A 72089-nucleotide genomic window follows, 5' to 3' on the forward strand; every position below is an offset into this window, starting at 1 on the left:
TATATTTCATGAACTTTAATTTTGAAATACCGCCAGCTAGTGTGAAATATTTAGATTATTTATGTAACAATCTGTAATCGCATTTGAATTAAATTCCACTGCTTAGCAGCAAAATGAACTTAAGTATAAAATCAACCTAACCAACAATAATACACGAATTAAACATTTTTTTCCCTTCTGAAAGCCCTTTTCTAATTGCGGAAATTGTACTATGAACCTTGAATACGTCATTGAGGAGGAGGAGGAATCAAATTGGATGAGTGGTTGAACCTTGAATTGGAATAAAAGCGCGTTTATGACTTTTGAACCAAATGAACATAAGGAACCTTATTTGTGCCAAACAGTGAAAAGATTAGTGACCACCAGCGTGCCTACACCTTTTTTTTTAATCCTTGCTTTGTTCTAAAAAGTTTGGTGCCTTCTTTGGCTGCTGATTGAAATATTCAAGGTGTTTTCTGATTCGCTGTTCCATTTGTCAATGGATTCTATCATTATCATCGATTTGGTTTTTGCCCATTAAGAATCATTGATTTTTTTAACAATCTAGTAGGTCAAACAAATTTTTATATTAAATTCTTTGTTTTTGTTTTCAAATGATAACATTTTTAACTTAATTACTTTTATTTATATTTTTACATTTTCTGTTCTTAAAATCAAGCACTTATTTGTAACGAACAAAACATTCATGTTTTTAAGCCATTATTTTAATTTTTCAAATGATATTTCTAAAACCGGTTTAGTTTACTTTAAATTAATTGGAAATATTTTTATTTCAGTCAAATTTATTAAGTTTTTTTTTTTCAAAATTAAACTTACTAAGTCTAAATTTTAAAATGTGTTCCCATAAGATATTGACCAGCGTTACGAAGGGAAGACAAGGCAATGTACCTAATTTATAAACGAAAAATATGCATGGATATGGATTTAAAATTTATTTTGATGATTAGACGTTTTCCACCATTTCAATATATATATATATATATATATATATATATATATATATATATATATATATATATATATATATAAAAATAAAAAGGTAAATAAAAAGAAATTCAACCCACATTGTTAGACACATGGTTGTGAATTTTTGATTTTATAAAACATGTCAACTCATAATTTTTGTTTTTGTTGAGCTTGAATATCTGCAACACCGATCATATAAACTCACGCTAAGGTTATTATGTATCGAAAATTGTAACTGTGAATGAAAAGGTTCTTATAATTTGTTTATTAGAGAAGAGGTACACAAAGAAGTTTTTTTAACTTACATATATGGAACTCCATGAATACATAGATTGGTGAGTTATTTAGTATCTTTTGGTTATGCCACTTTATTTTTTTAATTTTTATTTTTATTGGTAATCATTTACCAGCCATTTTTTAAAATAAGTAAAGTTAGGTCAAAAGTTTTATCATGTATTTTTTAAAATTTTTATTAATTTTAAAAGATTAAAAAATATATTTGCTAACATTGTTAACTTATTTTTGGTTCTCTAATGTTAAAAAATTCATATATTCAAATAAAATTGAAGTTAAATTATTAATATATCTGGTTTCTTTAATTAAATTTGTCCACTTAAATTAATTTTATAAAATAAATAGTTTAATTCTTTTCATGTCAACTGTAAAGCCCGTTAAGATTACTCCTTATCTTTCAGCCCTAAACTAAAAGGGTTGTCCTGGTAAGTGGGCTTAAGGGCTGGCCCAGTAGATAAAACCATCATTCGTTGTCCTAAGTCTCACTTTTCACTCATTTTCACAGAACCTAGGTCTGCAGCCATCAACCCTTCTGCTAGGGTTTATTCACTGTCACGTTGAGCTAAGGGAGATTGCTACTCCATGTAAGTATTCCTTCTTGTTTGTACTGGTCCCTCTTCACCTTATCAAAATTTCAATTGAGAGCCTCTGCTAACTCCATCCCCTGGTTTTGTCCCACTATGTTTTCAGCCCCATAGTTCGTCCTTAGAGCTGTTGTAACCGTGGTCGTGCCGCCAAGATCTCTACTAAGCTTTTCCAGGTACGGGGAAGTTAGAGTTTTCAAGTCTTGAACGATTTTCTGGCTGGTTTGATGTTTGTTGGATATTGCATGAACTGTATGTCTGTGATGAATGTGTGAACGATCTTGGACTATTGCTTGGGTATGGATATGTGTTGTTGCAGGAAAGGCAGTGGCGAGATCTGTCAATCTCGCCCAAGCTAGGGTAACTCGCCTAGGCGAGACTTGCAGGAGCAACCAGGGTTGGCGGAGGACTCTGGTTTTGAGCGAGGCCAGTCTCGCTCAGGCAAGAGCCACTCGCCTAAGCGAGGAGGAGTGAAGGCCTGGAACGCTGTTGTGGTCTAGCCCAGGCGAGGGACGCCATTGTTGGGCGAGAGGTTGTCTCGCCCAGGCGAGCCTGGACTCGCCTAAGCGAGCCTGCGAGGAAATCCCAGCATTTGTCGCGATCTCGCCTAAGCGAGGGTCTATCGCCTAAGCGAGAATACCCCTCTCGCCTGAGCGAGGGCTCTTGGCTTGAGCGAGATATGCTACAGGTTGGATGACTCTCTTAAATTGGTAATTAGATTGTTGGTTATGATGTGTTTTGTATGAGGTATGAATTTTGTGAATTGAAAGGCATGGTATGATTTGTGTTATAAATTTTTATAAATGATTATGCATGTTGGGAGGAGATTATATGTGGGGGAATTGTGAGCTTGGCATGATTTCTACATGAATTGTACATGAGAAGTTGGATACATATGTATGTGCGTGTGGTCACAAACCTGGCATGAGCAACAATGGATCTTGATGGTTGGTAAACCTTTGGTATGGTTTTGGTATGAGGATAAACACTTTACTCATGATTGGGAATAGCGAGTTGGTAATGATTCAACATATGGGAAATGAGGATTTGGTTATGGATTTTGGTGTGAAATCTTATGTGCAACGTATGTGTAAATTCTTGGCTGTTTATGTATGTTGGTCCGTGTCAGTGCTTAATTCCTTGGAGTCTCTAGGTGAGACTTTCAGGGTTGCGCTTCAGTGGTCGGGACGTAATTCCATGGCCCCTGTTAGTGGGTGTCCATGGTGGTGCCCCATCTGTATAACTAGGTAAAGATTCAAGGTAAGGTTGCATCCTAACGCTCTAAGGGGTTAGTTAGTCTCACTTAGAGCGGACTGACTCCTGTGGTGAGAGTAGCAGGAGGCCTGAAATTCATTAAGGGCTAACCTTGTGGTGAGGGAAAATTGATTCATCGTAACACTTGTAACACATAGCTCGGGGGTGAGCAGAAGTATCCACCACAAGTGCGGGCATCCGCTGAATCCGACCAAGTTATACGTATCCGGATGAGTAGAGTCGAGTCGTAGTGTATTGATTGAAAGTCATAACATGCCTGGTTGATGTATGGATAATGAATGGTGAGAAAATATATTTTCACTGTATGATAAAAATGTTGTTGGCTCTAGCTTACCCTATTTATTGCATGGTTGTCTTGTATGTGGTTCTTCTTTCTTGCGATGATCATCAATTTAATTGATGGGAGCAGATGGGCGAGGTTCCAGAGGTCAGCAACGAAATGGAGATTCCACTGCATAGTCCGCGTGGACTAGTTTATATTTTCTGTATGAGTTCATCTAGGGCTGCGACCCACGAAATAGATGGTTTTAGATTTATATATTCTTAGTTAACTTTTTATCCCGTTTTCTTTTGGGCATCGTGGTGTGCCATGGATCGCTGGAGCTTGGTTTCAAACTCCCGGGCTGCGCTTGGATGTTATCTTATGCGACACTACATTTAATTTCACTTATAAATTAAATGGGGTGTTACATCAACTTACTCTCTAATGAATGAAAACAAAATTTGTAGTTTTAAACCGGAGTTATTTTCGATAAGTTGGTGAATCCGAGTAACCCTATTTTGTCATAAATAACACTTGAAATCAATAAATAAACCTCAATAATATAGTTGTTTAATAGAGTTGTTTACTGATGATAATCCATTAAAATGTTAACATTTCCCTTTCGAATAAAAGTTTAACTCAAACATTTGTACAAGTTAATATAATTCAGTGGCGGAGGATCGTTAGAGCAGCAGACCTCGGCACCGCTAACTTTTTCAATTTTTTTTTAATTTTTTAATTTTTTTTAAATTATATATTTAAAATTTGTTAAACTATTTATGTTTTTAAATTTTTTAAATTATATGTATATTTTTAAATTAAATAATTGTATATTGAAAAGTTAATGAAAATAAAATTAGATATTTTTTATTTCTTTTATAAGTTATAACATTTAATGTTAATAAATAATAATATATAAAATTAAATATAATAAAGAAGTAAAATTATTAATGTTATAAATTAATGATTGTTTATTGATTTGATACATTTACTCATATAATTGATAGTCATATGATTCATTACTTTATGTAAATATTTGTAAATAGTTGTATTAACTAAGTTGATTTGTTTTTTTTATGGATTACATGTTGTATCTATAAATAAGACTCTTCTCCCAATGATAATACACAAATGAGTTGCTACCTATTTTCTCATTCTCTCTACTCTATTGTTTCTTCTTTTCTTTATTATCTATTATTCTTTATGTTATTTGCTTTATTTCATAACAATTAAGATACTTTTTATTTTTTTATTTTCATTGTCTTTTTAGTTTTTCACATGTTGTATTTATCTCTTACCCTGACCTGATTTCTTTTTGTTACTTACCACAAAAGAAAAAAAAGTAATCTCATGTCTCAAAATTGATTTAGTTATGATTGAATTATTTGATAAATTTAAGAATATGAAAAAACGATGGACAATCTGTTAGATAATGTAGTTTATTCAATTTTATTGAACGAGTGACAATAATGTTAAATATGTAAATTTTAAGTATGTAATTTTGGCTCCCCAAAAATTTTGGACAAGATCCGCCACTGATATAATTAGATTAGACACAATTCTGTAAGTAGCAGACATTTATGAAAAAAAGAAGAAAAAACTATATCAAAATTATAATTTTAGAAAAAATATAAATTGTTTATTAATTATTATAAATTATGGTGTATATTAAGCAAACAGCGGAGCATTAAAGATGATAGGAAAAAGTGTATTAGGCTATGTATGCTCTTTACCTAACATCGAGTTGGTGTAAAAAGCAAAACGTGATTGGGTAAAGCACACAATAATCGCGTTTGTGTTGTGCTGTGTTTGGTGCTCATGCATTGCTGAGTCTTCTGCCGACACTTGTTTAGTTTTGCTGTCATATCATGTCTTGCCTTGCTTTTCTTCCATTCAAATTCGCATTGCACATATTCCTTTTCACATTTTTAACACTTCCACCAATTTATCCTCCAAAATCATGACACCTGTATATTCTCTTTATTAAAAACAACCTTTATCTTTTTTTAAGCTTTCTTATTATTGCAAAATAATACTAAACTCAGAGAATAATGTAAGTTGTTAGCTATTTGGATCACCAAATATATTCCAATCACTTAAAACAGAGTTTTCTAACCTGAAAGTTTTATTTGAAATCTTAAGTTTGTTGTATTTAGTAAATAAAATTCGGTGGTTAATAAAAATATAGTGACAAACTGAAGATTCTCCACAGATAGTCTGACATACTTTCCCCTAATTTAAATATAATCTCATAAGAAGTATGTTGATGGTATATAACATGATATATCTATATTTATATATAAAAAGTTATAACAGTAATAATTAGGATATGATCAGTAAATTTAATCAGAACACATTTGTACATTCTTTATATCTTTATCTAATGAATTTATATATAGTAAGAAATTATATGGACCCTTGCAATGACTATTTTAAAAACTATATTTAAATGATTTATACTACAAGCTTTTACATCTTACTAAAATGGAAAAATAAGCTGGTATAATTCAATTGGTTTAACACTTCTATTTTATTTGAATTAAAAGATAAAAAAATAAATAAATCCAATAAAACATTTCAGACGATCCAGGCCAAGAAAAAACAGAAACATATTCTTGTTTTTTCTTTTCATTTTTGTTCACGAAGAGGTTTCCTTCCCTGATATTTTAAACAAACAATAAAACTATTTTCATCGATCAAAACTATCAAAGGTTTTCTTTTTTTTATTTGGGTGAGTAAAGGAGTTATAATAATGATTGTTTAGTTGTAGTTTTACATTAGATTTTTTTAATTAAATTAAAGGAACTATTTTTTTGAAGGGAAAGAAAGAGGATGGGAGATTTTTTTTTTTAAATAAGTCCATTTTAAAAGAATTATACAAATACACTTATTTGTATTGTTTCTAAATTAAATATTTTTGTTGTGTATATCGTGAATTCCGATTATTTGGAGGCCATTTCCCTGTGCGAAACTAGCTCTTATTTTCTTTTTATTTCATTTTTCTAACAAAAGTAGACAAAAATTCAGTTTAGAATTGGCTGTGTGGAGATATAAAGATTTGGTTTTTCTATTTTTTTAAATGATATAAAGAGGGGGAAATAAAATTTTATCATCGTTTTGGGTGTGTGAATAACAGAAAGAACAAAATGAAGGAACCGTGGGAGGAAGAAGGAAGAAGAAAGGAAAGCGACCCATAATTTATTTGACTCTTGTATTATGCCGAGTACAAAAGTACCCTAACTCATAACGATAACTAATATTTTATATTAGACTATTGCTATTAATGATAAACGAAGGTATTAGTATTACTCGCCCTATTTATCTCTTTCTCTTTCTTTCTTCTATTGTCCTTGCAACAGAAACAAGGAAGAAACCCCAGCAAGGAGGATTTGCAACAGAGGTTGGCACTTGGGACATTTGTACCTGCAAAAACGTTGTTTATCAATGGAGACCAACAAACAGCAGAGGAAGAAATGGTTCCTGCCACTTGTATTGTCTCTACTGTTGTTAACCTTACTCATACTCTTTTCCATCTTCGTCTCCTCCGATTCTTCCTCTCTGCTCTACCTATATCGTACACGTGCCAGAGTGGAAGAGCCTCGTTTCGTGGAGTCAAAGCTGAGGGTGTCTTCCACGTCATCCAGTGAATCCGTTCCCAGGATCGCGTACCTGATCTCGGGGTCAGTGGGTGATGGCGAGACTCTGAAGAGGACCCTCAAGGCCCTTTACCATCCCAGGAATCAGTACGCTGTGCACTTGGACCTCGAGGCTTCCACGCAAGAAAGATTGGAGCTTGCCAACTTCGTCAAGAACGAACCTCTCTTTACCAAATTGGGCAATGTTAGAATGGTTGTTAAGGCGAACTTGGTCACCTACAGGGACCTACTATGGTCACTAATACCCTTCACGCTGCGGCCATTTTGTTCAGGGAAGGTGGACTCTGGGATTGGTTCATCAATCTAAGCGCTTCTGATTACCCCTTGGTAACCCAAGATGGTACGCTACCCTCTCCTTAACTTTTTTTTCTTTTTCTATCTTCCACGACCAAAACTAGGTACTGTTTTTTGTTAGATTCGGTGGAGATTTTTTTGATTCCTTATCTTTCAAACGGGGCCGGACATTTATTTCTGTCTTGGCTGTTTCCCAGGTTTAGATTTTGTGTTCATGGATTTAAATGCTGGTTTGTTTGGAATGCATTTCTGATATGTGATGTGAGAACCGAACTTGTTATCTTGCTGCTAATTTTAAGATAAGTTTAGAGACTTGCTGAATTTTAAGTTGGTCTGATCTGGCCCCAATCCGTGTCCAAAGTGTTCTATTTGTTGGTTTGCTCATCGATGAGTTGTTTGTTTTGTCAGCTGAGAGGCTTGTTCCTCTCTCTCTTCTTGTGGCCCGGGGTGGTGGGGGAGGAAGAATGCCGGGTTTCAGATAAGAGTAAAATTGCTTATAACTCCGTTTCTGCTTATGTTTTTTTGAGAAAAACCACTGCCAATGTTATTGGATGCACAGCAAGAATTCATATAAGATAAATTCCCATTATGAATTTTATGATGGTTTGTTAGTTAAATGCTTAAATCTGTTCATCTGTTGAAACGTACTAAAGAATGTGAACTGTGAATTATGTTACCCTGTTTTCACGATCACTCACTTCATCTATTTTGCTCAACAGATCTGCTGCATACGCTATCATCAACTCCTAGACACCTTAACTTTATTGAGCACACCAGTGACATTGGCTGGAAAGAGTAAGTTGCTAATCCTTTCATCCTTTGTTATATTGAGTGATTTTCTTTATTTCCTTCAAAAGTAACGTGCAATTTTGGGAAATATTAAAGATACCTATTCTTTTCAAGTAAGACTTTGCTGTTTCCTTTTTTCAATAGAGATCAGAGGGCCAAGCCTGTTATAATTGATCCAGCACTTTATAGTGTCAATAAATCTGATTTATTTTGGGTGACAGAGAAAAGAAGTGTTCCCACAGCATATAAGCTGTTTACAGGTATTGTATCTGATGACTTATCTTACTTAAATCTTTATTTTGTTATTTTTCTCATTCCGCGTTTATTAGTTTGCTTTTTCACATTTGTAGAATGTTTCAGTACTATGAGACATGCTGCCGTAGAATAAATTGATGATTTTACGGAAACCAAAATAGGAAACAATTGAAAATGAAAGTCAAACAGTGATGATGGAAATAGAGAGAGGGGGAGGTAGAGCCTTTGGTTTTGAGTATGATTACCCGGAACTACTGTGACACCTTTTCACCTTTCTCCATTCTTCCACTTTTCTCTTATTGGCCACAGTTTTCGCACCCCTCTTGAACTCAAATATCTCATAGATGTACTACTTATTGCCATTGGTATTCCTAATATAGATGTGGCAATTATCATGAGCTGTGTGTCTCTTACCTGTAAATTTTTTTCACTCATACGAGAGGTCTAATTGCATGCGCTTATTCTGGTGTCCTTTCCCCTATTTTATGTTGACAATTGCTAACATGTACCGTAAGGACATTGATAAATGGAAGAACAGAAGTAAGTAACTGTTCATTTTATTGAAAATACAAAAATATTTAATACTTACTTTTAAAGTAGTGAACAGCATTTACTGAAGTGTATTAAATGCACCTTAACCAATGTCATTAGGTCCTTTGTTAGCTAGCATGACCTTTTAAGTTTGTTTCAAAATGAAGCCATTTGCAGTTAAACATCCCCACAATATCACCTAGTTTACTTATGACATACCACACTTTATCATCTCAAGTTTTTAAAATAGTTTTCCATAAGTTGAAAGACCTAGTAGTAGTATCCAACTCTATGCTTTCTGAGTTTTGTCATGCTACTTGATTTTGCTCAGGTTCTGCTTGGATGATGCTCTCTCGCCAATTTGTTGAATACCTGTTATGGGGATGGGATAACTTGCCTAGAGTAGTGTTGATGTATTATGCCAACTTTCTATCCTCTCCTGAAGGGTATTTTCACACAGTCATCTGCAATGCTGATGAGTTCCGGAACACTACTGTAAATCATGACCTCCACTTCATATCATGGGATAACCCTCCAAAACAACATCCACACTTCCTTACAATTAATAACTACGAGGAAATGGTGGAGAGCAACGCTCCATTTGCTCGGAAATTTGGAAGGAATGAGCAACTCTTGGATAAGATTGATACTGAACTCCTGGGACGAAATGAACATGGTTATGTGCCTGGCAAGTGGTTTGACCGGACAAATTCAAACACCACCAAACCATATTCTGCCATAAAAAATATCACTGAACTTAAGCCTGGCCCTGGAGCAGAAAGGCTCAAACGTCTTATCAACGGTTTATTGTCATCAGAAGATTTTCACACGAAGCAATGTTCTTGACTCCCAGTTTTAAACACCTTGCTATGCTCATTGCTGTTTTTCCATCCCTCAGCGGCAACAGGCAAACCATTATGATGTCCAGTTGACTCCCGAGGATGTTCTGAGACAAACACGAAATATGAGAAGATAGATCAGAAAACGGAAGGGACCATTTCTTCAATAGCACGTCTTACCTTCAATTTCTATTTTCACACAAATTCTAACGTGACCACACATTTGTAGGTAATACGTATCCATTGATTTGATTCACATGATTTATTGAATTTCATGGATGGCAATGACGAGTCATCATCTATGCAATTGTTGTGCTCTGCAGAATGTCTTTATAGTAAATAAGAGATTCATTTATGTAGCATGGGCAGAATGCTTGCCACTGTTAGGTTGGTAGTGGCACAAACCCGTGAAAAGTACTATCCTAACGAATCTTTTTACAAGAACACGCTCAAGTAGCTGCCACTTGCTCTGTTTTTTTTCCTTCTCTCTCCCTTCTCTTGAGTTATTACCTCATGAATTGATGAACTATTAGATCCATTAGTTTCCTCTAAATTCACCTTGTTGATAAAAATAGTTCCTTGTACACTTTTTTTGTGTCTGTGATGGGAGGGAATGGATCCCCTGCATGGAACTCAACCAGTTCAAAAATACTAAGAAAGGCAAAGACTACATTTTTTTGTTGGGAATCAAACATTTTCTTTGCACGAACTTGTATTAATTAAAATTAGACTCTTCTTTGTAACAGTTGGGAAAGGAAATAAAATAATCTTGACCTGACAATAGATCGAAAGAGTAACGCACAAAAAGAGTACATAATAAGCCTTAGAACAGTTTTCTTATTTTTCCGTTATAGGTAAACATGATGAGAAAGGTATTATTGTGAAATCGAAAAATAAAAATTATTCTAAACCAGTATATGACTGTCATGAAAATTAAGTTTTAAGACTTCATACAAACTATTCAAATCTCCATTGGGCTGAATATATTAAATTCCAAGTTTTAGTTAGCATCAAAATATTATTTACTATCATTGTTAACAATTTTTTAGCAAAGTAATAAAGTACCAACATAGATAATTACATTTGAAGTTAAATATCGCTAAGAATAACTTTTATATGCTTTAAACTTAGAGTAAGTTTTTCTTCTACTTAAATTTATAAATATTTGTTTGGTATAATTACTCGTATAGTATCCAGTTTGGGGCTAGTGTGTCAAATAGGTACCCGGTTTTAAAAAAGTGTCAATTACATCCCAATTTTTGAAAATTGTTTCAATTAGGTCCTTTCAGACAGAGTTGACTAACGCCGTTAGTCAACGTGCCACATGTCAATATGTGGTTTTTTTAATTTTTTTTTTATTTTTTTTTAATTTTTTTTAAATTAAAAATGCCACGTGTCAAGTCCCTGTGTGTGACACGAGACATTGTTAGTGCCACGTGGCATTGTAATGCCACGTGTCCGTGTCACTATCAGATGTCATTGTGTTGATTTCGATTTAGTCCCCATATGTCTTTTTGTTTCAATTTAGTACCTAAGTATGTGTATCTGATTCAATTTTGTCCAATTTTTTTTAATAATTAAAATATTTTTGTAATCCATTTTTTATAAAATTAAAAATAATTAAATATAAATATTTTTACAAAATCAAGTACTAATATAATGTTTCTCTCCATTTCAGATCAAATTTATTATTTGTATAAATGTTATACTAATATTTTTTATTAAAAATGACTTTTTAACATATTACTTTATTAATTACTTTTTTATTAAGTACTCATGTTTTGTTAATTTTTATTTTTTTTTCAAAAAGAACAATATTGTCTCTTACTAATTTTAAATCAAAATTTCTATTGGTATGAATGTTATACTATTTTTTTTATTAAAAATGATTAATAAAATGACTTTTACCACTAAATTTTAATATAAATATCAAATACTTAATTTTTGTAAAACTTTTATACTTAATTACTTTTAATTTTATAAAAAATATTAGGTCAAAATTGAATCAAATACACATAAGTAGGTACTAAATTGAAACGAAAAAACATAAATGGGGACCAAATCGAAATCAACACAATGACATCTGATAGTGATACTGACACGTGGCATTGCAATGCCACGTGACACTGACAATGCCATGTGTCACACACAGGAACTTGACACGTGACATTTCTAATTTTTTTTTAAAAATTAAAAAGTTAAAAAAAATTAACTTTTTTTTTTAAATAAAAAAAAACCACAGATTGACACGTGGCACGTTGACTAACGACGTTAGTCAACTCTGTCTGAAAGGGACCTAATTGAAGCAATCTTCAAAAGTTGGGATGCAATTGACACTTTTTTAAAACTGGGTACCTATTTGACACACTAACCCCAAACTGGGTACTATACGAGTAATTAAACCTATTTGTTTTAATTGGTATGTGCCAAACACCCTTTTAAAAAATCCTAATAAGAATAGAAAAATGTTGATCAATGCGGGCTTTTTTTATTTCAAGGTCTGTTTGACTACAAAATTGTAAAATAGGGTTTGTTGATTTTTTTTTTTCATAATTGGGTCAAGTTGTTACGGGGGAGGACCACATTAAGGGTGAAGTTGTCCTCCACCCGACCAGTTTCGTCTTTTTTTTTTAAAGCAATGTTGTCGTTGGAGACGACGACTTATGTTTCAATTGAAAAAATGAAGTTGTTATCTGACATGACGAATTCACTTTTAACTTTTTTTTTTAATTTTCAGTTTTCATTATTTTTTTTTCTTTCAAATTTTTCACTTTTCGTTATTATTATTTTTTTTCAAATATTTCATATTTCATTATTTTTCCTATTTTTTTTTCAAATTTATTAGTTTTCATTATTTTTCCTTTTATTATGTCATTTTTATTATGTTATTTTAATTACAATATATTTTATAAAATTAATTTATTGTACCAATAAAAAATAATTACCAAAAAATAAATATAATCTCTACGTTAACAAAATTTTGTAATATATATATATATATATATATATATATATATATATATATATATATATATATATATATATATATATATATATATATATATATATATATATATATATATATATATATATTGGTCGTGTATTAGCAAACGATATATACAGAAGTTCACGATGCATTGTCATTAGAAATCAAGATATTAAAATTGGACTTTTCAATCGATTGAAAACCTTTCAAACACAACCAATATCTATACAAACTCCTTTTACCTGTAGGAATACATCTTGGATCTGTCGATTGTGTTATGGTCAAAGTCCTACTCAAGGTCACCTGGTGGAATTAGGAGAAGTTGTAGGTATTATTGCGGGCCAATCCATTGGAGAACCAGGCACTCAATTAACATTAAGAACTTTTCATACTGGCAGAGTATTCACAGGGTATATATATATACTGCAAGGTAAAAAAAACTGAGAAGTGAAAATTTTTAAAAATAAAATAAAATTGTACCGTTATAAAAAAAATAAAACTGAAGTCGTTATACAAGATGATGACTTCATTGTGAGATCTACAAAAACCGGAGTCGACCTTGACAATATTACTTTTTGAAAAAGAAAAATAAGAAACCAGCTGGGGGAAGACGACTTCACCTTTACTGTCGTCGTCCCCCATGACGACTTAACCCAATTTTGCAAAAAAAAATTCAAGGGACCCTATTTTACACATTTATGATCAAATTGACCCAAAAATACAAAATAGCCACCAATGCCAAAGGACATCGTTTAAGAAGTAATTATTGAACATTAAATTTTTGTAGAAGTTCATAATTAAGCATAATATTAAATTAATTATGACCTTAATAATTATTAGTACAGTTTTACTTTATTGAGAGGACAAAAATATTCATAAATAGTATACAAATATAATATGGGTCTTGATAATCAGTGTCCTAAGGACATAATAATTAATATGTATTGAATTCTATAAAAAAAATACATAGGTAAATGTGATATTAAATTAAATCTGACATAATTACTATTAATGCAATCTTATTATATTTAAAAGATAAAAATGTCCATAAGTGTTGTACAGTACATGTGTGTTTTATATTTTATTTAATGTTCACCAATAAAAGTTAAAAAATAATTAAATCATAAAATAATTCTGTTTTAATGTTGCTAAAACTTAAATATAATTAAACATAAGAAACTTTAAATTAACATAACAATTAAAAAAATTAGTATTAAACATCTAAAAAATCTATAAAAAAACTAAAATATCAAATTTTGAGACTTTATCGAATTTCGTTTCTTTAACCTCCCGGTAATCTTTTCCAACATTCTTGTTAACTTAACAAATTCTCTTGTATTAAAAAATAAATAATATTTAAATATTTGAAATTATTAATTATAAATACGGTAGATACATTAGAAATTCAAAAGTTATTATTTTGTATAAGTATACTTATTGTCTAACAATTTAAAAATATATTATTGTTTTTATAAAATTTGTTATATACATTTATACTATCTTAACTAATGTACTTAATTATTTCAATTTTCAATATAAAATTGATAAAATCAATATATATTAATTATCCTTAATCAGTGTCCTTAGGGATAATGGTCAAGAAATAATTAATGCGCATTGATTGTATCATTTTTTAAGTTCACTAATTAAAAGAATATAAATGTATGTAATAAATTTTATAAAGACAAAAAATATCAATTCTATGATATCAATAAGCATTTTAATTGTTTAATTTTTTGTTTACTTTTTAGATATTTTAACACTGTTTTTTATTGGTTTGTATGTTAATTTAAATTTTTTATGTTTAATTATATTTTAATTTTAGCAACTATAAAATATAGTTATTTTATTATTTAATTGTTTTTAACTTTTATTTGTGAGCATTAAGTAAATATTAAACAACACTTATATGTATTTTTGTACTTTAAATAAAATAAAATTGGATTAATGATCATTAAATCAAAATTTTTTTAATATTACAATTAACTATGAAATTTTGCTAGAATCAATGAATGTTAATTATTCTTAACCAATGCTATTAAGGTTGGTTAGGAGACTAATAATATAATTGATAATTTATTTGATGCATAAAAAAGTTAAAAAATAATTAAACAATAAAATAATTGTATTTAAATGTTAATTAAAAACTAATATATAATTAAACTTAAAAAAGATTAATTAACAATAGAAAATAAAATGTTAATTAATTTTAATGTTCTTTATTCAAAATTAAACAATATTTTATTTTATGTTAATTTAAGTTTCTTTTTATGTTTAATTGTATTTTAATTTTCAGTAACATTAAAATATAATTATTTTATTATTAAAAATCAAACAATATTTTATTTTATGTTAATTTAAGTTTTTTTATATTTAATTGTATTTTAATTTTAATAATATTAAAATATATTTATTTTATTATTTAATTATTTTTAACTTTTTTTATTGTGTAACAAATAATTTTTCAATTGCAGTTGCTTAATATTTATAAATAATTTTTTTTTAAAATAAAATAAAATTATATTAATAATTATTAAAATTAAAATTCATTTAATATCACTTAAAAAGTTTATAAAATTTAATGTTCATTGATTATACTCAAAATAATGATCTTAGAAGATCTGTTTAAGGGAAGTAACTTACTTTAACTCACTTTGTGTTCGTATTTTTATTGTCAAGCACTTAATCTAATATAGTTTTATTTTATTTTAAGAAGTATTAATTTCAACAACACTCAAAATAATTTTTTTGTAAAATACGGGAATTAAAAATAATAATTTCAAATACGAGGGAAAAAAACAGAACTCCCTAAAGTTTTTAGGAGTGAAAAACATAAAATGATTTTTATATTACTATTTTGGGACATTTGTGTTCTTTTGTTTTTGCAAAATATGTGTACATGAAAAGGATTTAAAAAAAAGAAACAGAGAAAATGAATGTTTTCAAATTTAATGATAAAAAGAAAACAAAAACGACAGACAAAGCTTAGTGTTGTTATGTTGAATGAAAAACACTTGGGAGGAGTCCTGGCACTGCAAGCAAGATCTAATCTGAAATAGAGAAAACCTTTCTCTTTCCATCGAAAGAAGAGACCAAGCTCTGATAGCGCAGACACTCCTGTTTCATGGCAAATGCATGGAAAAGAGATAAGCCCACCAGATTCCTCTCCTCCAAGTTCCTCTTTTTACTCTTCCCTTCCACTCTCCTCCTTCTCTTCTTCGCATTCCTCACCCCGCGTTTCTCAACCACCTCCACCTCTACCCTCATCGCCACCACCACCTTCCTCTCCTTAAAAGCAGTCTCCCCCTTCGACTGCTCCGCCTCTCCTCAGGCTCACCCCGTCGTCGCCAACACCGTCGAGGGCGTGCGCTACCCCTTCCTCTTCTCCCTCTCCGATTTCGGAACCCTCCCCGACAAGCCTCACAAGAACATCGTAAGGATGCTCAAAGGGAAGCCCTTTCGCAAACCCGACATCTCCGTCACCATCCAGGACCTGCTCGAGAAGGCCAAGAGCGAGGGCAAGGATGGGTTGGTCGTCGACGTCGGTGCCAACGTGGGTATGGCCACCTTCGCCGCCTCTGCCATGGGGTTTCAGGTTGTGGCGTTTGAGCCTGTGTTCGAGAATTTGCAGAAGATCTGTGAAGGGATTTACTTCAACCGAGTTTCGGATTTGGTCACTGTGTTCGAGGCCGCTGCGTCGGATCATGTTGGTAACATTACCGTTTACAAGGTCATATTTCTTGCCTTATTTATTTTTTAATTTAATTTTGATGTGCTCAAAATTTGAGCTTGAATTGAATTTTGGTTTCCTATAACTTATGTTGGGTTTATAAGGAAAACTGTGATAAAGGGTTCTAGAAGCTGGCTTGTGTTAGTTGGGTACTAGTTTAGTTAGCTGGGAAAGAATCATTTGAAGTGCAGAGAGAAGAAACGTAGAGGAAATTGCTCTTGATGGAAATAGATAAATTAATAAAGAACTATTTTTATTAGTAATAAATAAATTTCTGAAAATGGTTTTGAGAATTCACTTCTTCTGAAGTTCTAGTTTGGTTTTCCATTTATGCTTTGTTCTCTAAAGGGAAGATCTGAATGAGCACAAAATTTCTGTTAGGACGTTAGACTTTCATGAGAAACTTGGATTTTAATCCTTAGTTGCAACAATGACCACGGTATGACATATGACCTGAAACCAGTTGAACCCTTACATTGGATATATTAGCTTCAATCACAATTCAACGAGGAATAGAAGAAAAAGGAAAACGAACGAAAAGTGGAATTCAGTGGGGAATGTGAGAACAATGCCGCGCTTCTTTTATTTGTCACGGTGAGTTAGGAAATTTAAAGACAAGAATAAAAAAGTAGCCTAAAAAGATTATAGATTTTCTCTCAAAAGCACAAAGTTTAATAATTCACCAACGAGTCAAAACTTCTTACACAATTCAACAAATGACTACTTATATTATAAGACTATTAGACTTGTCTAACTAATTAGACCCACTGGTTCTACAAACTATGCGAGAAGCCTACTAACAAATAATGCCCGATTAGAGGTGTTAATCATACAAACTTGAAAACAATTCCCAAATGGTTCAACAAAGATTCAATACAATAGTATATATTTACTTATATTTAACATCAAATTTAGTGTCGAATCTCTTTCTTAGCTCTATTATTACCATATTTAAATACAATTAATAAAGACGTTCTCGGAGTTTCTTCTAGTTTAAGAATAGGAAACAATTAGTGGTGATACTTCAGTTGTAGTCTCTTTAGTTTATGATGCAATAGGTTAGATTACATGATGAGGTTATATATAAATCAGTCAAAGCATATTTTGTAAGCTTTTCTTGAAGTACCTAACATGGTGTGTAAGGCATGCCCATGGTGCTGTTTGTATGGAACTTTTATCCTGAATATTTTGCACTCTTGTAAATAGATAAGGTGAGGGTGTGGTCATATTCTCTAAATCATGCGCTGCATGAGGTTAACCATTCTTCAGTATGTAGTCCTTACATTGTTATCTTACAAATCTGCTGTTAGCTTCATTAGGACAAGTCCTCATTGTTTCGGACATGAAAACTAGAAGGACAAGAAAATGAAATTAATTTATTTTACATCTCAACTTCTGCTTGTCTTCCAATGCTGATTATTCAATTTCTTTATTTTCCAGTTGCTTGGTAGGTTAGACAACAGTGCGATTTCTGCCACAGGTGCAAAGTTGGCATTTAAGTCCAATGAAGAGGTAGCTTTTCAAGTGAAGACTGTTCCTCTTGATGAAGTGATTCCGGAATCCAAGCCTGTTCTTCTGCTAAAGATAGATGTTCAGGGCTGGGAATATCACGTTCTAAAAGGAGCATCAAAATTGCTCTCAAGGAAAGGAAGCCAAGCCCCATATCTCATATACGAAGAAGATGAGCGCTTGTTACAGGCCAGTAATAGCACTGCAGAAATGATTCGAAGCTTCCTCCGTAGTGTGGGTTATCATGATTGTACCCAACATGGCACAGATGCACACTGCGTCAAGAAGGATCCATCGTAATATTGGTTTTCTGTTTTGCAGCCCCAAGATGGAAAACCAAGTTTTTGCCAGTTGTAATGTCAGCTAATTCATGAGTGTTGGATTCCAATGCTGAAAGAAACGAGTTATGACGGGTGGCTACTACATCGCTAACTGCAAGCTGCTTCGTGATCTCTATCAGTCCATGAAGTTTGAAATGCATGTGATTTTGGACATGCATTGCCTTAAATTATGATTCTTGGGTAGGCTTCGTGATTTTCTATACAGGCCTTTATTTGTAGGCATTCGTTTAATGTATTCTACAATTATATTATTGAAATCTATTTATAAAAATTACTTTCTCACGTTTGATATGTCGTAACCAATACGGAGCCATGAATTATACAGAGAACTACATCATCTGTGGAAGCCAACACAACTCAAATATTGGGTACTGTTAAATTATACATCTTCCAAAATGAAGTAAAATCACTGATCAATCTCGAAAGGAATAAGACGAACTATATTCATGCGAAACAAGACTTACAAATAATTGAATTGTATTATTTTTGTCGCTTAGGAAACTACATCTGAATTATTTGTTAAACCAAAGCTTTCCTGCTACTTGAAACAGAGAGAACAGTGTTTCCTCATCTCAGCACACTAACACAAACAAATAGCAATCTCAACATATAAAGTCTCTTTGCCGAGGCTCCCTTGATTTCAATGGTTTCCGAGACACCCCACTGTAAAACACGTGCATTTAACAAACCTTAGAGCCAATGTATTATATGGTATAATGATCAAATAAACATTTCCGTAGGCATTGATGCTATATGTTAATAAAATGAACAATTCTAAATGATTTTTAAGGTTTTTATACATGGGGCTCTAACCACTCAGCTCCGTCCTTAGGATTCCTTTGGCCCACTAGTTTTTGAAGGTCCAGCTCTTTCCACCATAACCTCATAAAGCTGCTTACCATTCTGCATAGAAAAATAAAATACCAAGAACAATAAAAGAAACGCCGAAGCTTAATGTCTGCAAATGAAATTTATTTTTTAGCCATCTCCTATATGTGTATTGGCTACACTTGTGTCCAAACTGCTTACAAAGATTATGGGAAAGAAATGGATTTGTCCTTCGGGCTTTGTTTGCGTCTCCTTGAAGTAAACCAAGATCGGGAAGTTCGGCCACCAGAATTCCCAATTAACAAATGTTGAGTACCTGCAGCATATCAAAGTAGTTTTTGTCCTACTGTTCTGAAATTCTGGTAAGCGTATACAAGAAATCAGGGACTTACTTCCAGCGGTTTTCTCCTCCAACAAAAACATTCTCACCTGATTCCTGGAGTTGTTCACCTATCCTTACCTCCTAAACCAGAAATTTTGTATACAACTAATATGAATAACTAAAAAGAGAGCATGAAAAACAGCCTGGAATGATAAATATAGAGAAGTACATGAAGTCATGCAGACAGATATAATATGCCGATGAAGTTACATATAAATAATCGTTACAATCGATCAAGCTGCAGAACTTTAGCACGTAGTTTGTTTAGTCATGCAGTTTACTCTTTTGCATCAAGTTGGTCTAATCCAATAATACACTCATGCAATGCTTGATGGAAAAGACGCATTGAATTGCTACTAAGACATAAATGTTTGAAGCAAAATTGTTCTCAGAAAAATCAAGAGGGTAATTCTCTATTTTTGGTTGCTAGGATTTACAATTACAAGCTCTACTTGCTTGTGGATATATAGAAAAAAAAACTGAGATGGATCCAGTTACATAATGGCATGACATTTTGTGCTCTTAGATTTGAAAACTGAATAGAAAAACTCAATTAAAAACTGCAATATGTATTCTGAATTTTAAATGTTCCTTAGCGGTAAGAATGTAAGTAGTGGACTTTTCTTATTAATTCAAACTAACGAATTTCAACACACTAATTAGCTGGAATAAGACAAAATAAAAAGGTTTTTAAGAAAGTAAATAATGATGTTTAAGTGCCAAGAGAGTAAATAATACTATGCACAGACCACACAGATTTTGGAGAACTAAGAAGGTAACAAACCAGGGCATCATCTTCAAAGACAAATCTCACTCTAGTAGTCTGAAGAAATAAGAGAAAAATGACAAGAGAATAGAAGTTAGTTTCTGAAAATGGAATGGTGCGTATAATGTAGCTTGTAGCATACAGAGTGAAAAGTCATCAGAAAGGAAATGTCATGGCCTTTCCGAAAAGAAGGCACTTGAGCCATGCTACACCTTTCTTTGTTACACCGTCTTTTACTAATAATCACCTGAAACAACAGAAGCAATCCAAGGAGACCAACAGGTACTGCAGGTACTAGATTATCTGTGTAAATCAACCCACCAGCAATACCTGATTGTACAATTTTAAGCCACATCAGATTTTAGTATGTTAGTGCGCACGTAAGAAAAGGAAAATAAGACTGAGTTATAGTGTTCAAAAGATGTTAAAAGTCTTAGTTAAACTCATTTGAAAAGACTTGAATTCACCAAGTTCCAAAGAACCCAAAACTAAGGCAACATAACGGTCAGTAAGGGTGCTTAATTTTCAATGAATGAAATTCAATCCTTTAACAGATTGTAACTAGCCCAATAAAATGGCCACCAACCAAACTATGTAGTTCTAGATAGATTATTCAGCAAACTCTACAAATTATATATGAAAGTATGCTGGACTATGGGATGTTCATTTGGGAAGAACAAGATGCACAATCCGCTCAAATATGTAGGATTATACCAAGTCATTATCCTCAGTTACAGATAAAATCTATACAGTAAGCATTATGCTTACATGAAAGTCTAAAACTATGTTGTAAGACACATACAAATAAAGAGAGAATCAGTAACCACCGAGTAGCACAATTGAAATCCTGTAATCTGGTTCAGGAATCACTGTCTCTCTTTTCTTCACGGACCTCACCTTCCTTCCAAGCTGTCAACAATGAAATGCCAAAGTTATAATTCATAGTAACTACACCAGGACTTCAGATAAATGCAAACCACGATTATAAGCACCGATAGATGAATTGACAGAGAAAACAGAAAGGGTGAAGTGGCAACCAGTGAATGAACAACAAGACGTTTTCCATGGCTTCCAGCTATTTGTCTCCCACAAAAACTTGAATTGCACGGAGCTTGGCCACGAAATGAAGATCTGAAAGCACTCATGTAGCCAATATTCTCCCTCTCTAAAATAACGAAAACAAAACATAATAGTAAAAACCAACATCAGAATCAAATTTTCCCACGAGTATTTTCTTGAAAATATCCACGCTTTATTGAAAAGGGAATGAAAATTTTGATAAAACTGACAAAGAACAAGGACGAATCTGAAGAAATTGCACGCAATTAAGCTTACTTTGGGAGGGAAGAAAGCGGTGTACGGACAGCAGAGTGCTCGCCATTTGTTTGTGTTTCAAAAAATCCATGTCTTAGTTTTATGCACACTAAGAAGGATTTTACCAAAATGCCCACCATTCATTGCAACACGTCCAAGGGCGATATAGTAATGAAAGCACGAAAATTACCCACAAATTCGAGGGCCTTATCTGCTCAAACTCCTATTAGTTGAGCTCACTCCTTCAGTTCACTTCAGAGTTCAGACCAAACTTGGCTACATCGTTTGATATTTTGAGACCCTGTGGTTGAGAATGGCGCACTCTCTTTGTTTTGCTCCTATTTGTTCCTTGATATCCCCAAACAAACCTGGTATTAATAACTCCCTCTGTTTAATTGTTCTTTCTTGGGATTTGCGGTGCTTATACAATTGAATGAGAATTTGTTTCACTTTAATAGGTACAATTATCGGTACTTCAGTTACCCGAAAGGCTTTTAGGGTGAAGGAAGCGTGTCAGAGTTCTAGAGCTCCAAGCTTTCAGTCTTTGAAGGTTAAGGTGAGAATTTTAGTTTAATTTTAGCATCCCATTTGCAAATAAGGTGCTTTGTATTCAGTTTTCTTTCTCCTTTTTCGTGTCATCATGCTAGCATGTGTGGTTGGTTCATTGGCCGACAAGTTTTGTCCAGTAACATTTGGAAAAAGTGTCTAAGAAATGGGATATGGATATGTAGCTTGCACATACGTTAAATATATCTGCTTTCTACTGTTGTGTTTAACGATTCATAATTGCTTATCCTTTGAATCTCTCTCTGATTTCTATTTAATGCAGGCTACAGAAGATGACACTAAAAAAACAAAAAGTAGGAGCATTGTTTGTTCTGATTGTGATGGAAATGGTAAGTGAAAACGCAGAATTTAATTTCTTTTTGTTAAGATTTTTGGCACCTTTTCTTATTCTTTGTTCAATGACGGTTCAAATGAATTAGAGCCTTTGTATGATATACAGCAATGGCTAGCTTTATACAAAATTCAGAACAGGACAACCTTAGACCTCGTTAACATTTGCATCTTTCAGTGCTTCTTGTTTTATTGAGAAATTTTACACTTCAAAATACACAGTTTCAGTTAGCTATTGGTGATGATGGTCTCTACTGTGCATTTACATTCAAAATTGGGAGTAAAAGAAATCATCTTTCAAAGAAATGGTGGAAATGGTGACTGATTCAAACAGATGAAACTGTCTATTTAGCACTTGGCTAAATCCTATCTTATCTAGTCTTCTCCTATTTCTGTGTATTCCTATATGCCTTGGGTAACATGCGAAGGTAGACTTTGAGTGGTCTTGGTTTGCATTTTGGCTTGATAGCTAGGTTAAGGCCAAGGCTGGAAGAAGAATACATTTGAAATCGGTCTTCATCAATAATTCTTGATGAAGAATCAGGATTTTTTTTCCATGCATATTTGAAGCTTGTTTCCAATTCTTGGAGAGCTAGCTGATATTTGAAGTATTTTCTCTCTTTCCATCATTAGAAATATCACTATCAAACTCACTCGGTTATGTTTTTGGTGAATCGGAAGGTGCAATATCGTGCACTCAATGCAAAGGTGCTGGCGTTAATTCTGTAGATCACTTCAACGGGCAATTTAAAGTCGGTGGATTGTGTTGGCTATGCAGGTAACTGAACCATGCTACTAGAACTTGTATATTGTTCAATTGATCTCTTTTGATTGCTTGACATGATGACATGCAATTACTTTCAGTAGTCATGATTTGTGTTGAATATAAGACTGTTAATATATGTAGTCCAAGTCTCAAATATATTTAAAGTTAAACCCTGCAAAATAGAGCATTTGTATAATAACCATTGCCAGTGCCAAAGGTTTAGCTTCAATCTAATTCTATACAACATATTTGTTCCTTGCAGAGGTAAAAAGGATATTTTGTGTGGATCTTGTAATGGAGCTGGTTTTATTGGTGGATTCATGAGCACATTTGATGATTAAATGTTTGGCTAGATTGAGTTAAAGATTCCTAATTGCTATACTGAGAGAAAAAAGGTTGTAGGAATCTGCGTGTTCCTTTGTTGGTCTTTTTGTAATGTGTATTCAATAATGTATTCTGCAGTTGTACCAATAAGATTTTGTCTTAATTCATTGTTGTTCCATGTTTGAGTTTTGTATGTCAATCATATAGTTATACCCATAATGTTAGTTTTGATTGAATTATGCAACATTGAAAAAATAAGATCAAACAGACTTAAAATCATGGTAGGCCAAGTAAAAAACAAAAGAGAAATAAGGAAACTGTCTTTTCCTTCCAATTTATGCCTTTTGTACTCTTTTAAAAAACAAATCTACAATTTGGTAGAAACAGATTATTTTTGAATAAAGTCATATCTAATGAACTTTAACGTGGAATCTCGTTACTATTACATATATCTGGCAATAGTAAAACTAACAATTTTATCTTCATATTTATATAAATGAAAAATAAATGGAAATTCGTATTTTGCTATCTAGTTCTTGAGTTTTAAAGAACATTGTTTTTGTTTAAAAAGAAAAAACTTGAAACATAAGCATGAAGTCACTCTTAATCGATAGCTACTGTCAATGCTTTTCGATATTACAGGTAACACTTCAGCATGAAGAGATAAAAGCATAACAAGAAATACAGAAAAACGAATCCATAAAATGTATGAATTAAAAATATATCGTTAGTGTTCGTATAAACGATTTGCCTTATTAAAGTCAATCTTAAAGACTAAAATTCCTTAATTCGAACCCTCTCACACAAACCACCTAATTATGCTGCAGTCTATAAGAAATTTTATAACATATTAATAAAACTAAAAACTGAGATTAAAACATCAAAGTCGCTTTGGCCGAGTGGTTAAGGCGTGTGCCTGCTAAGTACATGGGGTTTCCCCGCGAGAGTTCGAATCTCTCAGGCGACGTAAATTTGCTTTTATCATTCTTGAAGAAACTAACATCAAATTTTGCAGCACTATCTTTCTGAATCCATCTACGTTTATTGTAGGATCAGGATGCCCAAGTTGTATGTGCACCACACACATCAAATTTATTATTATTGTTGTTTTCAATTCAGATTTCTCAGTTGCATGTTCAATACTAAATGTCTGTTGTTATTATATATTGATTTAGTTTATTAATAGACATTTTTAATTGACCCATTAACCAAGTATTTACAGACCTAATTTTATGGGTTATATTGTCCACAATATTTTATAATTAATATTGTGATGGATATGTATCAGGAGTTTATTATATATATATATATATATATATATATAATGTGTTTATTGTTTCTAATGATATTAATAATATTGTGAGAATTTAGAGAACGGTATTTTATAATTGATAAAGTATTAATAAGTATTTTATTGTTTCTATTGAAGTTTAAATGAGAAGTTTATAAACACGTTTCATAGTTATAAATAGGGATGTTAAAAAAATTCGTACATGCGGGTATCTGCACATAAAATTCGCAACGTGTAGGAAACGGATATTAAAAATGGATACCCGCTATCCTGGGTACGGGTATTTTTGATACCCGCATGTTAACGGGACGGGTACGGGTATCATAGTATCTGTACCCGTGGATATCCGTATTCGCTAAACTTTAATTCAGAAAAATACCCTTATATATATATATATATATATATATATATATATATATATATATATATATATATATATATATATATATTAGTAAAAAATATTATGAGTCTTCATTCAATTATGTGGTCAGATTCTTACCCAACAACGAAATAAATTACTTCCAGATACTGTGAAGGCATTGATGTGTCTCCAAGACTGATTTTGGACCAACATGAAAGGTAATGAAATTAACACTTTTACTTAGATATTTTAGTTAAGTGATTGTTATAAATTTTTAATGAACTTCTTATGTTTTCAGGCTCTTCTAAATTAAAATTGGACAACATGAACCTTTATACAATGTTGCAAGAGGTGGACATTGATGAAGTTAGTAATTTTTTTAATATTTTATTAAAAAATAAACTACAAGATTTGTTTGTTTGTTTGTTTTTCACAGAGAAATGAGACTTGTTGATCCAAGCACTAATTATGGTTAAACATTTATTTTTTAAAATATTTTTGTAAATACCCGCGGGTACCCGTGGATACCCGCGGATATAAAAAAAGTAGACGGGTACCCGCATAACGGATACTCGACAGATATGGATACGGGTATGGAGCGAATATTTATCTAGCGGGTAGGGTATGGGAGAGCTACTACCCGTACCCTACCCGCCCTGTTGACATCCCTAGTTATAAACGTTTCATATCTCTAGAAATTTCATCTTTCTAAAAACTTTTCTCTAGAGTTTCCTCTTTCTCTCTAGATTTCTCACTTTTGTGTTCATATGTCTGAAAATCAGGACCGTTAGGGTGACTCCTGTGACGAGCTCTCTAATTATGTCTGATCAATTTCTCAAACTGAGTAAGTTAATTTTCTACCTTTTTTTCCTTGTCTAGTTTTAATTGTTGTGCATGTGGGAAATCTTTGCCCACATGTGTCATCTGAGTTTTCTTTGTGAATTTTCACTGATCAATGGTTATGATGATGTTTCACGATCATGATTATGTTGTTCCTAGATTGAGTTGTCAGCTTTGGTAGCTTTGAAGGGGGGTTTGGTACTCATTTGGGTTATCTGAGTTGTCTAAGAGTTAAGGAAAGCTAATTGCAATATTTACAAGCATGTTAGAATTATAAATTTTATAATTGTAATGTGATTGGTGGTTGTATTTGAGTTTTGGAATATGTTAGAAAGTGATTAAACAAATAATATTATTAATAATAAAAATATGAAATAGTATAATAATATAATAATAATTATTAAGCAATAAAAACACTCAGACATATATAAAAATCAATGAATATTAATCAAATATCAACAATTATAATATCAATAATAAATAAAAAATAAAAATAAACAAGGAAAGGAGTAGGAATATATTGGGTTGAGGCACGCATAGCGCTATCCTTAGAGAGAAAACGTTCCTGCTGCACAGGGCAAAACAAAATCACGTGCGCTTCTCTTCAAGATACAACAACCCGTTAGATTGATCGAGTGCAGCAAAATATCTTTGAACCTTATGAACACCAATGTCTTAAGATAATATCGAGAAGAAAAGAATAACACTTCTGAGTAAACTCTTGTGTTTGTGGTTGTTTTTGTTTTGTCTTTCCCCATACACCTAGGTTGTATTTATAAGTAGAAAATGGAGACACAATAGTCGATCGTAATAAAAATATATAGTCGTTAACTATAAATAACATTAACCCATCAAATTAAAATTCCATAAAAAATGTTAGTAACAGTAGCATTTTATTTTATTTTATTTAAATTATACTAAAATATTTCCAACAGAATGATGTGTTATGTGAAAAGTATGAAATTTAGGTTTTTAATCTGCTCATTTGAGAATGTTTGATGTTTTAGTATTGCATCTATGATTAATTGACATTGGTAACTGTGATGAATTTGAATTTTAATATTTGTGTGGCATTACTAGATTGGTGTTGAAATTAAATGTTTTCATTCTTTAGGATGCTCTTTTACTTTCAAGTGTGCAGATGTCAAGTTTCTTTATTTCAAAGTATGTGTTTTTGACCTATGTCAAGCCTTTTATTTATAGACTTCCATGGATTTTATTTTGTACTTGAATAGATTGTAATAGATAATCCTTGATATATCTTTTAATCTTTGAAGATTTCATACTTTGATATATTATTTAAATCTTATTATTGTGAATTGAATAACTAACTTTGTGGATATATGATATTGTTGATAATCTTTGACTCATTTAGTTGATAATCTCCCAAAATCTCTTATATATTTTCACATATTTACAAAATATAATCCACACATTTATCTCTTTCATTTTTATTGAATAAAACCTAAAATATCAAATAAAATAACAATAAAATATTAAAATAAAATAAAAATTATAATGCCAATTATCAATAATCAATTATTTCATATCTGAAAATATTTCTTTTGGGCTAATAATTGATTAACCTATATTTTCTAGGATAATAAATTATTCCATAGTCATATCTAAAAACTGAAAAATATTTATAATAATCCATTATCACGGTACGTTTGGTAAAATCAAAAATCTTCCGAGAGAGTTAAGTGCAAATTATTCTCTTAAGAATTTCTAAACTAACTTAAATATACTAAATACAAACAATAACTTACTATAAAAGGCTTTAAATAATAACAGAGAATTCTTCCATTATTTCCTTGAAGTTCCTAGCAAGTGTCACCATAAAAATCTTGCAACAAACATTATTGTTTTACCAACAAGAGTATGTGATTGATTCTTTGACGTGAAATAAAAGAATGACATGACAATTTGAAAACTTTCATTTAATGCTATCAATTCTTTGAATAGTAATCACTATATACAGATGCTAAATTAATTATGATAATATAATTATTACTTAGAATGTAAAAAAGTATGTCAAAATAAATATATGATATTAATATGTTTAAATATAATTTTAGTCCTTAAATATTAATGGAAAATTTAAATTTGATTATTTTTTAAAATTTTGATATAGTCTAATGTCCAAATTTAAAAAATATAATAGAGATAAATTTTGTAATCTAACTCTTTATACTAGTTAATAAATTTCAGCTTAAACTAAAATATTATTTAAAACGTAATAAAACTTAATACTAAGAAGATTGTATTTATTAGATTTCAAAGTTTAAACAACAAAATGAAATTCCAACTTCATTTATACGAGACTAAAAAGTATTTTACTTCTATTAATATTACTTGGAATATAGAGATTCTGTAAGAGTGTATGTTTTATTGTTTGATGTGAAATCAACAAAAATGATAAGAATTTGAAAACCTTCGTTTATTTTTGTGTGCCACTTTCCCGTGCCATGATTCTGCCGATAATTCCAAATTGAACCTATGAATTCTCTGATATAGTGATTATTGTTTATGGATGCTAAATTAATTATGATATAATTATTTAATGAACTGTCGATATTCTAAATTGAAGCTATGAATTATCTGATACAGTGATTATTGTATATAGATGCTAAATTAATTATGATAATATAATTATTTCTTAAAATGAACGTCTGTTTAATTAACTATATTAATATAAGTTTAAATGTATTTTTAGTCCTTTAATTTTGACGTAAAATTAAAATTTATTTATTATCCAAATTTTGATATAACTTAATATCTAAATTTAAAAGATGAACATAAAATTTTCTTAATCTAATTGTTTACACCAATTAATAAATTTCAGCTTAAACATTAGTTAAAACATTATTTAATACATAAAAAAATTAATTATATTTATTAATTTTTTAAGTTTAAACAACAAAATGAAATTCCACCTTCATTTACACGTTATAGGATTTTACTTTAATTAATATTACTGGGAATATAAATATTTAGTAAAAGTGTGTGTTCGATTGTTTGATGTGAAATCAATAAAATGACATGTGAATTTGAAAACCTTCATTCACTTTATTGCCGTGTGTGCCACTCTCCCATCCCATGTCATGATTCTGTCGATAATTTCAAATTGAAGCTGTCAATTCTCTAATATAACGGTTACTGTATACAAATGATAAATTAATTATGATAATTTAATTATTACTTAGAATACAAAGAATGTATGTTAAATTAACTATACGATATTAATAGGTTTAAGGCAAAATCAAAATTTGTTTATGTTCCAAATCTTGATATATTTAGTATCCAAATTTAAATATCGAGTGGAGATAATTTTTTTAATCTTACTGTTTATATTATTTAATAAATTTCATATTAAATATTAGTCTAAAACATTATTTAACACGTAAAAATTTTAAAACTAAATTAAGAAGTTTATGTTTACCAAATTTTAAAGTTTAAACAACAAAACTAGAATTCCAACTTCATTTATACTTGTGCGACTAAAATATATTTTACTTTTATTAATATTACTCGGAATATAAATATTTAGTAAGAGTGTGTATTTGATTGTTTGATGTGAAATCAACAAAATGACATGAAAATTTTTGAAAACCTTCATTTACTTTATTGTGACTTCCCATGTCATGAAAATTTTGTCGACAATTCCAAATTTAAGCTATCAGCTCTATGATATAGTGATAACCTTTTTATATAATTAATTATGATAATATAATTATTACTTAGAATATAAAAAACGTATGTTAAATTAATTATAAGATATTAATAAATTTAAATATATTTGTAGGTCCTAAAATTTAATGCAAAATTTAAAATTATTTTATGTTACAAATCTTGATATAGTTTAGTATCCAAATTTATAAAGTAAACAGAGATAATTTTCTCAATTCAAATATTTACACCACTTAATAAATTTTAGGTTAAATAGTAGTCTAAAATTTTATTTAACATGTAAAAAATATTAATACTAAATTAAAAATATTATATTTATCAAATTTGAAAGTTTAAACAACAAGAATGGAATTCCAACTTTATTTATACGTATGGAACTAAAAAAATACTTTAATTTCATTAATATTACTAATAATATAAATATTTAGTAAATGCGTGAATGATTGCTTGATGTGAAATCAACAAAAATGACATCACAATTTAAAAACCTTGATTTACTTTATTTACTTTGTTGCCGTGAATGCCACTCTCCCATACCAAGAGATTATTATGATAATTCCAAATTGAAGCTATCAATTCTCTAAACTTCTTCCTTGCATTGAGAATTGAATTTGAACGTGTGAATTACTTCAGACTTTCCAATCTCACAACCGGTTAAAAACCGTCAACTTCATTTCTTATCCACATTGGAAGAGAGTGGAAAACTTTATCTGGAAAGATGAATTCCATTTTTTTTTCAGAAAGATATAAACATAAATCTGACTCACACGAAATTGATAATATTTCTTATTTAAAATCTTAAAATAATTGAGTCAGCGATGGTACTCAATTTTTTTATTTTTAATTAATTTTAATTGAAGTGAAATTTAGATTCCCAACTTACGAAACGTCTTTGTGGTGGAGACCGTAGCATGTGCATGAAAGTCGGTCAACTTCTGAAATCAACGGAGAAATGTTAAGTAATCCCTGTAATAAAATTTTGTTTGAGTTTGATAAGGTAGAAGAGTTTTGTTTGAGTTTCCGGATCCTATGGCCTTCGAAGCCGTTGTGTTGTGGGTGTTATGCATGCTATTTGCAAAACAAGGTGAGAGCATCATAAAGCCAGGGTCTAGGCTCTATGCTACTGAAATTGGGAATAACAGTTCATGGGTATCACCTTCTGGCCACTTTGCTTTTGGCTTTTACCCACAGGGTAATGGCTTTGCTGTGGGTATATGGCTGGTTGCTGCTCCTCAGAAAACTGTAGTCTGGACTGCTAACCGTGATATCCACCCAGTCCCCTTGAATTCAACGTTGAACATCACCACCACTGGTATGCGGCTTTTCCCAAGTGGGAGAGAAAGCCTTGCTCTCATTTCAACTATTAATACAACTTCAGCATCTATGCTTGATTCTGGTAACTTTGTGCTCTATAGCAATGGCAGTACTGTTGTTTGGCAAAGCTTTGATAATCCAACTCACACCTTACTAGGAGGTCAGAATTTAACTTCCGACGCCAAACTGGTTTCCAGTGGAGCTTTCTTTATCATCATGCAAGAAGATGGAAACCTCGTTGCTTATCCAAAGGACAGCGCAGCATCTGCCTCTGATGCTTACTGGGCTTCAAACACTGCTAAAATGTTCGCAGAGCTCTGGCTTAGTGCCGCGGGCTCTCTTTGCATTGGTGAGGGGATTACCTGTTTGCACAAAAACATTAGCCCTCCAAACAAATCACACAACACAAGTTCAATCTACCGTGCAACACTTGCTGCAGACGGGAACCTCATACTGTATGAGCACCAATTTGAGAACAGTAGTAGCGAGTCTACACATGTCCGAGTACTGTGGAGTACCTCGCTTGAGAAATGTCAAATCAAGGGGTTTTGTGGGTTTAACACTTATTGCTCAAACGTAAAAGGCGATGCGGTGTGTGAGTGTTTTCCTGGCTTCGTCCCCTCCAACACCAGTGGTAACGTGTCTCGGGACTGCGTATTAGCCTATGCACAAGATGGTTGTAGAAGCAGTGAGGCCCCAAACCAAATGATTTTGTATAATATTGCTGAGTTGGAGGATGTGTATTGGATCGCTACACCATATTCTGTCGTACCGATGAAGAAGAAAGAGTGCGAAAACTCTTTACGGGATGATTGTGATTGCGTGGCAGTGTTATATTGGAAGGGAAACTGCGAAAAGTACGGACTGCCGCTAACATATGGCAGACGGCTTCAAAACTCATCTGTGGTGGCACTCTTCAAGAATGCTTCAGGAACCGTCCAAAACACAATTCCAGGAACCTTTTTTCAGAAGCCTAAATCCAAGGTGGTTACGGATAACAAGAAAAGTGTGATAATGATTCTAGCCTTTACTTTGGGTTCCATTTCATTGTTATCTTTGATATTTGCTGTGTCCATTTTCTTCACTTACAAGCGGAAGGTGCATAAGTATACAACGTTGTCTGAAAGTGATCAGAACCTGGGATTGACTGGAGAATGCTCTCTGCGTTCGTTTTCTTTCGATGAACTTGTCAAATCCACTGGAAGCTTCACGGAAGAGATAGGGAGAGGATCATTTGGAGCGGTTTACAGAGGCGAAACAGGTGACGACAACCAAAATATCGCTGTCAAGAGATTGGAGAGAGTTGCTGTTGGTGACTGGCAGAGGGAATTCCGGAATGAGATTACTTCCATTGCTCGAACACATCACAGGAATTTGGTTAAGCTGATTGGTTTTTGCATCGATGGAGCTGGGAGTCTCCTCGTTTACGAATACGTAAGAAACGGGTCTCTGGGAAGTCTTCTCTTCAATGATGAGAAACAGATATCCTGGAGAGACAGACTAAAAATCGCATTGGATGTTGCTAGAGGAATCCTTTATCTACACGATGAGTGTGAGGTCCGCATCGTCCATTGCAATATAAATCCTCGAAATATACTTATGGATGAAACGTGGACTGCAAAGATCTCTGATTTTGGATTTGCAAGACTACTGAAGTGTGAGCATTCAAGAATGAGAAAAGAGGACGATGGGACAAGCAAGTACTTGGCACCTGAATGGCAGAAGGAAGCACCGGTGTCGGTAAAATTTGACATTTACAGTTTTGGGATGGTGCTGCTGGAGATCGTGTGCCGCAGACGCAGCATAGAAATGAAAGTTTCCTCAGCAGAAGAGATACTTCTCTCCAGCTGGGTATATAAATGTTTTGCAGAAGGGCAATTAAATAGGGTTGTTAAGAAGGATGAAAGTGTGGAGTGGAAGATAATGGAAAGAATGGTGAAGGTGGGGTTGTGGTGTGTGCAAGACAATCCTTCTCTTCGTCCCTTGATAAAGAATGTCATCTTGATGTTGGAAGGATTGAAAGATATTCCAATTCCTCCCTCTCCAGCCCACCCTCATCGTTAAATATTCCTAGGAACATCTTCTATACCATTGTTCTATGTCTCTACTACTGTAGTTTCATTTTCATCTTCAGTTCTTCTTCTTGTGCTTCAATTATATCAAAACCCACCTTCTCTACTCGCCAGTTCCCACCTTCAAAGTTCATGAAATAAAAGACCTTAATTTTCGAGATGGGTCTCAATAGGTTTTATTGCTGACTTCATCTCTGTCTCTATTTAAATGCAATCATGATTAGAAGTTTATAAATTAAAAATATTATTAAAAAGGGACAAGTACAAATTATTTTTCTAAAATGAAGAGATGATGACTTACAATACTTTAATAACAGTATTAGCGAGTTAACCTTTTAAACCTGTATGAATCAAGAGTTATACAAATAAAGATATTTAAACTACGAAGTTTCGAAAGCGATAAAATCTAATAGCTCCATAATTAATATTGGTACAATTTTATATATGATAGAAAAACTCTGGCACAAATTCACCTCGTCTCTGACATGGTCTTCACCATTCTCGTCGTAACTTATCAGGAAATAGAGATTTTTTTTTCTTCTGTATTTTATTCTTTTATTTACTTGGTCACCGAAAGACTTGTCCATAACAAGTCTTGGAGTGTTAATTACCTTAAGATGTTCTTTGGTAGGGACAGGACGATGTTGATTTGAAAAAATGACCAAGAAAAGCAAGTCTTGGGAGACCAATTTGCTTAAATTTGAACCAGGCAAGGGCAGTGAAACAGAAAATAGCGATCTTGTTTCTGGTTTCTCAGACTGAAATCATCAAATTCTAATGTTATGGACATCATTGCCGTGATAATAACTTGCCTGTTGCTCATGTCTGTGGGCACAAGAGTTGAAACGCAACAGATACCAGTCGGTGCCACACTTGCTCCACAGAGTACTACTCCATCTTTCTGGCTTTCTCCTTCTGCTCAATTTGCATTTGGTTTTTATTCACTAGAACAAGGTGGTGGGTTTGTGGTTGCAATTTGGCTGGTTAGCGGGGAGAACAAGACAGTGGTATGGACTGCACAACGGAACGATCCTCCGGTAACCTCAGGTGCAAAGCTACAACTAAACATGGATGGAAAACTAGTAATCATAGACGACCAAGGAGAAGAAAAGGTTATTGCAGCTAATTCCAGTGCAAAAGCTGTCTCTGCCTCCGTGCTCGATTCTGGAAACTTTGTGCTCTACAACAGTAAAAACGACATCATATGGCAGAGCTTCGATTACCCAACAGATACTTTGTTGGGTGGTCAATCTCTTCCAAACGGACATCAACTGGTGTGCAGTTCATCACAGAACAATCATTCCAGTGGACGGTTTCGTCTCAAGATGCAGGATGACGGAAATCTTGTTCTGTATCCAGTGGACACAACTGACACAGGAACGGATGCTTACTGGGACACTGAGACTCGTTTTGGTCTTAATCGCGATGAGGAATATCAGTACTCTCTCGACCGAAATGGTACTCTGCGGATTCTGAATGAAAGCAGCAATGGGAGGACCAAGGTGATTCTAAGTGTAGTCAGTAATTCATCTTTAGCTAATGATGGAAACCGGATCATATATCGTGCAACCCTGAATTATGATGGGATATTTCATCTGTATGCGCATTTTAAGAATGGTAGTACCCAAAATTTGAAACAATGGCCGCAGGTTAAAGACATGTGTTCAGTAAAAGGTTTTTGTGGCTTCAACAGCTACTGCACATTAGATGACGATCAACCACTATGCTCCTGTCTTTCGGGTTTTATCTCCGTACATCAAAATGACTCCACTCTGGGCTGCAAAAGGAGCTTTCTGAAAGAAGATTGTAGGGAGAAGAAAGACAGCGCAACCTCGTATGAGATGAAGTCAGAGGAGGATATTGGGTGGGTGGATGTTCCTTATTTCATGGCTGAAATGTCACAAGAAGAATGTTCCGCTGCTTGCTTGGCTGATTGCGAGTGTGAGGCTGCATTTTACGACGGTGCAAGCTGCATGAAACAAAGGCTGCCTTTGAGATATCTCACACGACAATTACGCGATTACAGAACCTCAGTGTTACTATGGAAAGTGGGAGACAGCCTCAGCAATCGGACGGAAAACGATAATCCTGTGCCTGTGCCTGAACCACCACCAATCAAGGCGACAAGTAATAAAGCAACGGTGCATATTATTGTCATTACATCCGTATTTTCTCTGCTTTTGTGTTCAACCATTGTCATATCCAGTCACTACACGTACAAGATTCGGATTTTGAAGTATAAAAGATTGATGGAAACTGGGAACCTGGGCCTGAATGAAGAGGTGACTTTGAGAAGGTTTTCATACAGCGAACTAAAAAGAGCGACAAATAATTTCAAGATAGAACTGGGAAAAGGGTCTTTCGGAGCAGTTTACAAGGGGGCGTTGGAGAAAGGTAAGAGGTTGATTGCAGTGAAGAGACTGGAGAAGTTGGTGGAAGAAGGAGAAAGGGAGTTCCAAGCAGAAATGAGAGCCATCGGAAAAACCCGTCACAGGAATCTAGTTCGTTTGTTGGGTTTCTGTGCGGAGGGTTCTAAAAGGCTTCTGGTGTATGAATACATGTCCAATGGCTCCCTTGGAAATCTTATCTTCGTGGGTAAAAATCAGAGGCGTCCAGAGTGGGATGAGAGAGTAAGAATAGCGGTGGAGATTGCGAGAGGGATAATGTATCTCCATGAAGAGTGTGAGGCTCCAATCATTCATTGTGACATAAAGCCTCAAAACATCTTGGTGGATGAGTTCTGGACAGCCAAAATATCCGATTTTGGGCTGGCGAAACTTCTCATGCCTGATCAAACCAGAACCATGACAGGGGCTAGAGGGACAAGAGGGTATGTGGCCCCTGAATGGAACAAGAATGTCCCAATATCTGTCAAGACTGATGTTTATAGCTACGGAATAATGCTGTTGGAGATTTTGTGTTGCAGAAGAAACATCGAAGTTCATGTCCCTGAACCTGAGGCGGTTAGTCTCTCCACCTGGGCTTATAACTGTTTTGTTGCAGGAAAACTCAATAAGCTTTTTCCTTGGGAAGTGGTGGATGACAAAACTGCCGTGGAAAATATCGTTAAGGTGGCACTTTGGTGTATCCAAGATGAAGCTTTTCTGCGCCCAACAATGAAGAGTGTCGTATTGATGTTAGAGGGGGTCACCGACATAGCAATTCCTCCTTGCCCCGCTTCCTATTCTACTTGAATTTTCTCTGTCAGGAAATGTTGCAGTGTTCATGAATCGTGCGCTTTTCAGTTTATTTGTTTGTCTTCTGTTACGTGCTGTTGTCTTACTTTCACTTGTTAGGATTATTTTATCGTGTTGTTAAGGTAGCTGAACTAGTAATTTCCCATGTTAATTTCTGTTCAAGCAGCAGATATGTAAGTTTGCTTGACGCTTTTGTCCAATAAAAATATGTTTTACTATGTAGTTGGTTTATCTTTAATTTTTCTTTTCTGTCATGAGACGGTAGTTTTGAAGGAAAATTTTCATCTTAATGTAGTTTTTATTTTTAAATCACGGCTTTACAAAAAAGTAAGATGTTTCATTACAAAATTTTAACCATTCATATAACCTTCTTTTAAGTTTTTCTGCTTATAGTTTCTTCTCACTGAAGTTATATTTATAAACATCACTTCAGGTGTCTTTTAGAAGTCGTATTTAGAGTTTTTTTTTTCTTTTGTTAAGTGTTGTATTTATAAAATGATCATGTAACTATAATCGTCCCTTTGATGATAGTTTTTTTACTTTTTATTTAGGAAATAATTATTCTGTTTTTTGTATCAATTCAAATTTGATTAATGAATTAAAAGGTCATATTAATTGAATGAGTTGAGAAAATTAAAGAAGCTGGTAAAAAAAATTGTTGCTCTACTTGATAAAATGTAAATTAATGAGAAAACAAATATTATAATATTTAATTTTCATTAATTAGACAAGGTTTTCTATATGAGCTCTGTTTTTTACAAACAGAACACTTTTTTTTAACTTATGTTAAACTTATCCATTCATTTACATAATCTTTTCTTAAACCCTTTTATTTTCAACCATTATGTCTGACGTAAACAATAAAAAAGAACAAGTACTTATATTCATAATGAATTAATAAATTAATTTCAAATAAACAAATAAAAATTCTTTTGTTAGAATAAATCTCCTGACTATGGAAATTAATCATGTAGTGAATGAAAAGGATATATAATAATAATAATATTATTATTATTATTATTTATTTCCTCATTAATTTGAATTTATTTTAGGTGAATAATACATGTTTTACTCTCTTTTTTTAATTTTATCATGTTTTTTTCAATTAATATAATTTTTTAATTTATTAACCAGAGTGAAAAATGTATATAAAAAATTATCATTTCAATTTCATTATCAATTGAAAAATGTATATAAAAAATTATACATTATTATGACTTCTCAGATTATTCAATATAAAAAATGAAATTAGAAATAGTACATGCAAACATGACTTCTAAGAAAATGAAGTCCTCTTACCAATTATGACTTCAGGAGTCTTCCTCTTAAAGAATTATTTTGATTTAGTTTTTCAAAAGAAAATAAATTTGAATTAATATATAAATTTGATTACACTCTTTATTTTTTAATGAAAATTGATGAATAATTTATGAGTTTGTTCATTTTATCTTTTGGGTTATAAGTTTAGTTATTATGTATCTTATCATTTATGATAAGATTCAATTCATCTAGACGGAAAGTTCTTCTTATAAGAGGGTAACATGTGTCTGGGAGCATTGTTTTACTGAGAATAACTGATGATTCACAAATGATTGCTTACATTTCATAATTGGATAGAGTAATCCACAAAATGTCTTGGTCGCTACATCTAAGTGTTTTGAAATATAAAAAAATAAAAAATTATCTAAAACATTAGTCAAAATTTAATTATCAAAAATTTAGTTATCCTGTCTTAATTTCCTTCTTCGTCTTTTTCAACTTTCCACGTAAATTAAAAACACGCTCAATGATTCACGATTTCATGAAATTACCATTAATCCTACAACTACCACCATCAAGCTTTTCTATAACGCCAACTTCCGATTGCAGCTTCGAGCGTCATCTACTATTGCCAAGTAGAAAAACTAGACGTGAATACAGGGTTCTAGTAAATCTGATCTCCAAATGCATCCTTATATAAACCAGATACGTAATATATGATTACATTACAACAGAATACGAATGTTAGCAAAATGTCAAAACATAACTTCTTTAAATTTCAGAGGTTTTATTATACGGAACCTATAATTCTATAAAATTAATTCCATCTTTACATTTACCATCTTACATCTGTGTTAGTATCTAAGGCATGCATAACAGAGGCATCCGATATAAAGGGAAAAAAAAAAAGTGATCAGAAAATAGTCATCCCACTACTTTGCTGCCAACGTAACCCAGCAGGTTACTTGGCTGCTTGTTCAAGAACCGGAATTTTCTTCCATGTTTCTTCTGAACCACTTATCTTCAACGGTGGCAAAGAAAACATGCTAACAGTTGAGCTTCCACTTCTAATTTCCTGCAAAACATGCAAAGCTGATACTGTACTCTTCATATATAGGCTCTCCATGTACTCAATCTCAGCTAATTCCCTGGGAATCAGCAAACCACCATCACTCTTGGTAGTGGTTGAAGTTGAAGGATCACAACCTTCAGCTTGGGGTGTTGTCTCACCAGAAACAGGAGGAGGATCATTCTCAGGGAAAAGACGGTCCAACATTGTTTCACACTCCTTTACAAGCTTGTAGAGCAAGTCAGTGGTAAAGAAAGGTTGTTGCAAGACCTTCTGAATGAAGGGCAAGCGAATGAGAGCACCAGTTCTCTTGTCATACTTCTTCAGTATTTTCACTAGCCCTGTGGAATGAAAATTGAGGCAATTATTAGATACCTCGAATGGAACAATTGATTTAAAGAAAGAAATATCATAAGTATCACATTCTTCAATTTATGCTCAAGTTAACTAACTGCGGGCTGATCATAGAAGCGTATATCTTTAGAGCTAGTTAGATCTAAAGCTGACACTGGTTTCCAGATAAAAAATGCATAGTAAAGATACAATTATCACAGAAAATCTGTCTGAAAACCACATATTGTTCATATTCCATGTGCCTTTTTAGCATTTTCAAATCAGAATCACTCTCGAGTGGCAAGAAAAAAAAGTGAAACTCCCTGATCGTTTATGCTTTAAGATGATGTGACCTTTGCGTATATTTATTAAATCAACATCATATTTAATTAAAACATGACATACTCTTCTTGAACTGGCTTGCTTACCAAGTAGATAGAAGGAAGCCTGATTATTGGGTATAAAAGGGCCAGATGTCCAATTTCAGAAACATGGACATGTTCAAAGTAGATTCTTTATTCCAAGAAAAAGCATATGCTTTGTCCTACCAACTTGGCCAAGGAATTTTGAGGAGCAATGGACAATATGTATGGGAAACGAATCCTATTCCATCCCATTACTTGACCATCCATTGTACTTATATAAGTGCCTATAAGTCTAAAAATAACTATTTTCGTAGCAATGGACAACTTGTATTGGAAACGAATCCTATTCCATCTTATTACTTGATTTTCCCACAGTACTTAGAAGTTCCGTAACGCTACGATGAACTTGGGCAAAGTTTGAAATGTAAAGAAAGAATCCAGATTTCAATAACAACAAAGAAAAATAAGCAAATATAACAATACATATGAAAGTTAAAAGTACCTGTATAGTTCAGAGCACTGTAGTTTTCCAGCAAGACCATCTCTCCATGGAAATCCACAATTTCCTTTCGGATTTTCATCATCTCTTCACTAGAATCCTTAACTTTGTTCACCCTATCTTGTAACTCCTGTATATTTCAACGATAACAAACATTAGAGCTTCCGGTTATCTAACTATTTTATCATATAAATCACCCTGCACCAGCTTAAATAAAAATTAAAAAGATCATACAGAATATGCATAACCAGCGGTTACAATAAATAAACAGAAGACCTAAAAAAAAGGTCATAATATTGTGCAGAAGAAAAACAAGACAAATTAGCATTGCCAAATTGCAATAAGAAGCTTCACGCCTAATCAAAATCCCAATTCTCTTTTTTAACCACAACGTCATCCATCCATCCACGTTCATAGCTTGTGAATCTACAAGTTTCTTCACTAATTAATATTAAACTCCATAATAACATACCGCGAAAAATATAAAAACCCACTCATTTGATCAAAAGCCAATAATAATGTCAAACTCCTCCAGGCAAAAACTAAAAAGCCAAACAAATCGTAGAAATTCAGTATTTAGCTATTTAGCATTGAATAGAAAAAACAAACCAAAAACTACAAAAAGGAAACAGATCTTCCACACAGCAGCGAAAGAGGAGAGGAGACAGAAAGAGAGGAATCACGGAGGAGAGTACCTTGAGTCTGATAATGTACTCTTCCTCCTTCTCAACGAAGAAGGTGTTGAATTTGTCGAGTTCATTCTCGAGCAAGTCGTGGAAGTCGGTCTCCTCCTTGGACATGTCGGCGGCAGTGGGTGCGGCATCAGACTTGAGGCGTTTTCCGGGGCGGTCATCGGCGGCAGCAGGAGGTTCAAATTGTTTAAGCTTCTTCTTGAGCTCCTTGTAGGAGAGGAACTTGTCGCGCCACTCCGGCAGGGTTTTCTCGATCTGGGTGCTGAGGCTCTTTCCGAATTTCATGGCTTCTGTTAGGAAAACGGTGGTAAGAGAAACAAATTGGAAAGAGAAATTTAATTTTGGTAAGGAGAGAGGAAGGGAGGAGAGGAAATAGAGGATGAAAGAGGTGATAGATATAACGGTTGGAGGGAGGGAATATTCGAGGGTATTGTTGGAATATCCGTAAAAACAGTATATTTGGGGTTTTATTCCTTTCTTTCTTTCTCTTCAGACTTACCACACTACTTCTCCGTTGTACTGTACTGTACTGTTCAGCTTGTTCAGCTTGTTCAGTGTATATAGGAAGGAGAGAGGAGTGATTTTTGTGATGTGTTGTGTTGTCGTCCTCTGCTACCTACCTGTGCATTTGGATTTTCTTTCTTTTCCGAAAAAGAAAGTTTAGACTAAACTCAACTAATATTTATATTTATTCTATCAAATTGTAATCTTCTGCTCTGGACCTGTATGCAGTTTCTCATGATTAAAATACACTGGATTTTGTAATCATCAAATTTATATATTTGGGAAATTGGTAGTTACAGTACTTAAAAATATATATATATATCGCTGAAATAAATCGTTAAACTATCAAAAAGTTCTTGTTGAAAGACCAACGAAGTATTAGTAAAATAGATGCGTAGATTTTTTTTTTATAAGAAAAAAACAGTGATGAAAGAACTATAAGTAAATAAAAAGTTTTAAGTTTCTTGACAAAAAAATTTTACGACAGAAAACAAAATTCACTTTGGCTTGTGGTTAGGAAGAGTCCTAACACGTTAAAAGAGGACTACTAAATTTAAAATAGCCATTATTAGAGAAAAAATTAAAATAATTTTATTCTATGTAACAACTAAAATTTCTTTTATATATCGCATTAGAAAAAATAAGAAACATATAAGTGTAAAAGTAAATTATCACATAAATAAAATTGATGAGTAATAATATATCAAAAATAGTAACATATCAAACTAATTATAAATAATATCAAAATATATTTGATAGAAAATAAACTTTTGAATCATCTTATCATTTTACTTCATGTATTATTACACAAATACTCATTAAGTGACTATTCTTATTAAATATCAACGTAAAAACTCACATAATACATTTAAAAGAATAAGTTTACTATAAAAACAGGAATAACTTATAATAAAGATTATCAAAACAAATCTTTGCCAGAAATTAATCCTTAACTTAGTTTTTCTTTTTTTTTAATCATTTATACAACTCCATTACTTAATTCTAGTAACTCATTCACCAATACATTTCATTACATGAATCAATCAAAAAAGACAATTAGTTCAAATAAATAAGTATAATCACCTCATTGCACCAAAGACACTCAAACAACCAAACCCAAAGAAATTATTTAGTCATACAATCACAAAAATCACATTCAATTAATCGAGTTTATACTCATCTAACTCTTTCTTCACTTCTTTCATACCAACTTAGGTTAGAATACCAGTATATCGATTTTATATTTAGAATATTATTATAATAATATGCTCCCAAATGTATAGTCTGAGATATCTCATCATAGTCTTGTCATTAATCGGTTTCCTTCATTATAAACTAGGATCTCTATTCTTTGATGATAGCCTAAGATCTCTCCTGTAATAGTTATATACAATCTCTTATGCAAATGGAAATAACATGAAATTACTTTTTTCAATTTCATAATGTAATAACGCCGGTATTTTCACCCCCACTTAGAAACTTTTACGATACAAACCCAAAAATCTCTTCCTCTCACAAATTCTTGACTTTCTCTAGTCCAAAAAAAATATCATCACTACATATATTGTATTAAACTTGTACTTTTCAGAAGTTTTTTTCTTTTTTTAACAATATTCAATCAAAACAATCTTACCATCAATTAGTATTTTTTCAAAAATAAAACACTAGATCGTAAAAGAACGAAAATATTTATATATTTATCAATACAAAATCATGTTTTACAGTGTTAAAAACTTAGACATCTCAAATAAAAGAATAGATGAATCCAATAATAAATATAAGGATAGTTCTATCAAATTTGACTACAATAATAAGCTAAACTAAAAAAGAAGAAGTGCTCTAACAATATATTAGTATGTGAAATGAAATAGTCTTAGATAAAGAAAAAAAAAAGAATAAAGTAGTAAATTAAAATTATTTTCTTGAAATAAATGAAAGTAGACATTTGGTGAGGATGATGAAAAGGCTAAAGAAAACAGGAGAGAGAGTGGACCTTTTGTTTTTGCTAATTAATGATGAATGGTATAATTCCAAGCCATTCGGAATATCCTCCCCATCCTCCCCATGGATATTTTTTAGTTGTCCACGTTTCATTTGTTGCTTTGCTTTCATCTCTAAATAAATTCACCATCTAATCAGATTAAATTATCAAATAGGACTATTCCTAACGGAGTCTTAAGAGTCCTACTCAGAAAATAAAAGTATAAAAGTTTGAATAATTATTAAAATGCATTTTTTTATACATTTTGTAATTTTTAATCAGTATTTTCAAAAAGTTTATTAGTTTCTGCTATAAAAGAAAATGAAGATATACTTGTGTTTTTCCTTCTTTCATCAAACTTTTTTTGGCCACGTGTTCCTTGTCTGTTGGCTATGTGAGAAAGTCCGCATCGTGGTATGGATATTCTTGCATCACATTTTTTTACTTGGGTGAAGGAAAGAAAATTATTTTATCACTTTATCGGAAGCCACGGGAGATATCATTGTGAAACTGTGAAACTGTTTTGCTTTGATGTTATATAACCTGTTTTAAAAAAATATATATATCATTTGATACATTTGACGATTTATGACTACTTCGTAAAATGAATTAGATAACTATGATCATAGTAATAATTATTCAATTTACTACTACAAAGAAAAAGAAAAGAGAAACAAAAATATGTATAATTCAAATAATATTAAATTTATTTTCCTCAAATTAAACTTGTGTTATTTATGTAAAAAAATCAATATTAACACCATTGAAAAGTTTGTTTTTAATTTAAAAGGCTTAATTAACACTTTCAAATTTAGGAATTATAAAAGCTTAAATTTGTAAGACTAAAAAAGTTATTTTTAACTTTAAAGTATTAAAATTATCGAGTTTACAATCAAAGGAAAACAAATCACACGCAAACTTCATTTTTTTTAACTGAGATTAGTTTTTCAATATGTGAAAAATAGCCTTAACATAAGTATAGACCTAGAAACTGTAACTTATTTTGTAATTTCCATGCAATAATACTTTACCATAAAGAACTATTATAAAATCATAAAATTTATGATTCTTACATGTTCACGCACATAATTGTACATAATTACGTATATTCATACACATAAATCATAATAGGATACTAACCTTGATTTATAAGAGACTCAATAATAATGCATTCTTTGATCAAAGACACAACCTTAATATCTTTATAATCCAACATCCATCAAGTTAGACTAAGCTTTATTTGATTTTATTACGTTCTTATAATAACTAATTGGTTATTATATTTTATTAAATTACTATTAAACTTATCATACTAATTCAAATAAGTCACGTAATAGAATTAATTTGTCAATTAATTATACCGTTAACAACTATAAAATTAAGACAAGAAACTATTAAATATGTAACCTTTAATATCATACAACAAAGAGCGTCGACGTATCTATTTACAAATATTTCGTAATAGAATAATATTTACCATATCAATAATTTAAATCCCCTTTATATATATATATATATATATATACAATATGAGTAGAAATATAAAAGCTCTAGCATATTCCTTTCTAAGTCCCTTTATTCTCTAATGGAAGGCTTCAATTAAAGGTGTGCTCCACCTTTTTCTCTATCTTATCTCTTATTCTTTTATATTAATTAATTGCCTATCAATGCATCTCATTAACTTCTTTTTTTATTAAATTCAAATTATTATTAGTCTATTTTTTTTTCATATGATTTATCTTTTGTTCTGAAAGTAAAATGAGTTATTTTCTTAATTCAAAATAAAAATATACTGCGAAAATAAACAAAACTTTTTTTTCGGATTTGCTTGATGGGTAAATATTTTTTACTTACATAAAATAAATTTTTATTAGAAAAAAAAAAGAGAAACCATGGGATAGCAAGTTAGGAGAGTCATTAATTGGTTGTACAGCAAGTTGACCAATTAGCTTGCATTTAACCTGGTGAAATTCAGAGCTATCTATCTTTACTATATGCGAAAAATGTTAAATTTAATCTATTTAAATAAAAAAAATACAAAAAAAAATAAATATAATATTTATACGGTTTGAAAGATATCAATATACAGTATGATTTTAATTTAAATTACAAATTAAAATGGTTGATCGTAGAGATAACAAGAATATTCACGCCTGATTGTAGAGATGAAAATAATATTTGCATTCGCAAGTATTTGCAGATAAAATATGCGATAAATAGTTATTAGTCGCGGATATTTATTATCTGCGGGTAGTAAATATTTTAATACTTGCTTTTGAACGGGTGAGGTGCAGATATCATATTATTCGTACCCTCGGATACTTATTACCCGCATAAAATTAAAATTAAAATTAAATTCATATTATATTCTAATTTTTTATAATTTTATTTCAATTACATTTGAAAAAATTATGAAATATGTATATTTTTTAAATATTTACGAGTATGCAGGTATCCACGGATATCCGTGAATTTAAAAAAAATTACGGATATTTTTTAAAAGCAGAAAAACAGTATTTGTATCCGACCCGACTCGTTATCTTTATTTGATTGTGATTAAGAATTTTAATATCAACTAATAATTTTCTCAATTTGACATCAATGAATCAAGAGTAAACAAATATTTTTAAATATACTCATATGTTATTATTATATGAAGATTTTATTAAAAAAATTATGAAAGATCATATCAAATCTATGGTAAAATTACATCACACACGTTAACAAATAAATATATTATGAATAAATTAAATAAAATCATTGATAAACTCAGGATTATATTCACAAAAATTATCTCCATAATTTAAATTTCATATGCCTTTAAAACTCTTTTTGTTTTTTTAGAAATCATTATTTTGTTAGATTTAGTATTAACTTCTTTTTTATACATTCTTACTGGGTTTTTTTATAGTTTATTAATTCATTAACAAATTATTTAAGTTTTTTTATATGTACTTTATTAAGTTGGATTAAACTCGAATCATTTCAAACATTTAGAAAATGATTAAGAGCGGTTCAAGAATTTAATAGACCAACAAAAAACTTAAAAATAACTTAAAAATGAAACTTTTTTTGAGGTCTAAAGCAATTAGTATAAATAAAAATTTAAGGCCTAAAACAATTAGTATAAAAAAATGTAAATCAAGTCTTAAAATAATTAATACTTAATAATTTTTTAAGATTTTTTTTAAGTATAAAATAATGACTTTTGATAGAAGACTATCTTTGGATTTTGTACAAGAAGAAATTAACCTTTTATCATTCAAATGACATATACCAAGGACAATGATCAAGAGACTAGAGTAAGAAATTAGAAGAACAAATCTATTAAAGGGTCACGATGTTACAAGAGCCTGGAAATTCAAAAGATATAAAGATCATGACTTGGAACACATTTGAAATATACTTTTTAGGAAAATTCATTTATGTTTTTTGGACTTTGCGCTTTCTTTTAAAAATTAGTTATGTTTGTATGTTTTTGAGTTTTGGGCTCTCTTTTAAAAATTAGATTATATTTTATGTTTTTAGGCTCGAACCTTCTCCTAGGTTTCTAGATTTTCTTAAACGTATGCACTTATATAGAGGTACCAAAAACTAATTTACATACTTTTGAGTCATGTTATATGCATTTGCATTCTTTGAGAGAAGATTCTATTAGTTCTTGGATTAGAACTTTGATTCTTATCAAAGATTAACATCTTTGCGGCAAATCTTTACTTAGACCTTATCAATATGTTAGATTGAGGCGTTCTTTATCCCTGTCTTATTTCACATTTCTCTCTGATTTGTTTTTGTTGTGTCTATGGAATATTTAAATTAAGAAACAATCGTACTCTTACCTGGAGAGGATTGTATACTTATTAGAGTCTTGTCCCGTCCTCGATAACAACATAAAATAAACAATATATTTTATCCTATAATGCACAAATATGACATGTGACATGTATTTGATAAGCCAATATGTTTATTTTGAAAATAATATGATATGATACGTCACATGTATATTGAAAAATGTAAAGTTGTTCTTAAAAACATGATAATTATGTGATTGTTATTGTATGATCCAAATTAAAATCATATGTAATAAAAAATTATCAACATAAAAATTATATATTATTGTCATCACAAAAATATTACTACTTTATAAATTAGATATTTTATTGATAAATATGGTCAAATATCCTAAAGTATTATATATATATATATATATATATATATATATATATATATATATATATATATATATATATGTACACACGTACGTACGTCTGACACGAATACATGAATATCTGTACATTGTAGATTTTATCTCGTGTAGGTCCGTTATACTTTCTTTACAAAAATTTTATTATTGAATTAGTACTACAATTTAAATGTTTTTAATTATTTATATAACAATTTCAAATTATACACGGTGTTAGATAAGAATCTACAACACAATGAAATGTTGTAATTGATTGGTGATCTTCCACCCCCAACAACATCTAGGGTTATTTGGATAATGTGATAGTTAATAGAGGAAATTTGTTACCTTTCCTACTTTAACTGCAAAATATCTTGTAAAATAATACTAGGTAGACCTTTTTGTATTCCGAAAAACATGTAAAAACTTGTTATAAACTTTTGTAGATTTAACTCTTTTATCAAATGATGCATATCTTTCTTTTAGTTTATCATCTTTTTCCTCTTCCTTAACAACACTGAAACATTAATTTTAACAGAAACATTAATTAAACAGATCATTGTAATAAAATATCTTTTAAAAAATTACTATTTTTAAAAGAATTATAATAAAATTGTAATATTATCGTAGTGTGTGAAGTGCAAGTGAGCCTGCTTGCTTACAGCGGTATTGTTTGGGCCTGGACACCTTCTTACGGGCCCATTTTTTTTATATCAGGCTGATGTTAATCACGCTCACACAACTTTTATCCCTTTCACACCATCTTTTCTTTTTCTTACTAATACTTATTATCGCACAAATTATATAAAAAAATACGTCGCATGTTTAAATGATAATTTTTTACACCACAAAAATTATTTCTCGCAATAAAACCTTTCCTATAAATTATTTTTCATAATGTAACTTTTTATATTACGAAACTACTTTTTGTAATATAATAAAAGCTGTATAGCTTAGGTCATTTTTATTTTCATTTTGGCTTTCATATTATAAAAGTGAATTGAATAATGAAAACTAATTAATGCGTTTAAATATAATTATTTTATAAAAGTAGGCTTCATAATCGTAAAATAATATAACAAAACTAATTTACAGCTTACTTTATGAATATAATACAATCAATAATTTTATTTTTGTCGAATTAATTGAACTATTTATCATCTTGGACATCTTACTACCATGGTATTTTATGTTTACGTACAAATAAAAAATTAAATAGACGAAAATAATGTTGGAAAATATTCTGTATAATTGTTCTCGAAACTGTCGATTGTATTGGTTCTATCCTGGAAAGTACAGTACTTTTAAAATTCTTCCGAAAAAACAAAATGTTCCAAAAATTATGAAAACAATGAATTTGTCTTAGTTTTTTCACGCAAAATGTAAAAATAAAAAATAGTAAAGGTGTTTTATAAGAATATTAGATTCAGTAGAAGATAACATTAAGAAAAAAAATTCGTTCCTATGGTAGAGAAAAGACACAAAATAGTAGGAAATTTTGCAATACCAATTATAATTGATCCTACAATAATAGATTCCACCGTTTATACTTTTTCTTAAGTATCACAAAATTATCTTTAGTAACCAAATAATAAAGGAAAATAAGTCTAGCAATTAAATTGTAAATAGTAAAACCTTGTTTAGTGTACACATAATACAAAAATACTTAAAAGAACATTTGTTTTTCAGGTCATTTTAATCCCACATGTAAGGAATCCATAATTTATTATTAAAATAAAATAAAAACAATTAGCCTCTATCACTATGTATTTATAATTAATTATTACAATTTAATGAGTTAACACACATGATTTATTCTTGTATTTTTCTTTTTTTTATAGAAAGTAAAATATACCACTATGTGAGATATCTTTTTTTGACAAATCAAATTTGCAACAACAAAACCCCTTCGTACAATAAAGACAAATATAAAGAACTTGAGATAAAAGCATATATTTATATTTGTAGTTAAATATGATTTTGTCCCTCAAGTTTCAGAAATTTGTAATTAGTCTCTCTTCAAAAAATTTGACCAAATTAGTCATTCATCTTTAAAAATGTGTGAATTTAGTTATTTTAACCAAATTTTGTTAAGTTTATCTCACATTTAAAGCGCATTTCATGATAGTATTTGAATTGTTTACACCGTTTGACACATTTTTGCTTTAATGTTAACTAAAATATTATCATAAAATGCGTTTAAAATGTCAAATAAATTTAACAAAATTTGGTGAGAATGACTAAATTCACACATTTTTAAAGATGAAAGACTAAATTGGTATAAAGTTTCGAAAATAGACTAATTACAAAATTCACTGAAACTTGAAGTACCAAAAACATATTTAACCCTTATATTAATTTCAAACTAGATCTAAGTCTCGCATTTATACATTGAGTAAATATAAGAAAGTTGAGTACCACAAAAAAAATAATCATAACCTCATTATTTTAAAGTCTTAAATTAGAGGTGATGTCAATCCGTTATTTGATTTGTGCTCATATTTTATTGATGTTGTGTGATTTTCCCTTGAAAAATCTATGAAAGGTATCACATCATAATAATTTTAATAACCAACTCATACAAGATGATGTTAATTTCTTATACCGAACTTGTGTCTTATTAGTTTCATTTCTCTCTAGTGAATCCTCTTTAGAGATCAATCAATATCTTATGTAAAAATAGAATAATCAAAATGTCATTATTAAACATATTTGAAAGTGTATTTATTTTTTTTAATTGTATATTTTACAACTAATAAAATAAAATAAAAACTATAATGAAATTTATGTTAAACTGAACAAAACAATTTAAATTTCATTTCCATTCAAATTATTATTATTTTTTACATTCTAGACCATTCATTTACGATGTAAAGGTCTTAAATATATCTTAAATTTAAAACTTATATCCTTTAAGAAATCTTCATATTAGAATATGTGAAATTGAAATATCATGTAAAGTTTTTCTATTTGTACTCTAACTAACATGATTATCATTAATTGTAAATTACTACTTTTAACATTTTGAAAATTTGAAACATAAAATAAAAAATATCTAAAAAAACTCTTCAGAATTACTCTCAACGCCGAAAATTTCTGTTTCACTACAATTTTTGTCTACAACATATTTAATAGATCATTTTGAATTGACCAACAAATTGTTTATATGGTAAAATTGTTGACTTTCCTCATATCCTTTTTGTGTTATAAATTAAAAATTTAATTAGTCCAATGATATCAACTTTCATTTAGATTTGTCAGTTTGGTCCCTATTTTTAAAAATATGTCAATTAAGTTCTAACTTTTGAAAGAATGCCTCAATTAGGTCATTTTCAGCAAAAAAATTATTAACACTGTTAAAATGACTTACAAAGTTAAGTATTGATATTTATATTAAAATTTAATGGTAAAAGTCATGAATTAAATTAACAGCTTTAGTAATTTTTGTCTGAAAGAGACTTGATTAAGACACTTTTTTAAAAGTTTGGATTAGATTGATACATTTTTAAAAGCGGGTACCAAACTGACACATTTGAACGAAAGTGGATATCATCCTACTGATTAAACCTAAATTAAATGAAACTATACAACTTGAAGAGTGTGTTCTCCTTTTTTAATATTTTCTCAATTCTCTTATTTGAAAATGTATTCACATATTAAACAGTTAACATTATATAACGTAAATGAAAATTTCATTTATTTTCTGATCAACAACTACTGAGATTAATTACTTAGTTTCACTGTATTGGATAAGTGAAATCCCACTAACCTAATATTGGTGGTGGAAAGGGATGTTGAAGTGTAGATGAAAAAATATGATGTTAGTTAAAAGGGAATATAAATGCAAGACCTTACAATGAGCATTATTATAGATATAGGTTTTGCGTGTTAATTAAATCCCAATAATTCAAAGGTTATAACGTTAGCACGTGAATATGTCGACAGAAAAGTAACGGAAGGTACGGTGGCTATGGTAGTAATTTCAAAGCATATTTAATGAGTTAAATTATTGTCATGTGGCAACAAACCAAAGAGAGAAAGACAGCAATTATATGTAACTACACTCTCAGTTTTTTTAGCTCAGCTACTTATCCTCTTCCTAACTCATTATTGCCTTTCTCATGCAAAACCAAACTTTATTACATTTTCAATTTTCCTTTTCCAACGCAACACCTGATTCAATTCTTTTGCGTATTATAAATGAAATATTGTTTCATGCATTTTTTTTGTGTGCCTAAATTAACCATTCTCTAGATATTTATTAACATTTCAACATGTATTTGTCGTGCTAGTATCAAAATTTAATTAATTAATATTATTAAATGTATATTTTGTTTCTTGAATTTTAAGTTTGTGCTGAAACATTTAGATTTTTTTCTTTAATCCAATTTTAGCATTCTTCTTGATTTCTCTTTTATTAATTTTATTTATACAAAGTTTTTAACTATTGCTGTATTTTAAAAAGAAACATATGTTACTTTGAGTTGATTCAATTGGCCTTTTGAATGAATCAAAATAGCATGAAGATAAAAAAAATGAAGCCATTAATATCAACAACCAGTTTTGAAAGTGTTCTATTGTTTATTTTATCTCAAATGTATTACGTTATTATTTCAATTATTGACTTTCTCTTGTAATTCTTATTTCACAAAAAAAAAAATCATTAATTTATCTTTTTCTTTTATTTCATATTACAATGTGATAATTACACAATGAAATACAAAAATATAATACAAAGTAGTTTTTTATGAAGGATAATGAAACAAAAAGAAGAAAAAGAGAGAAATGGAAAGAATTTGGGTTATTTCGGTAAATGAAAGATGAATTTATTTTGTTTTGTTAGCAAACTTTTTTTAAATAACAAAGTACTAATACATAGTTAAATAAAGTAAATGAAGGAAAAAGAATACAAAATATAAATATTTTGACGCTCAAATATGTTTTCGTCTCTAATAATAGACAGAAATTTGATTTCAAAGTGATTTTTTTTTTTGTTTTTGAAAATTTCATGTTAAAAATTATTTCAATTTTTGTTTGGATACAGTTTAAGAAGTGAAATAAAAATATTTAAAGGATATTGTTGAGAAAAAAAAAACAAATTAAGTCATTCATTATTACTTCTGTCCCAAATTGTCTACATGTGAACGTTCGTTATTCATTTACTATTACAAAAACTCATATTTCCTACCAATTTTGTTTTCAATTTTTTTTTGTATGAAACACTTGTAAATTTTGTTATGAAAAAAAAATTGTAGGAAATTGCTGCCAATTTTTTTGCAAAATATTTTGTATAAAACACTTTTCACAACAAATTTTGTAGGAAATACTTGCGAATTTTATAATTTTGTAGGAAATAATTATCCACGAAGAAATTACCTGCCAATTAAAATTCTTAGAAAAAAATAGCAGGAAAAAGTCTTTTCTTACAAATTTTTTTAACAAATTTGCAAAAAAATTCTCATGTAATATGAGAATTTTTAGTAGTGATTATAAATAATTTTCTCAGTTTACAATGCATTATTATTATTATTATTATTATTATTATTATTATTATTTAATTTGTTATTTTGACCTCAATAATTAATTAATAAATAAATAATTAGAGTCAAAATTATGCATTTAATTATAAAATAAGGTTATTGTAGTAAAAGTGTATATATTAAAAAATATATATTTATTAGGTTTAATTATATTTTAAGTTTCTAATAAATTTGTAAACTTTGAATAGAGTCTTGATATGTTTTTGTATTCTATTGAATATTCAATAAATTTAATCTTTTTGAATTGAGTTTTAGTATTAATTTTTTTCTAACTAAGTGATGGTATTGTTAATTGATGATAGTATTGTTAACTCGCTAATCAACATGATTATTATTTTGTCATCTCACCTTATTTAGTTGTTGACACAAGTCATTTTATTATTTATTATTTTAAAATTTTAAATTTTAAAATTTATGTTTTTATAATTTATAATTTTTTAACTTTTTAACTTTTTATTTTTAAAATTTTCTATTTTAATTAAAAAATGTATAATTAAAAAATTATGATTTTAATATTTTAATTAAAAATTAAAAATATATCATAATTCCATATTTCATCCTATCGAATATAACAACATAAACTCAAGTCTCGTTATCCTATGACTATACGATATATTTTTGTAATTTCAAATCTTCAGAGTTTCGTTATCAAATATCTTTCACGACCTTCGCATACAATCCTAACTACATTTTTGTTCTACAATGTCTTATATGTGTGTAAGTGTTCTTAGTTTTGAAGACTCTATAAATGATTTTGAGTTTTTATAGCGTTATATTTTTTAAAATGAAATATATAGTTATGACACACTTTCAATTTGTAATTCAAATGAAAAAATCATCAATTTATAATTATAAAATTATAAAAATTAAAATGATACAATTATAAATTTATAAATTCATAAAATTTAAATTTTAAAAAATATAAAATCATAAATTATAAAATTATAGATTATAAAATTTTAAAATAAAATGATGTGACCTAATAAGATAATAACTAAGTCAAAACTTAACTACCACGTTATCTGATTAACATAAAAAATTAACTAAAGAAACTTAATTGAAAAATTAAATTTATCAAGTACTCAATAAATTATACAATTTTAAATATTCAATTAAATTTTTTTAAATTTATGTTGAAATTTATATTTTAAGACCTTTTATTATCATCACTAATTTATGTGTAAAATTCTTAGACTTGGACGAAACAGAGTAGTATAAGAGAAAAAAAAAACATATTTTAAGTCAAATATTTTATATTATCTAAATTTATGATACAAATGATTTCGTAAATGTTAAAGAGACCGACATTCATTGACATATATACTTGCGTGTGAGGTGGAGTCAAATGAGAGATATATTTTATAATTATTTACAAAAAGTTTAAAATATTTAGACATTATACCACTTATAGTCTCATCTCAAAATGAAATAATATGAATTAAATTTGGATTAAAAACAAGAAAAGTAAAGGCTAATTGATAATCAGTACTGATACTAAATATAGTGCAAAAAAAATATTAAAAGCAGTATCCATTGACCCACTTATAGCTTAAAAAAATCACATGTATAAATAAATATAGCTATATAAAAAAAAGTAGAAGGATAATATAAAATGTTAATAAAGTATAAAAACCGTTATTTTTAACTATTTTTGAACACCAAAGAAAATACATACAAAAACAAAACTACGACAATAAAAGATTTTTACATAAGTTATTTTATGAATTCTAAAACTCGATCATGAAATCGATATAATATTTATATTTTTATTATCAGGCTTTGAACTTATATAATAAAAACATGTATATTTTTTTATCGATCAAAATTATAATTAATATAGAAAGGTTTCAACCTCGGTTATTAATTTAACTATAATAAAATGTTTTTTTTTCTTTTAAAAAAAAATGCAAAGTTTGTTTTCTTTATTGGTTGTCACAATGAATAACAGTCGAGAAGGTTACAAAATGGAAGCACCTATAAGTTATAAAGAAAGATAAAAAAAATCATAATTTTTTCTTATAAGATAATTTAAATATATTGTTCATAGATATAAGATATAACGAGATCTAAGAATAGTAAATGTGATCAGATGTTGAAATTTATCATAATATGAAAAAATAAGTGAATATTTTAAAAGTAAATTAAAATTCTTAATTACTTTACTTTACCATTCTTAATTCTTAATCTGACTTTCACAAATTATCCATCATGAAATAAATTTTTATAGCAGGCCTAAGATTTTTTTCTATTCTCATTTTCATATATGGTGATGACGTTCTAAGATGGATGAATTTAAATGAAAAAAATTATCTTCACAACTCAATTTTACTTTGCTTCAAACAATAATAAAATATAAAATTAATTAATTTAATTAAAAACATGAATTCAACTATTGAATAAAATATTTATTTATTAAAACCAGTTATAAAGAAAGAGCATAAATTTTGGCAGTTATCACACATCATCGCTAACTTTAACTTGTGAGAGCACCTGTTGACTGTTGAGGTTTGTTTGCTTGCACATATATATAGTTGTGACGTGATCATAGATAAAGGATATTAATTAAATATATAAAGTGGTATATATATCAATGAATTTATATTAGTTAATTTTATCAAATTTTTTTCAGTTGAACTAACAAGATTGTAAATGTTCAACTTCACTTAAGTTGTAAGTTAAATTTTGTGAAATACATCCCAAGTAAAACTAATTCCTTAACAAAAATAAATTTTGAAATGTATTGATTAATTTAAAAGGATTAATTTTAATAAAACCAATAATACTAAAAAATGTATACTAGCAGTTACTTAGATAACTTTCAAACTGTAATTAGTTCAACATTTAACAGATTAATTGAGAGTGAAACCAAATTAAAGGAACAAATTTAAACATTAAAAAATTGAGAGCAAAGTATCAGTTTTGTTTACATTATACATCAACTCTTAAAACATGCATTAAATTTTAGAGATTATTAAGAAAATTAGATATTCACAATTAAATGATTATTGTTGGAGTTAGAGTAAAAGTAAAGTGAAGATAGATGAGGGGAAGAACCAAAAAGTAAGCTTGGAAATTATGAGATGAAAATCTAGCAAAGCTAAGATAAGGAGAAGTAAAAGGATATTTATTATAAATGGTAAATAAATGATGAACATTTCAAACAAGCAGCAGATGGTGGAGCGCTTATATATGCACTCTGAAAATATTATATAATCCAGTATACATATCTGTCTTATTTTCTTATGTGTATATTTCCCTATGCATGCATGTATATGAATATGTGTATATATATATCTACACTTATAATAAATATGACACATGAAAATAGATATGATATAAATTATGATAGATATGATATGTGGTTATATATAGCCTATAACTATACCACTTTTGTTTTCTTTTTATTTCCCAAATAATGGCAACCCTCGTTGAAGATGAAGATCAAACATGCATGTGATACCTTAACACTGTGGGGGAAAGATGCTTAAAGAAAAAAGGTGTCATCATCACCACCATCCCTTTCTTGAATGTTGCTGAATGAAGGACTAGGGCAGTTTCTGTCGTTGAGGAGTTCCTCTATCATCTGAAGGGCGATTCTCTCTTCTTCATCGATCTCTCCCCTCACCACTTCTTCACGATGGTGATGACCTGTCACACCCGACGGAGACTCACGGTGGTGGTGGTGGTGGTTATGATGATCGGAAGAAGGTAGAGAAAGAGAGGTGGAATTATCAGCTTGATGAGTGTCATTGTTGGTACCATTCTTTCCCAGCTGAACCGTCATGACCCAATTTGAATCCGAACGTCTCCCAGCGCGCTTTTGCCACACTCCGATGTGGGAGTTCTCTGTGTCAAGGCGCAAGCAGGTCATAGAAGGTGAAGGCACCTTACCACATTTTCGAAGCTTGGCATGCAGGATTTCCTCCAGATCCTTGGAGGTGGAGGAGGGGGTGTCCTCACTGGTAATGCTCTTTGGATCACCTTCAGGGGTTTGAGTTATTGGGAAATTTGTCTTGGCATTTCTCCCACTCATCAGAATAGCAGCTTGATCATAGGCTCTGGCAGCTTCTTCCGCCGTTTCAAATGTCCCCAGCCACACCCTTCTCTTACTGTTTCACGAAGAAAATAAAAGATTACAGTGATTTTGGGGTTTTTGTGGAAAAAAAAATGTGGAAGAATGATTAGTGGAATGAACTTACAGAAGTGGGTGACGAATTTCGGATACCCATGAACCCCAATGGCGCTGCCTGACACCTCTGAACTTCTTTGTTTGTACCATGATGGTGTTGTTGGGGTTCAGGGGTATGATGGTGGGAGAGTGAGAAAGAGTGATGGCGAAGTACAGAAGGAACAGAAAATAGCAGTGGATATAAAGGGGGAAAAGGAGTGGAGGGAAGCAGGTTTTCAACGAAAAGAAAGCCACACTGGTGTCGGCTAACTAAACCGCTCTAGTACAACAATTAAACATCTTTACCTAAATCTTTTCCTCAAGCAGTCACCCTTCAATAAATGTTTGTGCTTGACTTGGTTGCGACTCGTGAAGTCGCTGCACTAGCTACTTAATTTCTTCATGTTTTCTCTTTCTACGGCACATGGTGTGTGCACACTGTACTTGCGGCCTAAACAGTACACAGTTAACCCAAGTGTTAAAGGTGACATTCACCGGAGTTATGTAAATCAAAATGCACCTTTGATTAAGTGCGGTAATTCCAAATAAATTGAATCTGTAACTTCAAAACCAGCTTTTGCATAATTGGCTTATAAATGTGGGTTTTATTTTTGAACAGTAGATCTGTACTGTGTATGAATTAGCTAGAAAAGAAAAAGAGAAGAAAAGCGTAAAGGAGACGTGGAGGAAGTAAGAGCGTGAAGAGTGACACAAGAGAAGGTGTTGCTATTATTGGGGAGTGATGAGTGGTGGTGAGCTTGGGTCGGGTGCAGGTGGTCACGGGCCTATGCTAGCACACAACACAAATGGAAAACCGATCCAGTGTTGTAGCCATTCATCCCCTTATGCTTCACCAATCTAATTGGATGATCTTCCTAATACCACCCACTCCTGGAAGAAGAAGGTTGCATCCAATCACCACTCTGTCCAATTCAATTCACAATCACTTTCATTTAATTTAGTATACTCAATTCAAATTCATTTTTATATTTATTAATTTCAAATCCCATGAATCCAATTCAATTAAATCATAAATATAAAATTAAAAATATTATTTCACTACTCACTTCGTAGTTAATTGTTTTCAAAGTTAATTTGTTTTTTTTTTCTTCTGGAAATACTCCGGTGAAAATCTTATAAATGAATAAAAATAATATGAAAAAGTGTATCTTAATACACCCTAAACACTTAAATTATGGTTAATTCTTCTTTAGAAAAAAATTCTTAAAAAGTCCTATATATGTTAACAAAAAATTTATTATAAAGTTACCTACATTTCTAATTATACTGTTTTAATATTTTTTAAACACGGTGAATTTAAAAAATAAAACACGATAAAGATATTACAGGGTTGTTTTGTCCCAACTTACAAAAGCTAAAAAAAAAGAAAATATAAGTTTGTAGGCTTTTTCAAATAATATAAAATTGCAACTGTAGCTTCTGTGCACTCGTTTCTATACATTGTTGTAAAACAATATTAATCATCATATTGTTGAATAATTGTGATATTATTGTTTTCTCTTAATATTGATGTGAGAGATTGTTGGAATTAACTTGGTTATTTTTTCTTTCTTCTACGAATGAAAAGTATGGTTCCTTTTATTTATGTGCTCAAAATGAGAAGAGAAACAAAGTACAAAGTATCACAAGTGATATATATTTTTTCATTTTAGTATTGTTTGATAAGTGTCGCTGATATTGTTTTAGATATATAATGAGTTTAATCATTGAAAAATGTGTTTTGACTGTTGTTTTCAATTAAGAATTAAATTCAATAATGTGATTATCGTTAAGGATTAATTTTATTAATAAAAATAAAGTTAATTGTGTTACATATTTTTTTAATAACTATTGATTGAAGTTCGTACTAGAACAAGACCCCATCGAGGATTAGGGAAGGTTTAATATAAGCTTTCAACGGAGGGCTAAAAGGTAATCGTTTTTGTTTTCTACATATGACATCAATGTTTCAATCTCAAATTTGTTGAGTTATATTATTATGGTCAATCACCGCATTTGATATATTGTTTGTTTTAAAGTCTGGAACTTCGTCAAACTATCATCATTGAAAAACAGCTCAGAGAATTGAAGGAGGAAAATAAATTTGAACTACTATTGACCTCAATTTCTAAACAATATGAAACTATCAAGTGTACTAGAACAACTATTGTATCGTTTGATTTTGTTGAAATATACTCTTATTAATATTAGTATGAGACATGTATATAAATATGTTAATGTTTTGACCATCATATTTCAATTATTGTATAAAAAAAATTTAATAAAAGAATTATCTAATACTTTTATATTATTGTGAAAGATTAATTAGTTTATCCTTAACAATGTAAATAGTATTTTATAAATGGTATTAGTAATTTTTTTATACTAAATATGATATTTTTTATTGGTAAATTGCAATATATGGTTATTATTATTGTTTTAAATTTCTTGTTTTCAATAGATCACTGTGTATGTTTGTATTTCAAGTAATATTGTTTGAACTAATCTAACTTAATTATAATTGAATTTAGATTGAATTAAATTGTTGAATAGAAAAGACAAATTCAGTCTAACTCGACTCTATACAATTTAAATTTAATTGAGTTAATTAAAAGTTACACTAATTTGAATGCTATGCATCCCTAATACTACATAATAAAACACAGTAAAGAAAGAGAAGAGTGCGGCTTATATGATGATATCTATTATGCACACACTTTATGAGATTGGACGTGATCTAGTGCAATTATGAATTAAATACACACATGTGAACCTTCTAATATTTTTCTATTTTCATATCATTCACTTATTATTAGCCTAATTTCTTATTTTATTTCTTTCAACAGATATTAACGAAGTACACGACACAAAGAAATTAAGGCTAATGGCAAGGATCCTTTTCAATCAAGCATTGTTGTTTAACAAAATGAAAACATATATGATATGACAATGCTTTATATATAATGCTCAATTTCTTTAATATGTTGAGAGAGACATTAATTTTTTTTTAATAATTTTATTATTTGAGTGAGATTTTATATGAAAATTATAAATTTATGCAAGATCCAACTCATGTACTTATCTATGTACAACAACTACGCTAATATATTTAATTAACATTGTTTGAAGAAGTGAAGGGACAAATGCGCCAATTGCATTAAAGAAAAAACTACTGCCATAAATGTGTCTACGTAAGGTGTGGGTTGAGATTGAAAAGTTTTTTGGGGGTTAAGTAATGAATGCATGGAGGCCAATTATGCTGCCATACGTGATAATGTTATAACAATTTTAACGGGATTGTCTTTTCCTTTACGTACAATAAATAGAAATTAATTGGAAAAAAATTGTCATTGAATTTTTTTTATTGCACTGTTTACCCAAATAAAGCTGTTATGGGTTGATTAGTGAGTTCATAAACATGGTTATTATTAAAGCCATTCCATTTCAGAGTAACCCAAGCATATGCCATGCCATGCCATTTTTACGTTACTAGCTCATGGTGTTGGCCTACCACATGACATTAACAAAATTCATTATTTCGGTAAAGAATAAAATTGAAGTGAGTGAATAATATTTATTTAAATGAAAATCAAATTATGAAAAGTAATACATTTTCCTAGAGGTTTGAATAAATATTGCATAGATTGAAATATATGCAGGAAGTGGTGTAGGGGCATCTTTGCAAGGGGCAGCCCCTGAAATAAATATTTTAGTTTAAAAAAATTAACTTTGCCCCCCTAGTATTTTAGTCTAGCCTTCGGCTTGAAGGATTGTCCACAAAATCACTGTTTGCTGATCTAGTTCTTACAAAAAAAAAAAAAAAATCTGTTACAAAATTAAGTCGCTGACTTTTATTTTGTGCCCCCGTACTCTAACCATATCACAAAATCCAATGAAGCAAAATTTAAAACTTCTTTTATATCTTTAATAGTAAATATAGTTTACAGATAACTTTGAGTTTGAGTGGTGGGTTAACTAAAATTTAAATATGTAAAGTTAAATTAAATTTAGAAAATAAAAGTTATTTTATTTTATTTAAGAAAATCACGTTTAAAATACATTTCTTTTAATAGTGATTTTATTTTTATAATTTTTTTTAATCTTGCCAACTTCGATTCGGTTAATGGTTTTTTTTACTAATTTTTTTAATATTTTACTAAAATAAGATCAATCATATCAATCAACATATAAGAATTTCAACACTAAAAAATACTAGATTATCATTTTCTATTTTACCCAATTGAACCTCAAATTTCATCGAAAGAGGATCGTACAATTCAATTGTTTTACCAAATACAATGTGCTCCTCCAAGAAATTTTGAAACGTATTATCCAATACGATCAAGTCATGTCAACATATATCAACACAATATTATATAATATGTTTATCAAATAATAATAAAGTTCACTTGGTATGGAGAAAAGGAGAAAAGTCCACCCTGAAAGATTAAAAAAATCTTGAAGAGAACATAGGTTGAAGTGCAAACCTTATATCTCCTATATTAGGATAATCAAATTCAACTCAATTCAAGTAAAACACCCTCATCTCAAAGTAGCAATCTCCAAAGAACAAGATTGTGACATAATAAACATCATAATTCAAATCATAAAAAATTAAAATCTCGTCTGAAGTTCTAAATTTTCTATCATAAAAAATGAATTCCCTAAACTCGATATTCAACAGAGAACATAAACTCTAGCATTATATCCAGCGAGAAACAACTGCCAATATATAACTATATAAACATGCAAAAAAAAAATCATCTATAAAATGTCAACTTCCAGAAATTACAGTTACAATAAACATTCAACCAACAATGGTTGTCATTACATTAAGCATCACAAACGATGATTACATGAAATCAAATGAACAAAAATCAACAAACAACGGAACTCAAATCAACATAGACGTACCTCATCAGGATCAAGGAAGGAGACAGAGTTCTAGAAAAAAAATTTAAACTGTGATCCTTACTACTGTCAAACATCTTCCTCAAAAACACATAGAACAACTCAAATACAAAACTAGACAACAACTAAATAAGGTATGAAATGAAACCTCCAAACAAAACATCACATACAAGTCAGATGATAAAGTAATAAAAATTAGGCAAAAAAGACTTTCATCTTTAACCTATAATTTTTAATGGGTCTTGGACAACTAATTTAATTACTCTTCCACCAAAAGAATCTTTCATTGATAAGAGGTTCCTTTTTGTTCATGTCATAGACACCTATCACTTTGAAAATTACTTTTCCATCAAACCCTCCTTATTCACATTCTTGCAAAATTTCACTTTTCTGGTCTTTTGGAAAAATAAAATCCTAGCAATGTTGCTTTACAACCCATCCTGAAAATGTGAAACTTTATTAGACTCACCAGAACACAAAAAATTATTAGAGAATAAGTGAAAGTTTTCAAATTTACCATGAACCCAAAATATGATTAAACATAAAATAAATGTTAAAATAAAATTTTATCTTATAAGATATTTAATTATTTTATTAAAATTAAAATATATAGTATTTTAATTTTTTTTATCAAAATTAATTATTTAGAAGGTGAATAAAATTTAATTACAAACAATTTGTATATAATACATCTCAATTTTTCATTATTATTGAAATGTCTGAAACCGAAGATAAAAATTTGTCATTCCCTAATACAGTTTTAGTTGAAATAATATATATATATATATATATATATATATATATATAATCATCATTAATGTGAAGACTTAAAAATAAAATAAAAGTCATCATATAACTTAAATTTTAACATAAATATTAAAATTGACATTCATCTTACGACATTATCTAATTTTATAAATTTTAAAACACAGGCCCATTACGTAAATTTTAAAAAAAAAATCGACCATTTACATAAATTAACCATTTTTTTACCTCTACCAAATTTTCTGTTCTTTGAAAATATTTAATACAAGATACAAAAGTGTACTTTGACGGCTCAAAAAACGATGTATTTTCTTCTCTTTTTGTTTTTTCTTATCCTTTTATACAATTCTCGGGCTCTTGATTCAAAATGCCCACATATTCATGGATGAACTGTTGCCATAACCTTTACCATTTTGAGCAGCCAATCGAGTATCACTGTATCAAGTTCTACAACCATTTACACGTCACTTTATTGCATTTTTCATTAAAAAAAATAAAACACACACACACAGTAAATTATTGTTTGAATGAAAAGATTTTGTTTTGCAAAAATATGTTTATATATATATATATATATATATATATATATATATATATATATATATATATATATATAATAGAGTATTTTGGGTACTCTAATTCTTATTATACACACACTTACAAGATTACCCAAAGATATATGAGGCCGTATTTTATATAATTTTATTATATAAAATTGTTATTCTCTATTTTGTTATTATTATGGATTATCATTAATCAATAAATTAAATTATTTGTTAATATTATTGATATTGCACGATTCTTATTAAATTATGGATAATAGACATTGAGTTTCTAATGAACAGTCTATGATGGATTTAATTATTCAATGAACATTGTGATGGACTTAAGTATTTGTTGAGAGGTTCTTGGTCTCTGCTGATAAAGATATTCCATTAGTCAGTTTTAATGAGCAACGTGAAAAATATAATTGTGAGGTCCGTTTTAGAATACCCTACCAAAAAGATAGCAGTATGGTCTCACACACACTTTATTGATTTCAGGTGCTCTACATGTACCAATCTTTCGTCTACTTTTCCAATGATCCAATGACAAGGCACCGCTTCCACAATCTATTCTTTGGGTATCGGGAACTACTCAATTAATTTAGAATTTATTGCTCTTTTATGAATGATCTTTATTTCATGATCTAACATATGAAAGACCTTAAGGCTATATTCTTTTGAGATGAAGGATTAGAGGGACAGGGAGAGGAAGAGATCGAAATGATTAGATGGTAAAGTTGGTGTTGTTTATTTTTAAGTGATTCAGAAGTGATTTTAGAGTGGATTAGAGAGTGAAGTTTGTGAAAGTTTGTGACTGAATTCACTGATGTGATATATTAAAAAAACTTTTAATAAAAAAAAAGTTAAATCACCAAAATGTCCCTAATGTTATAGGTAATATAAAATTATATATAAATAATTTAAATTTATTTTATAAATTTTATTGAATGATTGAAAATATAAAAAAAAATATTTATAAAAAACGAATGATACAATATATTTTGTATAAAAATAAATTTAATATATAAGGTGGAAAATAATTAATTTACATGGAAATTTTTTTTCTTTTTAATAGTAATTTTAGAAGTAATAATTTTTTATATAACCATAGTAAATTATTATTATCGTTAACATAGAATTAAGAAAGTGAACTAAAATCATATATATTGATTTTAACTGCGAAATCACATGTAACAAAAATTAAATAATGAAGGGTAATTTGGTAAATTCAACTGTGTCACCCTCTAATTTTACTATAGATAATGAGATTGAATTTTTAGTCAATCCCTCTAATCATCTCCTCCCATCACCTTGAATCACCTCCAAAAGAACACGTTACTCACCTCCTAATCATCTCTTCCCATTCCTTGTTAATAGTACATCCACCCAAAAGAACACAACCTAAAATTTGTACTTAAGCAAAAAACCTACGAAAATTGTACTCATGCGTAACAAAACTACCACAAACTATAATATATAACTAGACAAACTACTTAGAGGAGAAGCAGAACACAAAACCTCTACTAAAATTTCACTTCACAAAATATGTCTTCATATACATGCATGTAGAGAGCTTTTCATCTTATTTAAACACCTACAACAACTTTCTTAATGACTCTCGTAGAATAATGTTGCATCCATGAAAGATATCCATAAGTGAGTCTTCTTAGGTAAAAAATGAACAATACACCTGTAGCAAAACAAAACACTTTAGATCACAAAGTCTAGATGATAAATCATAGATATCTCTTTACAAATATCATATTATTCTTCCTAACTCACAAATGTCCTATTCCTCTTCCATACTATACTTAGACCACAAAATCTAGGTGATGAATCAGAATATTAAGTGTGTTTTCTCTTCTTTCTTATCCATCCTATTTAACATAATATTTAGCAACTATTTTGATGTACATATTTTTTATTTATTGTAATGAAAACGGATAAAGTGATAAGATCACACACCTTCTTTGCTAACTAAACAAATAAATGTAATGATGAGCATCTATTGAGTCAAATTAAAATAATTTTTAATTTTGGATTAACTCAATTCATTTTTATTTAATCTTTTAAGTGAAATATCATTTTAATAATTTTTTTATTTATCATACTTGAACCGGATACTTTATTTAAAGAAACCGATACTAGTATATATCATCAAAGTAACAATTTATTGGTTAAAAGAAAAAGGTCATAACACCTATTTTGATACTTCCATTTTAAAATATATATACCTAGATTTATATATTGACATAACTAACAAAAGTAGTCATACATTTCCTTGATAGGTGCTTGTATACCTGTATTTAGTTTCATTACTCGAATTTCAGTAAACTTGAATACGAATTTTTATTATATGTTTATTTAAGAAATTAATAACACATTAATGTCAATGCATCTGTTAAAACCTAATGCAATAATTGGTAGCACAAAATTTGACTATTTACTTCCAACATGTATCTTGAAAAGGAAATTTTCATACAGATGGACTTGTCAAAAGTTGGTACTTTTCAAGATTCCGACTTTTCTGCACCTAAATTATCACCTGTTATGCGTATCTCATTATTAGAATTTAGCGTTTGATTTTTATGGTGCATAAAAAAAGGCATTAACCTAAAACACTACTAGTTTTGGAAATGAAAGCTAAACAAAATACAATTGAAATATATAAATAAATAATTAAAAGCTGCTATCAAAATGTAATTAAATTTATAATACAATACAATAGCAAGGTCTGGCCATATATAGGGTAAAGAATAGAAAAAAAAAACATTTTCAATTCACCATGAAACACTCCCCTGCAACTGGATCGATGTTTTGACTAAATTGTTGTATTTTGCTTTTCAATAAAGTAAAAAACTTTAAAGTCACTTAATCCTATATAAAATTGGTAAATAAATTGAGTTTTATATTTATTTATACATTGTAAATTTTTAATTAATATAAATCTCTAGTACAATCTCTCACACAGAAGTATATATATATTGTCAATCATAGAATTAGATAGTCATTGTAGTTTCATAGTAATTCAATAGATAATAGGACAAATTCAATAAATAATAAATTTTTAGGGTAATTTTTTTAAATGATTATGAAATTATCTTAATAAATAGATTTTAAATTTAATTCAACTTTACAAATAAATTAATAAAATAAAATTTACATTTATTTATATATTTTGTCTTTATGTTTAAACAATGTAAAACTTTAACTTAATTATGTTTTAAGTTAAGTTCTTAAACTTGAGAATTTTTAACGGTCTCTAATAAATTATTGTTATTTATTGAACACTCAATAAATTTAATTTGTTCAGTTGAGTTATTGCTGTTACTTTTTCTGTTAATGGGGTGATATGACTTTTAAGAGACTGACATGATTATTATCTTGTCATGTCACATTGTTAATCTGTCAGCACATGTAATTTATTATTTTATTATTTTAAAATTTTAAAATATATGATTTTATAATTTTATAAATTTATAGCCATATAATTTTATTATTTTAATTCAAAATTATATAATTATAAAATTATGATTTAATTATTTGAATAAAAATTGAAAACATGTCATAATTTTATATTTTATAAAATCATAATTTTATAATTATATAATCTTGAATTAAAATATTAAAATTATTAAATTATAAAAATATAAATCATACAATTATAAAATTATAAATTATATTATGAAATTTTAAAATAATAAACTAATAAAAAGACATGTGATGACAACCGAGTAAGTGATATGACAACATAATAACCATATCAATCTTTTGACATATACATTACCAAGTTAAGAGACAGAAAAAAGAGTTAATATCAAAATTTAATTGAAAAAATTTAATTTATTGAATACTTACTATACCATCAAAATTGATTAGGATTCAATTAAAAATTTTTAAATTTATGATAGATGGACTTAAAACACAAGTAAGCCTAAAATTTTCAATATTGTTGAAAAAAAATAATAATACTGTGAGTGGTTTAATGAGAAGTGCAAATGGTGTCAATTATTGTCAGTTTGCCCCCATGATGATGAAGTGTTTTAATGGCATGCCATGATAGGATTTAATTTCATACTTTAGTACAGTTGGATACGGGGTTTTAAAGGCGTGCTATGTCATTAAGTGTATATAAATGTAGAAGGGCCACAGGGTGACTTTTCTTCAAGAGTCAATAAATGGCTTATACACCAAAATAAGGAAAAACATACATAACTCACATACTACTATGTCGTCTCTCGCTATGTATGTATAATTCAAGTACTACTTTAATAAATGTATTAGTTGGAGGCTTTAAGGGAAAAGAAGGTGCTTATTCATCTTACGACTTTTGTTTCAAATCTTACATTCTGGGAATTAGGTTTTACTCTAATGCTATTTACTCACTCATAACATCTTCTTCTATTACCCAACGCATTCTCAGTGTTTCTAATCTACAACGTTAGACAAAAGGGCCCAAGCCCAAACATTTCTCATTCGGCCCATTCCACAATTCTAAACACTGGCGCGCGCCTACCTGCTATTCAAACTTACCTGCTCCCACAACTACCATTCTTCTTCGGAGTAACTAACTGAGTTTGAGAGCCGAGTCATGGAGAAGAAGAACCCATTCTTCATCTCTCTCACTTTCAAACTGCACTTCCTACCACTGTTTCAACTCGGTCGAGTCCTCTCTGTAAACTTGGTCTTAACTCACCCGTCATGCTCAAAGGCAAGCTCAAGCTTCCAGCTCCGGACAAGGTTCGGAGGGACTTTCCCGACTGGCTTGGAAGCTTGGTTGCTGGATTCGACGAAAAAGGAAACGAAATCAAAGTATTAGAATTCGAACTCGAGTCCGGCGAGGAGCTCGAGCCGATTCAACCCGGTGAGTTAGGGTTTCATAGAGGAAGTGACGACGGTGACGAAGCCATGGATGATGATGATGACAAGGACCAAATATTTCGGCAAAGGCCGAATCCGGTTTCGGTGTTGAAATCCATTTCGGACGAGGAGAAAAGATCGGATCTGGAATACGAGGTTGGTCCTGATTGGTGAAGAAAAATGGAAATGGTTTAGATTTTCTTTAATTTGTGCCTTCATTACGCTTTCTTTATCCAGCTTTCTCAAAGGGAGATTAATTTGGAAAAGCTGCAAAGAATTGCCAGTGCTGGTATTCCTGATGGAGGAGGTTTGCGTGCTACGGCTTGGAAGGTAATGTTAGAAAAAAAAAGTAGAAATCTAGATCTGCTGACACAGGTAATGGTATTTCATATAGCATTAAAATACAAATAATATTTATGATAATCTATCAAAACAAAGGTTAAATATAACTGATGAAAAGTGTAGAGAAGTTTGGATCAAAGTGCAAAGTGTTTTTTTAGGAGGAAAAACTGTCCCATTGTACAGGTATTTTAAATATGATGAGCTCCTTTCACAAAACAATGAACAAAAAGTGCTCTAAATTATTTTTCAATACCAACAAATTAGGTACAACAATGAAGTGTTTTTATCCTTGTTTCTGTACGTGTGTGTATCCGTGTATATTTTTCTTTACAAAGAGCTGCATGCAAAACACCTCTTTTTTGGTGTTGTTGAATCTAGGTTATCCTGGGACGAATTCAAAAACTAGAAATGATTATCTATTCAAGGGATTGGAATCTTCCGTTCAAGGACTCGAAAATAAAACTCCTGTCACATATAAACGAGATATTGATTACCGGTCTATCAGTTATATCACCCCAAATCGACACAATAGAAAGTAGACCTTAATGGTTAGAAAACTTACAATAGTGAGGAATATGATATATCCTATGTTTATGACTTTTCAGCCAATTGAAGATATTAGATTAAAGTTCCATTTGCAATAGTATAAAATTCTTTGATTGTTTTGCGTACAAGCAGTTGATTGTCCGTTATGATTTCAACTACCAGCTATTATTGGGTTACTTACCTTCATCACGTGATTTGTGGGACGAACAACTAAACGAGAACAGACAAAAATATGCTAATTTGAAAGAGGACCTTCTCCAGAATCCGGTAATACTGCTGATTCATACGTTTTCTCGTTAGGAGTTATATTCATGTGAAACAATTATTGGATATATCTGGTGTGGTTTCTACTTTAGCTTTCGAGTTTTCGCTGATAGTGTTGTTAAATTTAAGACAGTCAGAACATGTGTGGAAAGAGTATGAGGAAAGTTCGACTAAGCGAAACGAGGAGAATGATGTTGATGGCCCCCTTAGGCGACATGAAATTTCTCATGAAGATCACCCCTTGAGCCTCGGAGCAGCTAGTCCTTGGAGTCAATATTTTCAAGTAAGCTTTTCCTCAGAAAACGAAGTTACTCTTGACTGAATCCCTTCAGAATGATGAAGTTATACTTATCACTGTCTGTCCTTCTTGTAGTATACAGAGATAGTAGAACAGATAGATCGAGATCTACAGCGTACACATCCAGATTTGCCATTCTTCGCAGGGGAGTCTTCATTTAGTTGCAAAAATAGGGTAACTAACTGCATCCTCAAAAAAAGTCTACGGGTTTACTGTTAATTTGGTGTTTAAGTTTTAGCTTAGACATTTATCAAACGATTCTCAATTATTTTTCGAGTTTTCAGCATAGAGTGATTGATGATATAGGGGCTTTGACTCAAGTTTTTGTTGATACTTTGACAATAGGAAGCGATGAAGAGTATCCTTCTCCTTTTTGCAAAGTTAAATCCTGAGATCCGTTATGTACAAGGCATGAACGAAGTCTTGGCACCAATATACTATGTCTTTAGTACTGACTCTGACAAGCAAAATGCTGTAAGCATTTTCCTGGAATAACTGTATTATGTGATTTGTGGCAGTTCGCGTTGTTTTTCTTTGCCTAGGATAAAGGCATCGGGCATGATGACATAGAACGTGCACATGCATTCGACAGGAAACCAACCTTAATGGTCGGAGGGTTACTTGTGTGTTGGAAATTTAAATTTTAGTGTTATATCTTACTTTCATAATTACTTGAGATGCTACAAAGGCTTCTTTTGTTTTCATCATCCAGTGCAGAAGCCTGAAAATTTTACTGCCAGACAATTTGGTGCTTAATTTCTCTGTTTTAGACATGAACCAACACCAACCAACTCCGTGATGCTGACAAGTATCCATTACACTGAACAACCATAAATTATATAGTTTAATTGATGGGTTATTTGTTAAACATAGCCATTAAATTTTCATCATGTTGTATAACAATTGTCATCCTCTCGCATCATCCAGCATATTTATTTATGTTCTTGAAGATATTCTGCAACACAAATTAACTATAGTTTTATCTTTTATATACTTTCTATTAGGCAAATGTAGAAGCAGATAGTTTTTCCTGTTTTGTTCGAATCTTGGGCGACTCAGTGGATCACTTCTGCGAACAATTTGATAATAGTTCAAATGGCATCCTTGCTACTCTTTCTCGCTTGTCCGATTTACTAAAAGTAAATGATGAGCAATTATGGCATCATCTTGAATTTACAACAAAGGTGAGAACCTTTCAACTTTTTCACTTCGACAATCAACAACTTGTATAGCTCTAAATTGATGTCTCTGAACCTCATGAACAGGTTAAACCACAATTCTATGCATTCCGGTGGATTACATTGCTACTCACACAAGAGTTCAAATTTGAATCTATCTTGAGAATATGGGATACACTACTTAGTAACCCTTTCGGTGTTCAGGTATCTCACTTTCAACCAAACTAATCGGCAATCTTTCAGGATATTAGTACTGAATTTCCAATATTAGGGTTCATTTTAATATTGTTGGGAAGATGACAAAAATGTCAAGTGGAAGTAAAACTCATTAATTCTTCTCTATAAAGATAATGTGCAAAACACTGAAATACACAAAACAAAGAAGAGAAAAACTGATAAATAGCACTTACCATGAAAAACTTTAACACGAAAGAAAAATCCACGAGACACAGTCCAATCAAAACTTCCGGTAATAATTATTAATTAATACATTATTCAAGATAACAGAAAAATATTCTCTTTGAATAACAAAAAAAAAATTAATGAGTATTTAACTAAACAACATAAGGAACAAAATATAGAGATGCGGAACAAACCTTCTTCTCTAAGCCAACTTCTCTGCATACATTATGTATATATAATTACACTTTTTTTCATTTTCGGTCTCTATCTTGATAGTTTTTTTTCTGTTTTTCTCACCAAAGACACGCAGAACTACACTCTTTCCGTCTTCCTAAAAACCTAATATAAAAGAGTTGCATTATTTTAAATTATACAATATACCGAAAGCTAAAAAAACTTTTGTTTTTCTTAACTAAGTATATTTCCAATAAATTAGTGACCGAGGTGAAAAAATTATGTTTGGCTGCGTCGTAATAATTTACTTGGCTAATAATATGATTTTGCAGGATATGCTTCTTCGAATCTGTTGTGCAATGCTGCTTTGCGTGAAAAGCAAACTTCTAAATGGTGATTTTGTGGCCAATTTAAAACTTTTACAACACTACCCTGATGATATCAACCTAGAATACCTCCTCCAGGTTGCCAAGGATATTAGTCCTGACACATCTTATTATTGTTTATCACTTTGATTCGTTATGCTTGCATTTTTTATATAATCTCATCAACTTATCAAATTTGAAACTGAAGTACCGAATGATGAAAACATCCATTGCAAATAGTAAGGATAGAGTTCATAACCAAAAGGAATACAGTTTTTTTTTTAATCAAGGATATAGGAGGAGCGTTGCCTCTGAACTTGACGCCGATTGACCAAAGAAAGGAAATAAAAACTGGTTAGGTTTGTGAACCACTTGGAGAACCAACCCCAAATTTGGTGTATTGTATTTACATGCAAAATCATCAAAATAGTACAATTTTCTTTTAGAATTACCGAAACAAATGGATTTAAAAAAAATAAAATAAAAAATTGT

The 72089-nt window shown here is 30.3% G+C and overlaps 8 protein-coding genes, 1 non-coding gene and 1 pseudogene across 11 annotated transcripts; 7 read left to right on the forward strand and 3 right to left on the reverse strand.

Annotated features, from left to right (window-relative positions):
• Window positions 1-6645: 6645 nt before the first annotated feature.
• LOC114178806 lies at window positions 6646-10198 on the forward strand (annotated as a pseudogene).
• A 5513-nt stretch (window positions 10199-15711) lies between these two features.
• LOC114177368 lies at window positions 15712-18593 on the forward strand. Its single transcript, XM_028062677.1, has 2 exons — window positions 15712-16461; window positions 17902-18593. The coding sequence occupies exons 1-2, from the start codon at window positions 15856-15858 to the stop codon at window positions 18268-18270; spliced, it is 975 nt and encodes a 324-aa protein (XP_027918478.1). The 5' UTR covers window positions 15712-15855; the 3' UTR covers window positions 18271-18593.
• Window positions 18594-18707: 114 nt separating this feature from the next.
• On the reverse strand, window positions 18708-21873 carry LOC114177369. Of its 2 annotated transcripts, none has more exons than XM_028062680.1 (9): window positions 21623-21873; window positions 21325-21452; window positions 21115-21196; window positions 20535-20617; window positions 20306-20344; window positions 19532-19602; window positions 19341-19455; window positions 19125-19214; window positions 18708-18974 (listed from the first exon to the last, which is right to left on the reverse strand). In XM_028062680.1, exons 1-8 carry the CDS (start codon window positions 21690-21692, stop codon window positions 19140-19142), a joined length of 663 nt encoding a protein of 220 aa, XP_027918481.1. In that variant the 5' UTR covers window positions 21693-21873; the 3' UTR covers window positions 18708-18974; window positions 19125-19139. The 2 variants fall into 2 exon arrangements, with proteins under 2 accessions (XP_027918481.1, XP_027918479.1); XM_028062678.1 differs by having other exon boundaries at window positions 18725-18974; window positions 19112-19214.
• LOC114177370 lies at window positions 21785-23787 on the forward strand. Its single transcript, XM_028062681.1, has 5 exons — window positions 21785-21972; window positions 22060-22157; window positions 22431-22497; window positions 23180-23276; window positions 23527-23787. Exons 1-5 carry the CDS (start codon window positions 21915-21917, stop codon window positions 23603-23605), a joined length of 399 nt encoding a protein of 132 aa, XP_027918482.1. The 5' UTR covers window positions 21785-21914; the 3' UTR covers window positions 23606-23787.
• A 686-nt stretch (window positions 23788-24473) lies between these two features.
• Window positions 24474-24555, forward strand: TRNAS-GCU. Its single transcript has one exon. It is a non-coding gene; the product is annotated as a tRNA-Ser (tRNA).
• Window positions 24556-30647: 6092 nt separating this feature from the next.
• LOC114177344 (G-type lectin S-receptor-like serine/threonine-protein kinase RLK1) lies at window positions 30648-33314 on the forward strand. Its single transcript, XM_028062642.1, has one exon. The coding sequence runs from the start codon at window positions 30800-30802 to the stop codon at window positions 33146-33148; it is 2349 nt and encodes a 782-aa protein (XP_027918443.1). The 5' UTR covers window positions 30648-30799; the 3' UTR covers window positions 33149-33314.
• Window positions 33315-33633: 319 nt separating this feature from the next.
• Window positions 33634-36565, forward strand: LOC114177354 (G-type lectin S-receptor-like serine/threonine-protein kinase LECRK1). Its single transcript, XM_028062656.1, has one exon. It carries the CDS (start codon window positions 33939-33941, stop codon window positions 36348-36350), a length of 2412 nt encoding a protein of 803 aa, XP_027918457.1. The 5' UTR covers window positions 33634-33938; the 3' UTR covers window positions 36351-36565.
• Window positions 36566-38310: 1745 nt separating this feature from the next.
• On the reverse strand, window positions 38311-41182 carry LOC114179970 (SPX domain-containing protein 1-like). The gene is made up of 3 exons (XM_028066486.1): window positions 40575-41182; window positions 39883-40009; window positions 38311-39023 (listed from the first exon to the last, which is right to left on the reverse strand). The coding sequence occupies exons 1-3, from the start codon at window positions 40854-40856 to the stop codon at window positions 38575-38577; spliced, it is 858 nt and encodes a 285-aa protein (XP_027922287.1). The 5' UTR covers window positions 40857-41182; the 3' UTR covers window positions 38311-38574.
• Window positions 41183-55921: 14739 nt separating this feature from the next.
• Window positions 55922-57453, reverse strand: LOC114179729 (ethylene-responsive transcription factor WIN1-like). The gene is made up of 2 exons (XM_028066153.1): window positions 56979-57453; window positions 55922-56888 (listed from the first exon to the last, which is right to left on the reverse strand). Exons 1-2 carry the CDS (start codon window positions 57056-57058, stop codon window positions 56264-56266), a joined length of 705 nt encoding a protein of 234 aa, XP_027921954.1. The 5' UTR covers window positions 57059-57453; the 3' UTR covers window positions 55922-56263.
• Window positions 57454-67690: 10237 nt separating this feature from the next.
• LOC114176991 (TBC domain-containing protein C1952.17c-like) lies at window positions 67691-71804 on the forward strand. Of its 2 annotated transcripts, none has more exons than XM_028062198.1 (9): window positions 67691-68184; window positions 68266-68358; window positions 69049-69183; window positions 69314-69463; window positions 69554-69652; window positions 69824-69952; window positions 70483-70662; window positions 70744-70860; window positions 71565-71804. In XM_028062198.1, the coding sequence occupies exons 1-9, from the start codon at window positions 67870-67872 to the stop codon at window positions 71745-71747; spliced, it is 1401 nt and encodes a 466-aa protein (XP_027917999.1). In that variant the 5' UTR covers window positions 67691-67869; the 3' UTR covers window positions 71748-71804. The 2 variants fall into 2 exon arrangements, with proteins under 2 accessions (XP_027917999.1, XP_027918000.1); XM_028062199.1 differs by having other exon boundaries at window positions 69079-69183.
• The last annotated feature ends 285 nt before the right edge of the window (window positions 71805-72089 follow it).

The sequence above is a fragment of the Vigna unguiculata genome, chromosome 3 (assembly GCF_004118075.2).
Source record: "Vigna unguiculata cultivar IT97K-499-35 chromosome 3, ASM411807v1, whole genome shotgun sequence".
NCBI classification, from domain to species: Eukaryota; Viridiplantae; Streptophyta; class Magnoliopsida; order Fabales; family Fabaceae; genus Vigna; species Vigna unguiculata.

Coding starts and splice junctions, on each gene's coding strand:
- LOC114177370 (XM_028062681.1), top strand. CDS start 21,915: ATGGCGCACTCTCTTTGTTTTGCTCCTATTTGTTCCTTGATATCCCCA. Junction 21,973..22,059: donor GATATCCCCAAACAAACCTG/GTATTAATAACT, acceptor TCACTTTAATAG/GTACAATTATCGGTACTTCA. Junction 22,498..23,179: donor TTCTGATTGTGATGGAAATG/GTAAGTGAAAAC, acceptor GTGAATCGGAAG/GTGCAATATCGTGCACTCAA.
- LOC114176991 (XM_028062198.1), top strand. CDS start 67,870: ATGCTCAAAGGCAAGCTCAAGCTTCCAGCTCCGGACAAGGTTCGGAGG. Junction 68,359..69,048: donor TGCGTGCTACGGCTTGGAAG/GTAATGTTAGAA, acceptor GCGTACAAGCAG/TTGATTGTCCGTTATGATTT. Junction 69,653..69,823: donor CATTTAGTTGCAAAAATAGG/GTAACTAACTGC, acceptor CTTTGACAATAG/GAAGCGATGAAGAGTATCCT.
- LOC114179729 (XM_028066153.1), bottom strand. CDS start 57,058: ATGGTACAAACAAAGAAGTTCAGAGGTGTCAGGCAGCGCCATTGGGGT. Junction 56,889..56,978: donor GAAATTCGTCACCCACTTCT/GTAAGTTCATTC, acceptor TTCGTGAAACAG/TAAGAGAAGGGTGTGGCTGG.
- LOC114177368 (XM_028062677.1), top strand. CDS start 15,856: ATGGCAAATGCATGGAAAAGAGATAAGCCCACCAGATTCCTCTCCTCC. Junction 16,462..17,901: donor GTAACATTACCGTTTACAAG/GTCATATTTCTT, acceptor TTTATTTTCCAG/TTGCTTGGTAGGTTAGACAA.
- LOC114177344 (XM_028062642.1), top strand. CDS start 30,800: ATGGCCTTCGAAGCCGTTGTGTTGTGGGTGTTATGCATGCTATTTGCA.
- LOC114177354 (XM_028062656.1), top strand. CDS start 33,939: ATGGACATCATTGCCGTGATAATAACTTGCCTGTTGCTCATGTCTGTG.
- LOC114179970 (XM_028066486.1), bottom strand. CDS start 40,856: ATGAAATTCGGAAAGAGCCTCAGCACCCAGATCGAGAAAACCCTGCCG. Junction 40,010..40,574: donor AGTACATTATCAGACTCAAG/GTACTCTCCTCC, acceptor TGAAATATACAG/GAGTTACAAGATAGGGTGAA. Junction 39,024..39,882: donor CAGTGCTCTGAACTATACAG/GTACTTTTAACT, acceptor TTCATTCCACAG/GGCTAGTGAAAATACTGAAG.
- LOC114177369 (XM_028062680.1), bottom strand. CDS start 21,692: ATGGATTTTTTGAAACACAAACAAATGGCGAGCACTCTGCTGTCCGTA. Junction 21,197..21,324: donor GTCTTGTTGTTCATTCACTG/GTTGCCACTTCA, acceptor CATTGTTGACAG/CTTGGAAGGAAGGTGAGGTC. Junction 19,603..20,305: donor TCTTTGAAGATGATGCCCTG/GTTTGTTACCTT, acceptor TTTCTGGTTTAG/GAGGTAAGGATAGGTGAACA.